Source organism: Bombus pyrosoma, linkage group LG4, assembly GCF_014825855.1.
Source record: "Bombus pyrosoma isolate SC7728 linkage group LG4, ASM1482585v1, whole genome shotgun sequence".
NCBI lineage: Eukaryota > Metazoa > Arthropoda > Insecta > Hymenoptera > Apidae > Bombus > Bombus pyrosoma.
The window spans coordinates 13,541,664-13,610,572 of record NC_057773.1 but is presented as its reverse complement, the minus strand read 5'-3'; the positions used below and the strand labels follow the sequence as shown (position 1 = coordinate 13,610,572).

Genomic DNA, 68,909 nt, shown 5'->3' with positions numbered 1-68,909 from the left:
ATACGTTTGTATTTTCACATTTCGAAATTTAGTTTCACCTTATCCAGGCGATCCTCGTAATCAGTGCACAGGACGCGTACAACTTCTCGATTACAAGGTCAGGAAATCGCCTTCTATTTCTCGTTATATTGCTACAAGCAGAGATCAAGATTTTATATCATTTCAGCCGCAAAAGGTGTCCGTTTTTTGGGGACGTTTCATTATCGCTTTTGTTTATTTATATAAATCACAGAGTAAATGAATTTACCTGTATTACCTATATCACGATCAGTGATTTAAACGTTTTTAAATAGACTCTCATAACTCTTAGATAGATACTTGAATTTGTATGGATCGTTGCCTGAAGGAAATCGTCGAATAAGGTTGAAAGAGATGCGAAAAGCGCATCACCTGGTTCCGTTTATTAAGACGTCGTTTGCCGAATGGTGTTAAAAACTTCCTGCTGATCCTTTGCGTTTTCTATTGGAGGCGGCGGGCAATAGCGGGCACGCTTCGTAAGAAAGATGAAGAGAGGAGGAGAAGAGAGGAAAGGAGCAACGACGGTGGGAGGGTAGTAAGAATGGACGCGCGAACGCACGCCCCATTATACGAAGGTAACGCAAATCTGTTCGGGCTTTGAGCGATCTGTAACAAACGGACTTTTACACCGGCTGCATGGAAGTTTTTCACCTGCCCGTCCGACAACAACCCCCATCGGTAAACCCATCGCTAACGAGCCTTTGAAACGACCGTCCTTCCACACGGAGAATATCATTTTCGGCGAGTCGATCGTACGTGACTTTCTGGACCTACCAAAGGTAGGTTTCTCTTTCGACCTTTTTCACGCGTACTGTCAGTCCCCGTTGCCTCTATATCAATTTCTACATTCGCTATATTCGTACGAGGAACAGATGTGTGATAAATTAACAAGCAAATGTATTGTTGATCACACACTGGAGGAAACGTTTCTTCGAAAAGCCATCAAATCGCATTATGGTAACGGTCTAATTAGTCGATTAAATCGGTCATCTGGTCAATTTTCTTTTGGATATAACATTTCGCTGCTTGGTTAGACGACAGTTAAACATTAGAAGTTTAACAACAAACAATTAAATGTATTGTTGATCACACACTGGAGGATAATTAGTCGATTAGATCGGTCATTTGGTCAATTTTCTTTTGGATATAACATTTCGTTGCTTGGTTAGACGACAGTTAAACATTAGGAGTTTAACAACAAACAATTAAATGTATTGTTGATCACACACTGGAGGATAATTAGTCGATTAGATCGGTCATTTGGTCAATTTTCTTTTGGATATAACATTTCGTTGCTTGGTTAGACGACAGTTAAACATTAGGAGTTAAACAAGTAATAGACAGGCTAATAATAGCTAGGCTAATTGCCAGATTAAGGTACCAGTAGGTTGATAAGAGAAACGTGTAAGTGTATCGGAAGCATGTATGTATATGTATATATATATGTCGAGTTACGATTAGGTTTAGAAGCGTGTAACGAATCTTCATTTGGACTAGACATCGTTGTTGTACGATAGAGATTATGTTTATGGTATAAATATGATTTTTACAGAATTTGACAAATAACAAATAAATAATAATTTGATAAATCGAAAGAAACTTTTAGCACAACCTAATACTGTATTCCGACTTGTTGTGGATCGAAGATTAATTTGTTCTATAAAAACCGTTCGTCACAGGTGTACAACTTTGTGATTTAATCGGGTGAAATTTTCCTTACAACAATTACAGATTACAGATATATTCATAGAAATCAGATGGTATAACGAATATAATATATTATTCTAAGAAATGGAAACATATTCGACAGGAACCTCGCTTCTCTGAATTAAAAGAGAAAGATAGACGAGAGTCATGTTTCTCAGGAACCTTTATAGGGGCACGTTGGTGGTTTTTGTCAGTTCTATTCCGTGTATTACTTCCCATTTAATAAGCTTTACACGGCCAGCGCATATTCCATTCTAATTCATAATAAGACTCCAATGTCCAAATGTTTCTTGCGATGCTACGTGCACAGAAGTAGGGTATTTGGTGCTTGTAAAGAGTTGCCCATTAAATTCGCCGTTTGTCTGGCGACAATTCACAGATATCTGTATGCGGAGGTACGAAGGTACCAAGTGTCCACACGATTTCACCCGGTACCGTATTTAGCGCTTGTTAGCGTCGACAATACGTCGCTGCAGATCCCCCTAACGAGGCCGATGCTTGCATTATGCGGCGAGGGTGTAAGCTCAACGCGTGGTCTGCGGGAGAAACGCGAGCACGCGACACCAACACCGACCACCGAGTCGTTATTTCTTCAACTTTCTCGAAAACACCGTTCCAATGGCTCTCCTTCGTCCTTACGGGTTTACGTTTTTTTTCCCGTACTTGAAAGGAAACCTTCGGTTTCATTGTAACTTGCAATTTTTGCTCCTTTCATATTCCACGCCTTTCACACCGACTAAACGAAAAACGGCGCGCTTAAGGTTCTCTAGGTTTATAATCTTCTAATTTATGAAACAAATTTTGCAAACAGAATTGCGTTTACCACAATGCCTTCAGAACGAACATAAAACAACAAGAGTAGAATTGAAAGGTTCGAACATAGTGCTCTAGTTAACAATGAAATCAAATTTCCTCTTCTTCCCAATTTTGTACCATGGGACAGTTGTCTGAAAGTTGCGTGAAAACGATGTTGTCCCTGATCTACGCTGACAACCATCATATTAAGTATATTTTCGATATAGGAGTCTTTTCGACTGCGCGGAGATAAGAAGAATTTCAAGAACGTTTGACGAAAGTAAGTTTCGAATGGCAATGAACGATCTTCGTAAATAAACGTATCACAGCTTGATGAATTCATCTCGGAAAAAGATCAAACGAAGACGTAGTTTCATCTAAAAAGAAAAAAAAACAAAGGTCACCTTGGGAACCAAAGACGCGTCTCTACGTAGATAAAATTTACGTTCATCGAGGAACGTTTTTCCCGAAGCAGAATAAATTCTGTTTGAAGCAGTGTTTCGAATAGCGAATAGTTTTGCAGATGATTGGATGGATGAATCAAAATGGGACACCTTGTATATTTTCAATTTATTTCAACATCGGTAGCTTCGCTACGTAATGGGGGTACTTCGAACCTATACTGTACGTCGTATGAACGTGTAACGTGATAAATACGCTCTGGGCAAAACGAGTTAACAAACGAGATCATTTTTGGAGATTGATGTCATATGGTAATTAAGCGAAAAAAAATATGCAAGCCAACACACTGAACGACACGTCACACGATACGTTTCTGTTCATTGGAACTGACTTGTATAAACTAATTATAGGTGTTTTGTCAAAGGTTGGAACAGTTATATGGAAACACACGCGTGAAACGAGTCAGGTTCGCCTTCCTTCTTGTTGCTTTCCTCTTTCTTTTTACGTTTTCTAGAAGCAAGGCCATGACGTTATTTATGTAAAATGGCATTTACATGTCACGCCGAAGTTAATACAATTTTCGCTATTTCGATTTAGTTCAACATTTAGTTCGATTACGAACGGTACGAATAGCTCGTATCTAAAATAAAAATTGTCGATATCAAAATATTTATATACAGTAAAGGAAGATAAGATTTTTGCAGGATGAGCGTTTTCTATGATTTTAAAGCTACAATGGGTGTCATTAAGTATCAAGTGGTTTGAGATTATCTGCGAATCGACGAAAAGTCTTAATATAAAAATACAAGACGATAGGATGCAACAACAGATATGTGGAAACTGTCACGAGTATGCAAAAATTAACAGGATCTTTGCCTTCGAAACTTCTGCCACGTGGCAGTTACGTATATGCACGCGTATCTTGCTTCTTAAGGTCGAAATTACCTCGCTTTTACCTTTCGAAATTCATTCAATTTATTACTATAGTATGATATTTAAGAGATATTAAAAAGTAAAATAAAGATATCTTTACTATAAATATATAAGCATTCGCGGTCTAATGATTGATATGTATGCGATATGTATAAGGTACATATGTATAACTCGTGACTCGTTCATTACCATTTTACGTGATCTTTTAAATTCAATGAGCTCTTTAAAGTTTTGTAATAGTCTTGTAACACGTTGATTATATAACGTGCAGCGTAGCACATAATAACACGAATATAACACGTTTATCATAATGTTTTATTTGATTTTTAAAAGTGCAGCTTCCAAAAGTTCCACCTAGTATCCTACTAGCATGATCTTATCCTTCGCAACTAGGAGCGAGACAATACGATAACGCTGTACATTATCGAAGGATGTAAATAAGATCGTTTACATACTGTTTCGCCAACGTAAAGGAAATGTACTAGAACACTGAACACATTACAGAGGCTATGCGAATCAGAGATACAAAAGAATTTTCCATCGTCGTGCCACGAGTCTATAAATTCGACTTATTCGAACTTTATAAAAAAATCGTAGGATTTAAATGGATAAATAAGTAACGACGAGTAAAGATCTTTCGTTTTCTTGAAAAATTCCATGATTTTTCTCAATTAACGCAGCGTTAACGAATACTATTCAAGCGCGTTGACTGGAAAGGAATCGTAACGGAATGTCGTCTTAACGAAATCTTTATTCGTGCTTAATGAATTAATCAGTATCGTGCTATCGTATAACGAAGTGAGACTGTATAATAAAATGAAGAATGTAAGCTCACATTCTAAAAGTAACCTTGGAAAGTAATATAATTTTGGGAAACAATTGCGTTACGACAATACGAGATCTAATAATAGGAAATTGGGGATTTAGTCGGAAGAGTTAGGGAAATTCTAGAAAGGGAAACTGTGGCCATGCGTTCCTCCTGGAAGGATTAACCGTCTTGATGTATAACCATCTGCTAGGAAGGTTATTTGTAAAAACTTGCGTGGAAGCGGGCGTTTCGTTTTTCGTGCAAGGTGGAAAATGTCCCAGTTACGGCTCAGTCGTACATCTGAGGGATTTGTCGTGTTGCCGACGAAATGTGAAGCACATTTGAGAAGCGCTTGTTATATATCGGTTCCGGTTCAGCTTACTCTCAACGTTAGGTCGAATTTTGTTCGTCGTGAATCTTGTTACCCATGCCACAGAACGTAACATGTTCGGTAGCTTTTACCATTTGTCGCACGATCGGTCCCTTTTAAACAATAAACGTCAAATTGGTTACAAATAGAATTAAAAATTTAACTGAAAATATGGCAGTTTTTAGAGCAAACGAATTACGTACGCGTATCGCAATGGAATAACGCGATGTGTCAAAAAATTGGCGCGTGAAATTGGAAGCGGAGCTGTGGGAAGCAAATTTCGGCCACGAGAGGGTGACTTTGAAGCTTCCTTGATACAAAATGATGGATCATCGAATGATCCATAGAAGACTGGAAGGGACATCGCGAAGGAGAGAAAAGACTTTCTCAGAGTGATTTGCATGCGAGTCTACCGTGAATACTATGTGATTGCCTTTGAATCGAAGAATATCCTCCCTGGGAAGATTCTCTTGCTACCAGTGACATTTTCGAAATATCCTCACGTATACAGTCGATTTTACGCTACAAATTTCCAAGCTGCGCTCTTTCTTATCGAACAAATTTCATTCTTTTCATTTTTGCAGACGAGGTTGTTCGTACGAGGAAAAGCCGCATACCTTTTCGTACAATTTATACGCATTGTTGTTATATTTTTGTATATCCTAGACCCGTATAATGGTAACGTGGTATTGTGTACTATTATGATTAGTTTATTTACAATAAATGGATTAAACAGATGTTGATTAAACAGGAAACGATGGCTATTTAACACGAACTAATCGCAACAACGTATTATAATTAAGACAACTAGATAATTAATTAGCAATTCTCTCTCAACAACGCTAGCAATTGGCTTCTCGACTCATACTGTCGTTAAATCGTTTACGTCCCTTAACAACCCCTTGTCTTTTATCTCAGCTCCATCACGCACATGTTCAGCAACCGCATGTTTATTCTTCGCACGACAACCCCCCAAGACCCTCGTCCACGATACTACAGTAGTTATGCCTTAATCTACGACGTTTCTATTGTATTTTCCTTCTTCTATTTCGTAAATAATAATTACATTCATACGCGCACATTATCATCCTTTCTTGTCTGTTTCTTAAGTTAAAATTCGAGCACCTGTCCTAGTTATTTAGCATCGTCGTTAAACAGTACCTTTTTACGGTTTGTTTAATTAGACGAGTTTATTTAATCGGATATTAATTAGATCGAAAGAAAAAAAATACAGGAGTCAAAGTGCTATGATCGAGCTGTCGACAAGAAGAGGCGTTCGTATCTCAGCTAGCCGCTCGTCCTACGCGATCCTGCTGTGCCAGAAGCTGTGGGGACCAAGACCGCTGCTCCTAAAGCAAGCGAGAAAAATGGTCAATCTCTGGACTTCGTGTTATATGCGATTTCAGGGTACATGAGCGCTCTCGCGCCAACCTACAATAACCATCCTAAACGTTTTCGCGTCAGTTGCACCCTGTTCCCTTTTCCTGCTGAGAGACCAAGTAAAAATCGACAAGGTCAGGAATCTTTATTCGCAGCGGAACACCTACGGCTCAAATTCAGAGCTCGCCGTAATTTTAACGCTATTAACGAAGGAAACGTTTACGAGCAACTGTGTAATACGTTGCTCTACGACATAACGTCTTTATAATAACAATAACATCTTTATTTTCATTTGAACGCTGAACAATGTGTTCGATGTGAACGTGAAAGATTAAGTTTATGCGAAATAAATTGAAAACAGTAAATGTCAGATTTCTTTCAAATACGTAGTGGATATTTAATGAAAATCCTGTAATGAAAATGTGAAGCCTATAATTGGAAGAATACCGCTATATTTTTTCAAAAGCTAGGCTCTAAAGAAAGAAATACTTTCACACAGAATAACTTGTTGCCCACTGTTCGTTTTTTTGTAGTCAATAACAAGTCAAACATACCTGACATTTCCCATGCAATTGCCTCGCTTTTCATGACGTCGTTACGAGTCATAGAATGTGCGGTAGTCGTAGGAGGAATTTACGCGTATTTGTAATCACTGCAACGTTAGCAGATCTTACGCGACATTTCTGTGTCCCTTTACAAAACAGCAAAGTGTCCCAAAGGATATTGGACGATGAATCGGAAGCAATGGTCAACGGCGTCGGTCGAAATGGCAGGGGAAGATTCATCGTTTGACCAAAAGGGACACGGTTAACATGGAAAACGTAGCGGTGCTAAGAGTGCGTGTCGCCGGGACAATGCTCCAGAGATCCTGGTGATGTTGCACAGCGTGATCCTCCTTCTTCGGCACAATTGGCCGCTCTATTACCGGAAATTTGCTCCGGAACGACCGATCGATGATAACTTTGAGCGAACCTTTCGAAATTCTTTCACAGAACCGATGATATTATTACATTCTGGCATAGCGTAATCGTTGCTTAGAAACATCTTCGTTCGCGTTTCGCACCTTCAACGAGTGGATACATCGTATTTTTCGTTCGTTTTTAATTTCTCTTAATTATCATAGAATTTGCTTTGCTTGAAAAGAAATTATAATAGTGTAGTATCGTGGATGAGGGGCCTGGGGGGTGTCGTGTGAATTATAAACGGGCGGTTGCCGAGCATGTATGTAGCGAGGCTAGGACAAAAGACAAGGGGTTGCTAGGGAACAAATAACGAATTGACAACGGTACGAGTTGAGATGTGAAAGAGCGCGGATCGCGTTGATAAGGGTCGTTGATTAATTACTTAGTTGCGTTAATTATTATACGTTTGCTGCGATTAGTTCATGTTTAACGAACATTATTTTCTGTTCAATTAACACCTGTTCGATCTGCTTATCATTAATAAACTAACTATAGTAGCCACGATACTACGATAGATTACCAAGGACTGGAAATAATTCTGATAAATTTTTCGGATTATTCTAATCTGGGGACAAAAGTAAATGTGGATTTAGTGACGAGGCTTCGTTAAATCCAGCGTTCTTCTACGAAAATGGAAATATTGATTTTGGAAAAATAGAAATAAAGATACACGATAAAGGAAATTCATTAAACTTGTTTATCTCAAATATCTTAAATACCTATTCCATTACCTTTCATTTAGGTGTTATTGTACTTTTTAGTACAAATATACTTGTTAGCTTAGATATTTAAGTATTTTTGTTCGCGGCTGTGTATAAGATAAACATGTAATTTCTTAATGTACAGCCTTAATTCTGTGTCAAATATTAAAACGTGGGGAACAAATTGCTTCTAGAAGAGAAAGTATTTAGCGAAAAAGGATGGAATTCGCGCGAGGACAAAGTAGTCGGTGTTAATACGTATCCCTGGAATTGATTCTTGTTCTAATTGTGTTTCAAAGCGGATATCGACGACTCGACTGGTTGCTTTTGCCTACTGGAATTAATCAACGGCGGATCTTCAAAGATTCAGAGGAGCTGCCCCCTCGAAGTAGTTTGTTTATCGTCGGCGTGGCGGTTGTGCGGCCTGCTCGATCATTTCCTTTTTTCTTGTCAAGAATTCATCCGATCCAATAGCGCTGGTCGAGTTTCCTAGAAGCTGTTCGCCTCTCTGATCGGCCTACCAACTGACACGCACCAGCCCTCCTCTTCCGGGGGAGCTTTGTCGTGTTTTTTTCCTCCAAACTTCTAAGTATTTTCGTTTAACTTTAAATCGTACGTTTCGTAGATGTTTCCATTCTAAATCTTCCGGCATTCAAGAGCCGGCGTTCAAGTGTAAAAACTTACACGCAGAATGACCACAGCGTTCTCTTAGTGAATAAACGAGATGCGTAGTTATAGATAAATTGGATTGTCCGAAAAGTGTCCTCCTTTTACGAGCACGTCTTTTGCAAACACGAAATCTAATCCGTCGAACGTTCTAATCTTTAGTTTGATAGGATAAAATGGATCATACGTAATTCGATAAAATAATATAAAACGCAAAGCGTTGCGCATCCATTATTTCCCTATAGAACGAAAGAAACTTTTCGAACGACCTGATATAAAATGGCAAAGATGTGCGAAAATTGAATCTAATAAAATATCTGCATGATTCAAGGGAAGCGTATGAAGTAGCGCTATGAATGCGAACATTTCTTCGTACTTCGTAAGATCGTAGCATCTATGCGATGAAGAAATTATTAGGCAATTTTCGACTAAATCACAACGTTAATTAACGTACGATTGCCAGTTAAGCAGACAAACGTAATCGCGTCTAAAGAATACGCAGGAAATTTTATTTAACCAAACGATATAAAATAAAGTCAATATCACCAATGTGGTGTTATTAAAATAAGATTAACGAAATTTGTTTGCATCTGGAGATTCTTCGTAAAACCGCTATAGGTAGCGGATGAAGCACGCGCGAATTTCTCGCTAGAATATTTTAACGATATCCAGTGGATACGTTGAAAAGGACAATTAAAATCGCGACAAGTTATTTTCGAGTGCTCGTTACGGCTCGCAAGTCGACAAATAGGATCGTATTACACGACAGGTTAAGAAATCCGGAGGACACGGTGACGTTCAGCGGCGAGACGTTCCACGAGTCACGATAAAAAGATGCAAGCACGGTTGTTATTGCATGGAGAACGACTGCGGCTCTCCCGCGGCGGGATTCTCGGTGCTGAGTAAACATCGAGTGGACGTCTAGTTAGTTTACACTTTGTTTTCGGAGATGTTAGCAAAACACGCGATCGCTTTGAAGCACCGCCACCAACCGCGAACCACCAATATAAACCTTCTCGTCTCTTCTTCGTTGAGAACATTTTTTCGGCATACTGTGTCTCGAGTACGCGAGATCGCCCTTCTCAACGTTTTCCCTCGCTTGTCTGTGCGCGAGATTCCACGGACAAATAAGCTTCTGTTGCCGGTCCCTCTTTCCCCCCTTCCCCCCCTTTTTTTTTACACTTCTTCGATCGATCATACTTTTAGATCAATTTATACAAGGAGAACATCCACCAATAGAGTTATTATCATTAGGGATAATATTTCTGTGCGCGTTTATTTTAGCGTGTTAGGAATCGATCGACACGACGCGTTAATATTAGCTTGCCCTGAAAGTGTCTCTCTTTCGCAAACGCGTTTTTCGCGACAGCGTGAAACTTTGACAATTTTGTCTTTTATTTGGAAGTAGTTTACAATCAATTCTCGTTGAGCATTGTAAGTAAATTATTCTGGCGCGGTACCATAACGAATGATCATCGTACGTTTGATTCTAGCTGAATCCGATGTAACGCGAGTCCGTGAAATATCTCAACGGAACAAAATGGATCGTACGTAGTTCGAAATAATATAAAAGAAAAAATGTTTCTCCTGATAAAACTTTTCGGGCAACCTAATAATAACGTGTGGTCAGTTGGAGAAATATCTTGCAATTTTGGTCGTTGTTCTTTTTGTTGTCGCTTTGGTACGTCGCTCGAATCGATCGTTTCTCATTTATCGCGATATTTCGGCCGCTCGTGTAACTTCGGTAGTCCAGCGTTTGCAAACTGAAGTTTGGTCGCAGGCAAAACATACGTAGCGAATTCGAGAAGCGCGTTTTTATCCGTTAATATCAAGTATTTCGATACTTGCTTGGTAGTTTCATTTTGAAGTAGCAATTCGATAGCGTTTGAATAGTAAAACGTTTAAACGAACGCTGGAATAAGAGAGGAGAGGCATCGGGCTACAAAATTGTGATCTATCGTAAAATTTGTAGCTTGATGGAAAACGATGTTTGAGGGAAAAAATGTGGAAACTGTGAAAATGTAGCTATCTGTGAATACTTACAACGCTACTTAGGTAGCAAAAACTACTCCATTAACGATACATAAATGCTTTAGCAAGCGTCCCTTCGAAACGACGCTAACCATTCCATTTAGTTTCTTGTAAGCAAAACGTTTGATCAAATAAACCAGTGTCTATGGTTTATTTACACGTTGTTGCTTTAAAGTACCCTAGTCGGTAAAATGATAGTCTCCGATTGTTACTCGAAGCAGATTTCCTAGAACTGCCGAGTCGACGGACGTAAATCTTGCTTAACGAGATTAGAACTGGAGTTGCAAATGGAGTGATGCGTTCACGAGATGATTAGTTGATTCATCCATTCATTATGCTATTACCAGGCAACATTTATAAACAGAAAGAAGCAACAAGTATCGTTGCTGATCAAAACTTGTACCGTACGTAACGCGATAGAAGCGATTCCGCGATAATGCGTATCTTGCTATCAAAAATATCATATTATTTGCAAAATATTTACATTTTTGAAAGGATTCATTTTCATCGCGTTTCGTAAACGTGTAACCTTGGCTTGAAAAATTATGGCTATTTATATTTATCGGAAATGTAACAAGCGCGGAGGAAAAGTAATTTCTTCGTACAGTTACTATTTGTTCGTGTAATTTTGTCAAACACACCTTGTAAAACGAACGTATCGATTTATTATGGCGCAGTCGAAAGAGCGATGGTGTAAAATTTGCATTCCTTTAGGTACTTCAGATTCTTATAAGGCGTCGTCCTAGAGGTTTTAAGGTATCGTGAAGGTAACGACCGTTTATGGTAAATATGACACGAAAGTTGTAAAAAACGTAGATGGAATCGACGGTATGCTACGAAGGGAATTGAAACTGTGGCGGCACTCGACGGTACACAAATACCGGCACTCGACATTAACAACCAACGGACGACGGCAGCGCAGTGGTTAGCGCTGTGGCGGATCAGTGACAAAAGGACGTCGACAGGTAGAGGACATCAACGCGGACGTAACACCTCCCGGGCGATCCGGGTACCCAACCGTCAACACCAGAGGGCTACTACGACGACAACGAGTCTGTCTTTCTCGCTAGCGATCGAATATACAGAGGCACAATACAAATATCTTAGCTAGCGATACTCCTTCTGCGTCTAAGGCAGGAACTACCGGACGTAGCCTTACTGACGAGTCCACCGGTAGTCCTGGGACGAAACGCGGCAAATTCAAAACAACCGACGACGGGCTCCGACGACGGAGGCGGCGCAAAAATAAAAATTATGGCGGATGCACACACACACTCCCATAGCGCCTAAGGTTACGAACGTTCGGAATCCGGGATCGAATCCCGGCGATCGAAGTCCCATTTTTTCTTCCACGATTCTTAAATAGAAAGAAAATACAACAAGGTACACCAGCTACAGCCAGCAGCTACTAATAATCACGGACAAACATATACATCTCGAAACTATGTCGCTCGATGACGAACTTTCTCACGAATGATCGTAACTTGGAAATGAATGCGCGTGATGTACAAATTCAGAGGCTATTTTGTAAAAAGAAATCTATGCCTCTATGTGTAATATGTAAAAATATATCGCGCAAATTGTGTTAATTAATAACGATAAAACTGGGCGAATTGTGAAATGGAGATGGTGTTACAAACTTGCCACTTGTTCCATTATCCCCTTTTGTAGAGAGAGAAAGTTGTATCGATAAAATAAACGCTGTAATTAAAATCTACAAAAATAATACGCGCATAACGATAGAAAATAGATACATTTCGATGAATCGCCGAGTGTAGAGGAGAGTTTACGTTCTGTTCCTACAAAGAAACACATTTCTTAGAAAGATCTATTAAGACAGACGTTCCTAGAAGATTATTCGCGCTACGACGAACAAAAGTGTGAAGAATAAAATCGAACGACTTTTGCTGCTGTGGCGACCGCTTCCTGCTCCGGACACCCATGGGGTCGAAACACGGAGGGAGGGAGGGGAGTTCCGTACACGCGCGTCAGCTACGAATTTAACGACTTCATCTTCGGTTGTCATTCCCATTGCTGTCCACGAGGTTACTCGATTTCCTATTGAAAGCGAGCCGGCTATTCTAGTCGAGAAAGACGCGCGACCGCGTCTCTTTTTCGTAAAATCCGCAGCAGGGCGCGTGTGTATCCAATGTGTTCGCCGAGTGGGTCATTGTGGCGGCTTGTTCGGTAACTTCAGAAGCTGAGACTCGTACAAAAACCTTAGCGGACGCTTCCTCTTTATCCAATCATCTCGGTATTCACGCCTCTGCAAGTATGTATATTCTTTCGATGACATGCCCTTCTTTCCACGACTTCTCCGAGCTATTCCGTAGCCACTTGCCTAATGAATACTTTGGGAACCGCGCAAGAGAATGCGCTCGTAAAGCGACTGCCTAATTTCAAAGTGCAGCTCCATAGTAGACGCAAAGTCCGAATAAAATTCCTTTTATTTTCGACTTATCACGCGACGAGTATGGTAAGAAAGGAAATAGCGATGAATCATTTTCAACTACGTTGTAAAACTACGTATTGTTATAGGTGTTACAGCTGTTTTATATATTCTACTTCCTATGCAATTGATGACAGTTATGCAGTTGACCTATATAGTATACGGTATACGGATGACCTATACAGTTGACTTTCTCTTAATCCTCATCTGAATGGCCTTCTTTGTGGATCAGTTACAGGAAAACGTTCCTTTATTGACAATTTAATCCAATTTTCATTTGAAGGAATAGCGTGATTATGATTTTATTTACCATTTGGCTAATCTATCGGTAGTCTCTGAGCCAGCTATTATGTTTGCGAGACCAAACTTCTAACCCCATAAATTATCGCGTAATAGGAAAACGTTGGTCATACAAATGCTATTTACAAAGTGGCAAATATACGTAGGTAAACACGTACGATAGTTGCAGTAGGTATATCGAATCAACGTTTTTCTTGAAAATTACAAAAGTTTCGTTTTATAAGGAAATAATGGATGCACGATGTTTATATTATTTTATCGAATTACGTATGATCCAATTCGTTCTATCAAGATAAACATTACAACGTTCGACAGATTAGGTTTCATGTTTGTATAAAGATGCGTCGTTGTAAAGGAAAGACACTTTTCGAACAACCTGATATTTGGTACGAGCGAGAAAGAGAAGAGTTTAAACGCTTTTTGTAGCGGGCTCGAATTTAGCACGTGTAATACGTACTTGCGCTGTATAGGATGAGGAAATTATCATTAACGATAACCTCAAGGTCATGAATCCTTCGATAGGGTGACGAGTATGACGAAGAACTTAGAATACCTTAGAAAAGAATGATTTCTTTATGGTTAGAATCTTTTTCGTGTTTGGTGCAAGACGCGCAAAATTCATATTTTCGCGTGTCTTGTAAAAAAAATTCATAGTATCGCGTATGCTGATAATCGTGACGTAAAATTCATTAAATTCGATAGTTTCCTCTGTCTCGTTACAATACGAAAAGGTAACCTTAATACTTAGGTGAGCTATTATTAGAAGCCAACTATTAATCCTATTATACGATTGAAATTCCTTCCCATTAAAATGATCGATGAATCAGTAATGAATGTAAAATGTTGGCTGTCGCATCGATATATAAATAGTATTTTCGTAACTAACTACCAAAAAATCCAGACAACCTCGTAATTCGATACGGCATGTACAAACGATAGATGATATCTCTCAGAAGATACAGTTCTGCTTTTCTTCATATTACGAATACAATGGATCTTTGTCTGTAATCCGATCATTTCCTTAGAGACGAGCTTTAGCGAAACGTATTGAAACTAGAACGAATTTGCTAAACTTATTTTTAGTTACTACAATAGGAGTGCCTCCGGTTTCACAGTTTACTAAATTTTTCTGCTAGATATCGAATGGACATGCATGTTTTATCGTTCCTGTCTTTGCGATAATGTACGTATCTATCAATGAACACGGTCCAGAAGTTTTATCCTGTGTGAAAATTTATATATCGACTTGGTTACATTAACAATTCCCACATCTTTAACGTGCAAGGATGCATACATATATATATATATGTATATGTAGAAATTATTTACTTGCTTTTAAAGATATAGAATTAGAGTTAGCTGTACACAAGTTTAGAATATACGCAGAAAATGTAATCGTAATCACAAAGCGAGAAGGTCAGTGTGACATAATGGTATATCGTAAGCTGTAAATATCGCAGAAGCTGTGATAAAATCGACATTAACACTTTGACTGCCACGCCGAAATCACATGTTTCTCTGAGGACGCCACGGGTGTATTTTTATTATTCAAAGCATATAACGACAAAATAATAATAAATCGATGATGTAAGACAACATTCTTCTTCAATGGACCGTTTATCTTATTGGTGGTCACGGGTGACCACTGTGGTGCCTTGGTAACAGTTGACAGTGACATACTATAACAAGGCTTCGTTTATTTCGACAAACCATTCGCATTCGTTGTTTCGTCGCAAGCAAAACGCGCGGAATATATCGTTGAAACGTGTAGAAGATATTAGTAAACGGTATTCGCTCATTGTATATATAATAGTAAGGTATGTGCACATTTCTAACTTCAATTATATGATTATAAAGCAGCACTTACGATTATTTTCTAAGCTGTGTTTATGATAATAAACACAGTACACCGTTAGATGCAAGATTTGTTCTTATTTTGTTTTTATCGATGTTCTAATAAAAATGTTTAATCGTTCAATGGGGCACTTTTTATTTCAAAGTATCTTCCATTTATCCGGTCAACCGATGAGCACCGTGTCGTCACAGGAGAAACCGTGGCCGATCATATGTGAACGACGTTGCAGTCAAAGTGTTAAAGTAGTTTATTTAGCAAAGTCTAACAGATTAAACGTTTTTGCCACCGTTTATATGTTTATGTATGTTGTATGTACGTAATAACGTAAATGAAATTTCAGGTGGTAATGGCGCTAAATTGATATTCCTAATTGATAATCACTCTTAATAATGAGTAATATCGAAACTTACTTTTCAAAGAGATTATATAGTTGATTTTATTATATCTTGAAATATATTGCCAAGCTGGTCATCCAAGGAGAATTTTTTTCCGACTGCCCAATAGCGTTATATTGGCTGTAGAAAGATGCCCGTGTCAAATTGATCCATCCCGGAATTAATGGCACGCTATAAATATTGACACCAGTTAGAGACACAGTGATATACATAGACATAAATTCAGAAAAAAATGTGTCACGCTATCCTTTTACCGATGTAACCAAACGCCAATTACCGATATCTCTACGAAGAAGATGAAACCTTATAGCGAGCGGCGTGATCTGGATTCATATTCGCTTTATAAGTGGAAAAAGCTCGCAACTACTAGTCGCAATATTTCTACAATATCGCCTAACCTCTGTATCTACTCCTTTTACATGGGGATCGCAACTTTTATCCACGTGCATTTGTCTTTATGATTAACTATAAAAGCGGCTTCATTTATCGCTAGTACCGCACAGAGAACGTTAACCGATGTAACGAGGATCGATAAATTTTCTTTTTCGTACGCATTAACAATATCATTTATTCGCTGTTTTCTAGTAATATATACAGCTAGAAAATACCAAATAATCAAATCGAAACATTTGCGATTAATACGTTTGTAGAGATGTGGAACAAAACTACGTCGTTATGATACGTAATCAGCTATGTAATTCGATGTAAATTTTACCTGTTAGTCGTAATTGTTTATATCGTTGAAAATGACTGTGAGTTGCGCAGATATGCAGATGCGTTAGTTACGATAAATAGTAACTAGAAGATAGTTCTAGATACAATCGATAGATTTAATCGATAAGTTTAAGAAGTTCTTTTGTTTTTATCCCTAGTCCTAGTAAGAAAGTGCAATAAAGGTTTTCCGGCTCAGAACGGTGTGATGGGTTTATCCAAAGAATGAAGTAATAGCTATTGTGATCCTACCTCTAACTACAGAAATAACAATATATGTCGTAGCTGTTTTACGAATTAGAAGACACTTTTAATCGAAGAACGAACGATGGACGCGTGCCTTATACGCGTGTTCTCGCGGGAAATAACTCTGACAGAGTAAGCAAACGCGATTTTGGTTTTAATTTCAACGATAGAAATTCTTCAACGATACCAATGAAAAAACACTAAGATCCTTAAGAGATCCAAATTTAGTAATAGACATAACCTAAGAATTAATAACCATCAAAACTCACTAGTTGCTACTACTAGCTAAAAAGACATTACCCTCTAGATTTAAACGTTAGATTCAGTCAGAATCAAACATACGATAATCATTTATTATTCACGTTATAGTACCACGCCAGAATAATTTACTTATAATTCTCAATGAGAATTGATTGTAAACTATTTCCAAATAAAAAAAAAAGAAAAAAATGTTGGCGTTGCTCGCGACGAAGGATCGACGCGTACTACGTATCTTTATCCGCGTTATACATCGTTGGTTTGTCGAATATTTCTGTTTGTTCGTATTCAGAAGCAAAAGTGTGTTCAACAGTAGCACGGAGCTCGACGGATCGTTGAAATCAAGGAGATAGGAAAAATATATTAGACATGTTCAAATACAAAGTTGCCGGACGTTGAGCGAATTGAATCACTTAGTCGGACGACATTCTATGATCCATCTTTTGTGCGTGCAAATATTGGCTTTCTTTCGTCAAGCCCGTTGGCTGCATTAGAATCAATCGTTTTATAGCCTGAACGAGACTCGTTTTAAGTGCTTTGTCTGTCAATAAAGTTCATCAAGGCTAAGTGTCTAGTGTGGCCCACAGACTAAGCTGAAGGTAGACGAGCGAATGATTGTGTTGTTTGTGCGAGTAATTGCAACGTTGCTCGTTTTGATAAACCGCGATATCTAGATACCGACGTTAAAATCCTATGTGCTTGAAATTATTGGATACTCTAGCAATAAAATTATTCCCATAATAAATTTATCATATATGTATTTATTATACTGGTATAATATCTTTTTTTTATTGTTTATCTAAATTTTACAATTTGTCCAGTAGGTCATTTGGTAAAATATTATAGCTTAAGTATACGTAACACGTGAATGGTTACGCCCAGCGGAGTACCATCTTCGTTAGGTTATATCCTTTGTGAGTATAATATTTTTCTACCAATATAATAAGTGAGTAATTTTCACGCAAACAATAAAGGCGATTAAGCTATTGATAAGATGTAATACAAAAGTATAAAGCGAAATCGTTAGTGACATAGAACAACGAGCGAGCGAGATAAAACAGCAAGAATTTTTCTAGTTAATCTGACCTTAAGATATGACTTTATGCATAGTGGGAGTAGACCTGGCATAACAACAGTGTTGTAATGGATGCCTTGTGGAAAACGGACGGGTCTCTTTTGTAAAAGAATCCACTGTAAAAAAACCTACAATACCCGGTGTTAGAATCAGGATAAATAAAAGTTGTTTAATTTTTAGAATAAAGCAAAGTAAATAAACGACAGACCAGCTCGTTGCATTCAATATCTTCTATTCTCGTACGGAGGTTGGATTATTTTTGTAAACGACTTTGACCATGCCACGTTGGTGTTTGGGGCGAAATAATCCTGATTGAAGGTAGGCAGAGAAAGCTTAAAAGGGACGACAGTTTGTATGTCATTGTATTACAATAGGATGTGTATGTATTTATTCTCTTTACAATGCTTTTCATTCTTTTCATCCTATTGATTCTTTTCAGATTATATGTAAAATTTTTAATTGAAGGAAATGTCGTGCATATATTTTACGTAGAACGTCTACCTGTGCTTCTTCGAAACAAATCGTTCCCTTTTGTATTAAGTAAATATATAGCCCGATGTTTATGAACGTATTAGGTTGTTTTTCTAGTTTCTCTCTAGGAAATAATAGACGCACGTCTTTTGTTTTATATTATTTCATTTATTTCTTATTTATGTATTTATTTATTTTTTATATTATTTCATTATATATAAACGCCGCGACATTTCACAGACTCGCATTACATTAGATTCAGCTAGAATCAAACGTGCGATAATCATTTATTATTCGCGTTACAGTACCACGTTATAGTATAATTTACTTATAATTCTCAATGAGAATTCATTGTAAACTACTTCCAGATAAAAAGAAAATTTCACAGACTCGGTTTCACGTTTGTACGAAGGTGCCATTGTTGTAGAAAACACGTTCGCGAAAGAAAGACACTTTGCGGGCAAATTAGTAGTACGAATGGAGACAAAGTTACGATCGGGTTAAGGCGTTAAATCAAATCGCAGCCAAGAAGCAAAGATCGAAATGGCGCTAATTTATGGAAAAGGAATTCCGGTAAGATTTCTGTGGATGCACATTCAACTACGGTGAAACGTGCAACATCGTTATTTATATATTGCATACAAAAAGAAAAATAGCTCAATTTCTTACTTCCTTATGGAGTAAGTAAGAAAGAGTAAAACATCATGGCGTTATAAATTTTTAGACAATATCATATTATGTTTATTGCGATAACTGTAAATGTTTATTATTTATCATATCAATATAATATAATTTGTTACATGTTGATATATTGGTATGTATGAATATACCCAAAGTACATAACAGAAACATTACTCTACTGTGCGTACCTGTACCGTACTTATTGCAAGCACTGTGTTGCACCATAGTTGCAGGTATTATCGTTTCACCGGCTTAGGTATTATCTTTTCGAGAATTCGTTTCACCGGCTCTGTGCCTAATATTTAAGGTTCCTTTATCTTTCGTTCAAAGGTCATGCTGATGGCACGACAAATCTTAAACAGCTATCAGTTTTGTTAACGTTCCCGTTTCTGTTTTTTTTTTTTTTTTTTAGTGTTTCCCATAAAAAATGAAACGTTTTTCTTGGCAAATTGTCAGAACCGACTCGAACATCGTGCTGATCGATTCGCGAACCACCGGGTATACGTTTTATAGATAACGACACGTTATTCTTCGTTGCGTTGAAATCTTAACGAAGCGTCTACGATACATCGCAGCAGTCGGTAGAATATTTACAGCGTGTAACGATATTAACTGGTAAACATAGTCTATACGATCGTTGGGGTTTGACACCGGCGAAACTGAGACACACGAGCGGTCAAACTTTCACAGACGAACGAAACGATTTCGACAGTCCAGTGCCGCTTAACTTTTTAAGTCGAGCAAATCGCATTAAAATCACATCCCGTTGTCACGATTCACAGGACGTCAGATTCTGTTTGACTTTTTCGGCAGATTTCCCGTATCCGCAAACTTCCTTCGGTCCTTCTTTTTTTAAGGCTTCTTCAATCCGTTCTCGGGCTCGTGGATGATCCCCGTGTAAAACCTCGTCCTCCGAAGCGTTCGAAGATTAAAGCCGGTTTATCTTATTCCGGTCCTTTATCCTTCCAAGTTGGCGTCTCGCGGCGTTGCGGTTCGTTTAATCCACGGATTTTCTTCGATTTTTGACATTTTCGTCTCTCGTCGCGCTTTTCGTCCACGTTTCTTAGAGCAGATCATCCGCTTGACTTACTCGCTATGGCTTCGAAGAAGTACGACGGACGCGTCATGTGCTTCCTCCTCCGTGATCGTCCACGTTCCTCCAATGGCTAAGGTCGTCTCGTTGCTTCGGAATGTTCTTCGTGATCTCGAGATGCGCACGATCGAGAAAATTTTCTGTCTTTCCATGTAAATTCTTCCTGTCTGATAAAAATCGCGAAAAGGAGCGGACGTTGCTATGAAAATCGTCTTGCGTCTACTCCTTCGGCGTATACTTGTAAAATAACGTTTGGATCGATCTTGAGAAACATCTTTCGGATAACTGTTATCTGTTTCTATCGTCAACGATAAGCGATATGTTTAACACGTTGACTGCCGTGGGGGCCACCGGTGACCGGCGACGCAGCAAATATTAAAAGTACATAATTATAAAAAAAAAAGGACAATCGTAATAATTGTTTACACTCCGTGGGGGTCACCGGTGGTCCTCAGCACGAAAAATGCTTCAAGCATTATTTTATAACTCATTTTATTTGCTGCAAATAATATTTGAACGTAATATGCATCGCATAATGAAAAGTTCACGTGGAAAAGTTCCTTGGGCAAACCATGGGAAATTCGTCTGGCAGTCAACGCGTTGAAGCGCTAGAGTTTGTTGGCACGCGCTGCGTAAAACCGTATAAATTGCCGTAAAACCCGTATAAAATATCGCGTAAGATAAATAGCCGGATGAATGTAGAAGTCTCCATGGTAAACGTTGAAATATTTTCACGATCCAGTACCTGTATAGGTAAAAAAGTTTCCAAGAGCTTCGCCACGATCTGTAGGTTGTTCCCTACGATTAAACGAGAAACGCAGAAATAATAGAATAATTGGCGAGATAAATAAGCGGTTCGGTTGACAGGAAACGTTGGAGATGTCGATTCGTGCGACAGGGGAGAGTTTCGTCGATCTTGAAACCGCGTTTCTAGTTCGTAGACACGTGGTGGAATCGTCGTCGGTTGTGACTCGCGTGCAACATAGAAAGCGGCTCGGACGCGCCGCGGCAGCTCGCTTTGTTGAGCAAATATACTCGTTTGTTGGTCCTCTTCTGGTTACCTGCGCGTCGCATCGGGCCCCGTAAAGGCGGCTGCGTGACAAGGGGATGAAATAATGGGAACGCAGACGTCGTACGCTGCGGAAAACCGATTTCCTACGCCGTGGAAAACGGCCACCGGGGACAACCCGAAGCTTGGAACACGCGGAACGCGCCGCTGGAAGTCAACCTTTCCAATCCGTGCTGCGCTCTTCTAATCATGACGTAATGAGCGACCATTCGCTACGGTTGCCCCTTTTCGCAGCTCGACCGCTCCATCCCGGCAATAGAGATTTCGTCGAATTCCACATCGGCTTAAAATCTGTTCGCTCGTCAGCTTCCGTTCCTCCTGACTGTCCCTGCAAATATCGCCTTTACGTAAAATGCTTAAGATATAAAACGTTTGTCGGATTTATTAATAAATGCGCATAGTATACCGATCATGTACATCGCGGTCTAAAACTACGTTTTTCCTCTTTCACCGTCCTTTGATTTTTGGCGTCTTAGGACGTCGCGATACGAAGATGCCTCGCGTAGTTGCTTTGCCACAGTTTAACACCGTAGAAACAGTCTGGACGAAGCAATTTCGCTGTTACGTGCAACCTACCACGGGCGACAAGTTCAAACCTTTCGGTACCTCGCTCGATCAGTATAAATAGACGACCAAGTTTTCCACGAATCGTTGGTAGTGCGAACGAATATCAGTATCGAGTCGACGAGACAGTCAGTCAGAGCAAACTAGTACAACGAATCAATCTTATAACGAGTAATACCTGTAAATATAGTTAACTAAATCAACTCGTCTCCTTATTACTTTAACCACAACAACACGTCTCACCGTCCATCACGGATTCTTTTTCTTACGAAATTTGTTAGAAATTGTTTCGATGCGAGATATTTCGTTACCAGTTGGAAGTGCGCCATCGAGTTACATTTTTATTAGCGTTAACTTTGCGTGGGCAATTTTTATACCTCACGTTGCCACTCGTCGTCGATCTGCAAGACCGTGGACGATGGTGTTTGTCGAGCAAGTTACTTTTTAGTGATTAAACGTTCGCACGCGGTTGTTTTCCAAGTAGCGATTCGATGTTGATCGATCGCGATATTAGCGATAGTATGTAAGCCACGAAAAGGGATAATTTGGTAGGTTCGGCCGGAGATTGAAATATCCTTATTTCGCACGCTGCGATTGCTTCGTTTCGTTTCTAATGGAAAACACCTGGAATCGAGGAATTTCCCGATCGACCGAGTCACGAGTCAGCCGATTCTTCGAACCGTGGCGAATACGAATTTCTCCTGCCATAATTAAGCGATGAACGTTCCGGGACTAGGATTTGATACGCTGAGCAAACCTGCACCCAAGTTTTTAGACATAGCGATGGCTTTGAGCTAAACGACCGGGCGAAAGTTACGAAACTGTTCGAACCGATGCGACTGTTACCGCGACTGAAGTAATCGTTCGAACGTTGCGTCGAGTTGCGAAAAATTGTTGTTCAGACAAGAATGTTAACCCTTAGAGTGCTGAATACTCGGAGCCTATTGATTGACTATTCAAAGCGCAAATCGTAATAAGTTATAGTAATTCTTTTGCGCGAGATTAAACGATTCGAGAGCGTTATTTTTTAGTATTAATCATTTATTATAAACATTGAAATTTACAATAAACCAGAATTTGGGTAGTAAACAAGAAAACTAAATTTAGTAAATATAACACAAGTTGATAATTCAGTTGTGCGTGAAAAATTTCAAAACAATCGTCGATACATAATCCGACGTCGCATTTTCTGTCGTTGCTTCTCTTACTTTTCACGCAAACAACACATTTTCTTCTTGATAATTGTGTTGTGCCGGCACGATTGTTCTACCAAATGTCCAAATTGGGCAAATTGCGAATGCAAAGCATTAAATAAAAAAAAAAAAAGAAAAGACAGTTTCTTCGAACGCGGCATTAACATCGAAATGCGTTTATATTTATCTCGCACAAACGCAATAGTATTACTTGTGCGTAGGTGCTCGGAAAAATTGACAAACGCGTATATGCTTAGTCCACAGCGATGGCTTTCGCCAGACGGATATATGCATCCATAGCACTCTAAGGGTTAATAAGAGAAAAGGATTCGAAAATCGTGACTTTCACCGAGAGAAATATCGTTTCTTAGACAACTTGAAATCCGCGACGTAAGTAACGCGTGCCATAAACTTCCCATAATCGCGAGACATTGGATCGTTGATTGGAGTCACGAGACGCTCGAAACTTTCGACGAGGAAATCGTGGAAAGTACGAAAGCTTCGCGAAGGTGGGCACAGGCGAAGGTACAACTAAATCTATGGGTCACCATGGGGGTGATGACATTTTCACGATGGGGAGTCGAACAGCCTGTAGTCTATAGAGATAGCATACCGGCGACCCGAGAAAAGTTCTTTGCTTCTAACGATGTCTCTTTTTGGGGACCAACCGAGGAGCAGAGTCGTTCTCGGCTGTCCCTTTTTTACGTTTGTCACGTGCCTTCTTCCTCGCAGGCATCTTACGCGCAGACATATTTTTCCAAAAGCATCAAGTTTATTCGTTAATTTCGTCTGTCCCCTAGGAAGCTTTTGTGACGAGGTAACGCGATCATCGCTCCTACGTCTATCCGTGTCGTCTTTTAATTACGTAATATCTGCACAAAGAGAAAGATGATAATGTCCCGAAATTATTATCTTTCTTCAGTGTTTACGAACTAACTTTTGAAACTGCGCGATAGAAATTTGACGTTTCCAGGGCGGTAAAAGTACAATTTTCGCGAATGTCCGCAAGAATTTGTCGTTTGATCGAACGTCGCGTGTCCCGAACATCGATCGAACCTTTGTTCGACATACTCGAGCAAACCATACGTCGGCTTATCGTCTATTATGCTAGTTTTCTTTGAGATTTATTCGAAACTTTTAATTTTCATCCAACGCCCTGTTACTTGATCGTTTATCCCAGTCGATAATTTTGAAAATACGTTCGAACCTCTTGAAACAACGATGTTTCATTACGTTCGTTCGTCTAAACGTTTTGTAGACTCTGTGAAATATTCTTGTCTATTTGAGAAAAACTTTGCTCCAGGTTCTGTGTGTTCTGGTCTCTTCTAGACCACCAAGAGTTTTCCCATCGAGAGACGAGATCTACGAGGCATCGTTTTCGAGAAGACGTCGGTGCCTTTTTCGGAATTAACGAGCTTCGGCTGGAAAACTACCGTACGTGGTGTTACGCCCGTAAAATGGCATAGCTGTGCATCAAACGCGCCGACCTGTGCGGTTAGATATCGGTCTTTGGACGTTAGACCGCCAGGTAAATATTTCATCCCGTTGATTCAATTAAACGACGTGCGTGAGTACCTGTAAGATCGTTGAAATATACAACTGTGTTAACCTAAGATAGTCTACGAGATACAACGGCTAAATTGCCATAGTTTTTTTTTTTTAAATCGTTGTTGATCGTTGCGGTTTTCGATCGATAAAATGATTAGTCATTAACATAATTGATATACTTGCTGTTATTAAAAAACCATTTGTAAATATTTTATTTTAGAATGTATCGCATTGAGAACTGCTTTGCTATATGTAAATATTAACTGAAATTACAGTTACATGGTAAGCGCAGGTCAGAATTGTCAAAACTTATTATTTGAACGGTTCATTCGGAGGTACGTAAAACCTGTAAGTATGCTACCATTCAAAATAGCATAACACTATGTTGAGAACAGTTAACCCAACAGATATCCTACCATTCTGCATATAAATCATGTGCTTTTACCATAAAGACAATAACGAAGACAATTTATAGTTGTTTTGATCGTTCGAAGAAATATAGCATACTGCTTTAGGCAATCAATATCCAATTAGCGAATGAGTTAGTGTTATTTGTAGCGATCTTGATTTACGAACCACGCTTAACACGGTGAAATTTAATTAGAACAGCGCTCGAACAATGGAAGATAATTGCGGAGAAATTGAAAGAGGAAGTAATGAAATGGTGTGGCGAGCTGAAAAGAAGAAGAAGAAAGAAGGTACACAAAGTACAAAGCTACGACAGAGCATATAAATATATAATTTGAGTAACATACAATTGGGTCGTTTGAAAAGTTTCTTTCGTTTTATAAACAAATAATGGATGCACAACATTCTTATATTATTTTTATATTATTTATTTATTATATATATATTATTATATTATTTATATATTATATTATTATATTATTTATTTATTATATATATATTATATATATTTATTATATATATATTTATTATATATATATACATTTATATCTATTCCTGTAGTGTCTGGTTGAAATGACCGGTCCTCGAAGAAAAAGTTATTATTTTTATAATCAAAAAGTAGTGGTCAGTTTGTTGCCGAATGAATCGGTGTACGAACGACTCGCGTAAAACGCGGATATAAATTTATCTTTGTACAATTTCAATTATGAGCTGAGAAAGAGGATCAAACACGAACGGTCTGCGCGTTTCTCTAAATATATAAACAGTACGTGTGTTGTTCGGTTTTGCTGCATTTCTTACAAATTATTTCATCCTCAAAATTACATTTATCTTTTACATCCCAAACAGATTTTCGTAGTCTCGCAACCCTTGGCAAATTTTACTCGACGAGCTTTCCGCACATGCGAACCCAAACTTGAGTTTGTCGATGCTTTTGCTACATTTTCTTCTTCTCGATACGCAGCGCCGAGTTTTCCAGCTAACTGGAATAAAACTTCCTGCCCTTCTCTCCTGTTGTTTCTGTACACGAAACCTGGACATTTATTCCAGCTACGTCCGGAACATCGAAAGACACCTGGAGGGCCACGTACGAGATTTCGGCTCGACGCTGTATTTAGTTGCCATTTGGTCGTTTCTTTCGCATGGCCAACAGGCTCTGTATATTTCTTGAAAAAAAAAAAGAATAAAACGAGAAAAATGCATGGTAATTTTACAAAATAAAGTTGTAGGAAAGTTCAAAAACGATCGAGTTGACCGACAATGGTGGGTTCGCTGTTAACACGTTGACTGGCACGCCTGTTTTAAAAAAAAATCTCCGTCAGGCCACGCGTGCAGCAGTAACAAGCGTTCTCTGCTCGGTGCTCCCATCGATATTTTCATAATGCGAGTCGCTCATCCGGTGGTCTTACCTCTCGTTTCTTTCGTTTCCATTGCTTCGCATTTGTTTCTCATTTCTCCACTTTCTACAAAATCAGTTTGAATCTTGGCCGAGCAACGAACGGTATAACTTCAAATCTCTGTCCTAATTCGCTACAATGTCGAAAAGAACAATTGAAAACTTATTTCTTAGTGAGTCTGATAGCAGTGAGAAAGAAAGCTTTTACGAGGCTTATGATTCCGGAAGAAGCATTAGACACGCATGCAAATTATGTTATGCAAATAAAAGACGTTGAAGGGACCGAGCAGAGGCACAAAAGAATTTGAAGAAAACAACAGCTTATTGACCAAATTGTCCTGACCAACCTTAACTATGTATAGAATGCTTTAAAGTTTTACGTTCTAAATAATCCTGTTAAGAAACCATTTTCGTATTACTTTTATAACAAATCATTTTCCTATTACTTTTATAACAATTCAACAGTTTTGGAATATCTTTTCAAACATCTACGATAATCCTTCGCAAGTAGTCATAAGCGACAGCCGAATATGGTTTAAGTGGCCTGACCAGAAACTTTGCTGACACCCGAATACGGGTGTCGTGGCAGCCAACGTGTTAAACAAATTATCGTCGTAAAGAAACCAATCTCGCTTCTTGTTCAAAACATCGTCCAAACATAAATTTCGCGCGCATAATAAAAATGGAGTTGTTGGCAAAGTTCATGCACGGAACATGGTCGAGGAAGAAAGCTCTCTCTCGAGAAAGACAGTCCGATACGTGTACTCACGTACGCATCGATGTATCTAGTTTTAATTCCGTTCTAAGAAGAAGCAAAGTATCTCTGCTGGTAACGTTAACGAGGTATTCAATGGGTGCGAGAAAGGGGGAAAAATATTTGCATAGTGGAAGAGAGAGAAAGAAAGAAAGGGATAATTCGCTTGTGATTAGATGAGGGAAACAATCGCAGAAGGGCATATCGATTTCGGTAGTGGTAGCGATTCGATGGAAGAACGCTGGCAGTGGCTGCAGCGGCAGCGACGAAGGGCATTCAACCCCCACCCTCCGCCGCCCCTTTCTGGCTCGATATATTCACGCGCCGGCGAGGAACGAGGTTCCCGTGGAGAGTTGGCCGCTCGAACGTCGTACGAGGGCGTAGAAATACGGATATCGCGTTTGGATTTGTTTGTATACGGGAGTTGGCGGCTTGGAGTCGAGTCGCGGCTGCGCTCCCCACCTTCGAGGCTGGCTACGATCGGCCACCTTCGAAATCCCTGCCTCCGTTGCAATGCTGCGCACTGTTTGCACAGTTTACTGTCAAACATTGGCCGCAAAGCGGCACAGTAGAGAGGAGGGACGTCGTCGGTTGAAAACGCCAAACTTAACGACGATTGGTGCAAATGGTGTTTGTACACGAGGTCGGGGGCAAAGGAGGTGTGGCTATTCGAGCCATATATATAGGATGAGTGGCGGGGATGACAGCAAATACGCGGCATATCTCCGACAGGCAACATCGGTCCTCGCTTATCGGTTGTGTCGAGGACTAAGCGGGAGTATAGGAAGATACAGGGCGTAGCTTATCGGTCGATCGAGGACAGTGCTTTTTGTGCGTTCAAATGTATTCGAAAAGGGAATTTGCTGTGTGAACACTGTTGTGATAGCGCCGGTCGCTTTCGTTTTCTTTTTTTTCTTTTTGCGATTGGAAAAGTGCGGATTCTCCTAGCGACACGTGTTAAAAGTATGGTGAATATGGAAGGATCGGGCGAGCAGCAAACGGTGACAGCGTCGCCGTCGCCGCGCGTTGTCCTCAAAAGCAGTTTCAGTATTCGCAGCATCCTGCCGGAGGCGTGCGCTGGAACGCCGGCACCGACCGTCCGGCGATCCGCGTCTCCGGAGATCAGCCACGTCGACGATAGCGAAGATTCGAGCGATCTCGACGTGACAGGGGACGGTGGCAGCGAGACGCCGCCCTTGGACTGTTCCAGAAACGCCGTCAACTCGGCCAACTCGTCCGAGCAGAAGGACTCGAAGGATCGACAGGCGGACGATAAGAAGAAGTGCGAGAAGCCGCCTTACAGTTACAACGCTCTTATCATGATGGCCATCCGTCAAAGTCCGGAGAAGAGGCTCACTCTGAACGGCATCTACGAGTACATAATGCGCCATTTTCCTTACTACGAGAATAACAAACAGGGCTGGCAGAATTCCATCAGGCACAACCTCTCGTTGAACAAGTGTTTCGTTAAAGTTCCCCGACATTACGACGACCCGGGAAAAGGAAATTATTGGATGCTGGATCCGAGCTCCGAGGACGTGTTCATCGGAGGCACGACCGGTAAGCTTCGTCGAAGAACCACGGCGGCCTCCAGATCGCGATTGGCTGCGTTCAAGAGAAGCGTGGTACTCGGTGGACTGTATCCATCGGCGTACGCTCCCCCAGGATGGCCAGCTTCCCTCTACACGCTGCCTTATCTTCATCGGGCCGCCGGTTATCCGCCAGCGACCGGAGCCTATTCCACTCCCGCGGGATATCCAGCGAGTTTATTGCCCGGCGCGGCGACCAGTTCGGCCACCAATTTACCTTGCAAGCCGCAACCATTGCCAGCGGCAACCGCATCCCCGCAGCACGGCGCGTTCTCCATGGAGAGGTTGCTGCAGCCTCCGACCGCCGCTGGATATCCGACCGGTATCGCCACATCCGCCATTCCCGTCTCCGGCAGTCCCTACGACTTCTACTCGACCCTCAGGTCGTTGGCGGCGCATCAACAGCATCAGAGTTCCGCCGCGGTGTTCGCCCACAATCACCAGCCACCTAGATATCACGTGAACCAGCCGCCGCTTTTAGGGCAGGCGACATCGGCTACGGCGTCGCCAGGAAGCAGTCCGGAGCCGATGTCGCCGAACTCGCCCCCCATAGCCGTCTGTAATACCGCTGTTGTACAGCAACCGAGATCTCTTCCGCACAGTCCGCCTCAACTGCTGCTGAAACCGATCACAGTTCTCACCGGAAGACAAAGCTGAACGATCTCGCTGGTCTAGTTTCGGTCATTTCACGAGTAACGTTCGTACGGCTGTTACGATACCGGCGAGCAACGTAGGTAGCTCCGACGAGGTAGCCGAAGACCGATCGACTCGCAACTCGCGATTCGTTCGCTCCGGATCGGAGTGCGTTCGCACGCACGTTCCAACGTTATTGCCAGTTTCTCTCCTCTCCACCCGGTTAATACCGTACACCGTGATATATTGTATGTACATTTATTTTCTTTTCTTCTTCGGTTGATTTCTGTAAATACTAGCTTTTAAGATTTATCGAACTACGTCGATCGAGCGCAATCTGTAAGATTTGTCATTCCATCGATCGTCGATGTTCGATCGTTAAATCGTAGCAGAGTAATATAATGACAACTGTGAATATAAGACACGATTCATTTAGATGATCTCTCGTCGCCGATCGTGCACCTCGATATTTCCCGTTTGAATGCGAATATCACGTAGCGAGTTGTAACTCGGTGATATCCGCGATTCGTTCGTTAAAACTATGTACATAGTTGATAATTGTTATTACTATAAGGTATAGACACGACACGTGTATATATGTATACTACCAAACAGATCGCGATTATGTTGCTCTAGCAGCGTATATATAATCGTTAAAATAAATGTTTAAAACATTTTTTAGAAATTTTGCCTTGTGAATTACGATCACCTTGCAACCTTTTTCTCACTTGTCCCACTACCGATCGATCTTTCTGTTAATTCGCTCCAGATACGTTCTACTCGTTCCTTTATTTATTACGTTCGATCCCAAGGGAAAGTAAAGTCGTCGAATTACCACGAGTCCCCGTTGTTCCAGCTCTGACAGTTCAATCTCCTTCTGTTCCTTGCGCACGGCGGATCCTCGGCGTAATCGTGTTCGCGCGTCGACGTTGGTCTAGGATTTCGAACGATTACACGCTCGTCCAGTTGCTGGAATACGCGCGAGCAATAGGCTGAACGTAGTAAATTTCCGCGGAGCACGCAACGAAGCTTCGTCTACGGGGATCGTAAAAGTAACAGGCAGAACCCAACGGCTGTCAAAACACGGCGCGGGATACAAGTTTCGTTCGGTTAAAGTCAATGGATAACGAAGAAACGAAGCGAGGTCGAAGCTTGGAAATCGGAAATTCTCTATTGGTTTAGTGCTTCAATATAACCATAAAACCATATTCCAGTGACCTTGGTGGGTATTCCTCCGTGGCCTTTGATTTCACCAAATTAGCCCGGCTCCAGCCTCTCTTCGTCCAACGTAGTCGTTGGCTTCGTCCTTTCCGCATTCCTGGGGCTTCTTTCTTTTCTCTCCTCTGGTTGCTTCGCACCGTGGAGAAAACGTTCTGTTTGGTTTCTACGTTGACCTTCTTCTCCGTTTCTTCCCACTGAGGTGGTAAGACGTACGCGTCCGATCGAAATACTCGTCGACCTCGCAATTATCGCGACGTTATCCATCGTCCTTTTCGTCCACTACTTTTCCCGTCAGCTACTAGAGAGAGACTGGATCTCGCAGAGCTTAGCAACGTGGGCAATTTTACGCGTTTATCTAATACAATAATAGCGCAAGGAAATTCTTTTAAAAAATGCAGCGAACATGAACACGTTTTGCAAATATAAACTAACAGGCGAGTTATCGACAAAATTGCGATTTGCCTTGGTCGATGAAAGAACGAACGATTTAACGCCCATTTCGTCACTGTACGACGACAACGATCTTCTTTCTCGACCATCGAAATGTTCGAAATCAATCGATTTGTCTTTTCGAGCAACAGAGCAACGGTAAAGATACGACTGGTTCTCGTACCGGAGGAAAGAATACGCGAAGAAAGCGATCCCGCGTTACATCCGTGTTAGGATAATTCGTAGCACTTGGGAAACTTTATCCTCTTTTCTCACTTTTACGTATCGCGAATGGTTCGTTGGTTAACCCTTAGAGTGCTGAATAGTCGGAGCCTATGCCATCCGTACGGACGGCACGCTGCCAGCGCTGACGATCGCTGTGGACTGAATACTTTTTCGCTATACCGGACTCTGTTGATTGACTATTGAAAGCGCAAATCGTAATAAGTTATAGTAATTCTTTTGCGCGAGATTAAACGATTCGAGAGCGTTATTTTTTAGTATTAATCATTTATTATAAACATTGAAATTTACAATAAAACAGAATTTGGGTAGTAGACAAGAGAACTAAATTTAGTAAATATAACACAAGTTGATAATTCAGTTGTGCGTGAAAAATTTCAAAACAATCGTCGATACATAATCCGACGTCGCATTTTCTGTCGTTGCTTCTCTTACTTTTCACGCAAACAACACATTTTCTTCTTGATAATTGTGTTGTGCCGGCGCGATTGTTCTACCAAATGTCCAAATTGGGCAAATTGCGAATGAAAAGTATTAAATTAAAAAAAAAAAAAAGAAAAGACAGTTTCTTCGAACGCGGCATTAACATCGAAATGCGTTTATATTTATCTCGCACAAACGCGATAGTATTACTTGTGCGTAGGTGCTCGGAAAAATTGACAAACGCATATATGCTTAGTCCACAGCGATGGCTTTCGCCAGACGGATATATGCATCCATAGCACTCTAAGGGTTAATGCGCGTATAACGCGATGCGAGTAAACTTTTCTAAACTCGATAGAAACACGCAATAGCCGATGCGGATTTTATTTTCGAATTCAATCACGTGCCATAAGCCTGTCTCAAGCTGAAATTGTACGGGTTTTCTAATTTTCATTACCTTCCCTCACTTGCATCGCGAGCAAACAACGTTGTTGGTCTTTGTATCGTTTTATCGATTCGTCATTTTCGAACCGTCAAAGGTCGACGGTACGCGATTGGTATTGATAAAAATTAGTTTACCTGCATCTGGTTAGCAACTTTCAACGAGCATCGTGAAAGGGCAACGCCGGAGATTAGGATTCGCGTAGGAACGCCGATTCGATGGAAGCTCCAGGCGGGCTACTTTCACGTGGACGCGACTCGGCAGCGTGTTGCTGCTCGGTACGAGCGGTCGCTGGATATCGCTGCGATACATTGAGACAATGAGGCGTAAATAAGATAATAGCGTACGCTGGCGTACGTCGAACGGAGGGTTTAAGCGTTTGAAGGGCCGAGAAACACGCGAGAAACAGAAGGAGAAAGAGATAGACGACCGATTAGGATCTGTAGATGAGATTGTGAGCCGCGCGGCTCAAACGCGTACTTTGCGTTCTTGCAAAGCTGTTCGATTCCACGCTTCGCGCTCTCTCCGTCGCTGTCGATGCGTTTTATCCTAATTACGCGTTAAATGGAACGTGGTTCCGTCGGTAGCGCGCGTGAAAACGATATTAGCGCGTTTCCAGCTTTAAACGTTCCAGCTCTACGATAGGAACGTTCGTTCCTGCCGGATAAGAAGCGACGACTCGCAAGATGCAAAAGTAGCAGCTTCTCCGTAAATCGTTTACATTTGCAATTCCGTCATTTTTTTCAACGAGCTGGTATCTTCGCAGTACGTAAACATTCGTCGACACACGAGACAGTTTGTACGGTACGGCACGTGTAACGATTCATTGGAGGAATATCGCGTTCAGGAAATTGCCAGGATTAGGTGGTTGATCAAATTATTCCGTTTAATAAATCAAAGGTGAAAGATACATACGCGTATGATAATTGGAAGCAAGATCGATTCAACCGTACGTTTAAGGGATAGGCAAGAAGCATGAAAAATATTTCCCTCGCGTTTTCCGTCGCTCTACTCGTAACGATGTTATCAACGTGGTGTCCTGTGGCGATTAACGCGAGATACTTTTATCGCGAGAATTATTAAGTAGATGACCGTTTATATATTTCCGACATCGATCGACGCGCGTAAACGTTCGAATAAAATTGTACGTTTTCCTGGATACGGCAACGCGAGGAGAAAAACCACGTAGACGCGTACCGTGCACCGCTACACGAATTTCAAACGTCCTGTAAATCGCGTTAGATTTATAGCGTTGGCATTTGAAATTCGTATTATCGCGACTTAGACGTTCGATTTAACGACAGGCTGGTGGCGGATCAGAAATTCTGCCAGTAATTACAGGAATATATTAGCGTGCTGCCAGTGCGCATTATCGCCGAACCGATAACGCTTGTCAGCGACATATAAAGCGAGATTAAACGAATGTTGCATAGCATCACGTAGTCGAAGGGGACGATAAACACTTGCGTGGTCAATTGCTCCAAGTGGCGAGTCCTCTATGGGCGTGTTACTTCTCCGGTGTATACGATAGACGTTCTTCTCTATCCGCACGGATAAATTCCAAATAGTTTGTCCTTTATCCACGCATTGTCGGTCCAGTTATCCTTCGTCTTGCGCGTTTTGTCTCAATTACCGCTACTTTCCATCGTTTCGTCCGATCCCTCTACGCTCCAATCGCTTTTATTCTACGAATCTGTGCTCCGAGCCGCCGCGCTTGCGAAAGTACGCTCGTATCGAATTATTTATTTCACCCGAGGAAACGCGTTTCTCCTAATTTCTCCTGCTAATTACGTACGATTGTCAAAAGAAAAAAAAAAAGAAAAAAAGAAAAGAAAAAGTAAGTTAAACTCGTGTCTTCTGGACGCGAGGTAAGAGGTTCGCGGATCTCTGGACTTCGATTTACCAACTTTGAAATTGAAATCTCTCTCGAAGGAATAGCTTTGATTCGGACAACGCGCGTAATCTCTATTTATATCTGATAACGGCGCAGCAGGGTCTGCAAAACGCGTAAAGATCATAAAGTGTTCCTGGCATTTTAGTAAGTAGTCGGTAACTCGCTGAATTACTTTGCGCTATTACATTATTGTCGATGTCGTCAGCGTTAGTCGCAGAGTCGGTCTGACTAGGGTTGCCGTGATGCCTTTCGGGGCCCTTGTAATACCATTTCGCTAATACCAGATGATTGTCGCGTTATTCGCACGATAAAAAGGTATTCGCATTCCATGCGTCGGACGGTCGCGTCCCTTGCTACGCCGATCAAATTGCCTTCCATCGAACCACGCAAATCGTCGTACAAAGAGCTCGTATACGTTGCGCGGCGCGGCCGGTTCCGTAGCTCGCTTTCAAAATTGCCTACGGTTATTTTGACATCGCCATTTTGCGTTCTCACAAGAGTCAGGAACGCGCGTAGTCTTCTCTCGGACGAAATTCGTATAAATAGAATGGGCGCATCGCACATGTGCGACGCGTTTTGGGGTGGCGCGTCAATAGATTTCAATGGCAGCGTGTTACATTATTTTCATCCGTGGATGCATACACGTATACGCGTTGTGGGGATCGTTGCGTGCAGTTTCACCCTCCCCCTCTCTTTTTCACCCGTGTTAGAGACGCACGTTCACGCACAGAAACGAATAGACTGGTTTTGCTCTCGAGCAGAAGGTCTCCTCTTTCCCGCAGGGGTAGCTATCCCCTAGTCACCGAGGGGAATAACAGGCATTCCGGCCGAATTTCTAGCCTATGGGGATGCGCGGTGAGCGCGATGGTGGCCGATTTGCGGTCCGTTCGGAACGCGTTCCGGCATTTCTCTTCCACCGCCTCGATCCTCCTGCAAACTTCCGCCGCTCGACCGCCGACGGTCTTCGCTTAACGTTCATCTTTGCAGCTCGTATTTGTTGTTCCGTACGAGCAGAAGCTACGCGCCACCGTGATCGATCTAGAAATTGTGCCGCTTAAGTTTTTGCTTCTTGTGTTTTCGTAAAATACGGTGCGCAGAGATCGTTACTTGCGATCCGCGTGGAGAAAGCTTGCTACAGTCGAGCGTTCGTTCAGTTTGTTCCACGTATCGTAAATCTCGTCGAGTTTAATTCCAGCGAAAACGTAAATAGAAGATGGAAAAAAATTCGAGCCAAACGACTTGCAAGCGGTTCCAAGAAAACTCGTGAACTCGTGCGAGAGAAGCGAACGATGACGTATAGGCGTGATCGTCGGTCGAGTCATCGATCTTCCGCCGAAGAATAGCCGCGAGCGGAAGTCCGGTTGATTTTCGTGACGCGGACGAGCTGGATATAAGTGGTACCGCGTGGAGAATGTTGACGTGGCACTTTGATTGCGGTCAATTTCGAGTAAGATTCAAGGATAGTATCAAGTACCCTGTTGGTCGGCCACGCGCGCATGACGTAAGGCCGCGTACCTATGTAAGTAGCCGTGTTCGTACTGTCGCAAGATGACTCGGTTAACTTATTTAAGCGAGGAAGAAGGGTTAAGAGAAGATGCTCGGCCGCTAACAGCGCCATATTCCTCGCCACCTCCGCACGGTTGGTAGCAATTACGAGCTCGCGATTGCTCGTCTGGAGCGAACCAGTTTGCGGGCTTTCAGTCGCGTCTCCTTCGTTCTCCGAGACGCCCACTTTCCATCCAGCTACGTCTTCGCCTTTTCTTTTCAGTTTTTCTCACTTCTTCTCGTCGTCGATTTTTCTTCCGTTCGATCCTATTTCCTCGCCAATTCGCCTCGTAAATCCACTTTTGCCCGTGGACATCTTCTTCGCCGAGGTATCTATCTCGATTTCTCTGGAAATATCGTAAATTCGGGGAACGTTGTTCGAATCGAAGGACTAGTCGAACGCTAGTTGAACGCACGACCGAGCGCGAAAGAACAAATTGCGGGTTTTAAGGATGCACGACGTTAGCGAGGACGAGTTAAACACTCGATTGCTCGAACGTACGTACCGACGCTGAGATAAGACGAGATTTCGCGTTGATGAGGAATCGTCCGATCTTTGTTGGAATTCTATCTTAACGAACGAGTCGGTTATTTTACAGGATAACAAATATAATATAAATTAACTGATTTGGTAGGTTGAATTTCGCGCGGAATGACTCGCGGAATGATGTCGTAATCGATCGTATGGAAAGCGATACGTAATATTTAAGATGCATGTCGTATCTCTGTATCGCCATTAAGCAAATGGTGTACGACAGTTAGCTGGTCGTTGGATAAATTAAATTATCGAGGAATTTACGTTTGTATGGTGTCGATCCATGAAACTTAATAAAACCTAGTCCGGATTCAGATGGTAGGAAGAGTAGAGACGGGATTGAAGTAATCACGTTATACAAAACAGTTAAGAGGTTCCCAGGCGCGTACCGCAGCGACAGACGGCCCGTATCTTCGTGTGGCACAAAAGTGTTAAACGAATGAATGAACGAATGAATGTACGACCGTCGAATGGTCGAATGAATGAGCGGCTGCTCGTATGTCTCTGTTCAAACGTTAACTTTCAAGCAGAACGAGGGAGGAGAGGAAAAGGCGCGCGAGCGAACGAAAGCTTGGAAAGGCAGAGGAAGAACCGAACGTTCCAACGTCGTCGGAATAAATGCTGGCAGCAGCCGGATACTTCTTTACGTCGGATAATGAAACGATCAAAAATTTCATTTCATTTCAAAGGTAACGCAAAACCCATCGATCGCGCTATTACGATTTACTCAGTTTTGTTATTAGGTTGTTTTCCTTGATCGTGTTACGAGTGATGTGAAAACTTTGCGAACGTTTCCCGTGCATTCCACGATAATTTAAATAAGAAACAAAAATAACTATATCGAACGATGTTTGTTATTTAAAAGAAAGTACGTGTCGTTATTTCACTTTTACGCGCGAGATGTATTTTGTAAAGTAAATCTTCGCCTCTGGTACATTGTTCTCTGAAAAGAAACCAAGACATCTGTTAAATTTTATCCTAGAAAAATTATAATTAAAAATTATAAAATTATAAAGATATAATTATAAATTATATTTAAGTGGAAAAGACGACAGCTTCGATAACTCTAAATGTAAACTTCCGTTGTATATATAAAAACATGTACACGCACGTACATGAATTACCTTAAAGCAGCGTATCTATAAATATGAAAAGTACAAGATTTGCAACTGGAAGATGCAACTAAAAATTGAAAAATAAAACGAGCGATATTAGGAGTAACGGTGGGATATTTAACGAAAAACCGGCGCTGCGGTAGAACGACACTTATCGAGGGAATATAGGAAGGAAGATGCATGCGTGATCAAGATCGGAAGGAGAAAACGGGGGTTGAAACGCCGTTACGGTTCGAAGGGACCGCACGAGGTAGGGATAAACGGAGCGATAACGGCCGGAAATGTGTCGTGTCGCAAAGGAGTAACGACAAAGAGCGAACACGCGGCTAAGACGCGCAACAAAGATGCTCGTAGGCGCTTCATTCAACTTTATTTGGCGTGGTAGAAACGAGCAGTGGCTCGTTTACGCACCGAGTAAACTCGGCGAAACGCAGTTTACAGTGTTGTTCTCGTCTTCTTCTGCATCATACCAACCGACACCGACGCGTTCGCCATGATCTTGAATGACTTCAATTAGCTTCGTTTAGGCCGGTAATTGTTTCTTGAGAATTCTCGCAGAAAGCTTCTTGCAGCAGTGTACCGCGGAATTACTTGCCATGATACACGGTGGGAGGATGGGGGGGGGGGGAGGTGGAATACAGTGACACGCCTAAATCTATAGGATCGGTGGAAACACGGAAGAGAAGCGGAGGAACGCGTGGCGGACGAACAGAGTGTAGGGTGGAAACGGATAATCGCCGATTCACTTTCCTTGGTATTGAAAATGGTAATTAACGCTAGAATTACCACACCGGTCCAATTGACTGGTTTTACAATTTTATTTTCAAATTCCTACTTCATGTTACATTTTTCTTCGATAGCTAAAAGAATAATATAATGAATTTTATTTTGTCTTTTATGTATTCAAACTGAAAATAATTTTGTATCGAGGCTACTTGTACCGATGGCAGTGAAAATGACTGGCACTTGTGAAAGGGTCCTGCGATCCGTTTATCCAATTAACCAGTTTCCTCGTTTTCTACAACTTGCCACGCGTTTTTCAAATTTTCACCGCCTGTCGTTCGATATGACGATATCGGTTATCAGGAAAATTGCGGATCGATCGCTGGATCGCCAGATGCTAACGCTAGAAATACCGCAAATTTTACAAATTTGTTGATCCTCGCTTAAGGATCATAGTCCTGGATGGATTAATAATACCAAAAATGTACCACGTAACATGGAATTGCTTCCGTAAGAAAGTAATAAATCGACAAATATAAAAATATTCTATTGTTACGTATTTTTTGAAGATCAGTCATTTTCACTGGTTTTGAAATAGCTCCGTGTTAATCGATAGTTTTAGCGTTAAACGAGGAACTTTTGTATAATAGCGCTTGATATTACGAACGCCATAAACGGCTACCAATCATTATCGACATCTGTCGATATTAAACAGTTAAGGTTCGATAGATTTAGGAAAAATTGAAGCAGCTTTTTGGAAGCTGCGAGTGCCCTTGCGAGAGAGCATTAGCTTTAAGAATATGGATATCCGTTTGAGTTGTCGAAATATTGTAAAAGAAATTTTGTAACATACTGTTTCTGGCGAATAAACGCAATTTAACACAAGAAAACCATGAAAATTTCCACTATCTTGTTACTCGTCCATTATTTCATTCATTTGCGAAACTTCATTTCTTAAACTCCTGTAGCCGCACATGAGCTAGAGGACAATTCGAATCATCTTGTTGTTTTGCCTCGGAGTAGCAATATCGTTAGGATACACATAACGTAACGATAAATAAACTTCGGACAAAACAACGTCGCCGCTACGTGCAGCCGTCGAACCAAGACGAATTCGAATTTTCCGGCTCTCCCCCGACCAGTTTGAACGAACGGACGCGATCGTAAGGAGTTCGGTATCTATCGGTTATCAACGAGCTATCAGCGATCTAATTAGCGATTTACAGCGATTGTGTTTAGCGAATTGGTTGGTACGAGCGATCATTGTCTGCGTTAATTTATTTATCATTTTAAATATACTTGACGGTTTTCAACAGCGAGTTATCTCGTTGTTCGAGCAAACCAACAATCCTCTACGCTCCATTAACACGAAATTATGTTTAATTTACTCTCTTGATGGAAGTAGCACGCATCGCGACCAATAACAATTTTGTCTATTGTATCGTAATTATGTAAGCAAATTACGCGATGAAACTTAGACACTAGATGAAACTTGATCCTATTAAATAACGTTTGTCTTTGCGCTAACGTTAATAATTGAAGCGCTTGGCTAACATATTTAAAACAGTCGGTGCGCTAATAATCATGGTATTATTTTATTATTAGACATTTTTATAACGTTGTAAATATAGCCGTTTGCATATATTGTACCTTAGCTAATTATTGTGCGAAGGCTAGTCCATTTGACAGGACAGGAAAGTGTTATTTTACAGTACGAACAGAATTATATCCTTTCGAGGATCAGGATGTTTCATATGACGTACGCGCATAGACGGTGGATGCGCGTGTGCGCAGGACAAAAGAACCACGTAGCTCGTGCATCACTGAAAACAAATTCATTTTAATTCGCGTTTTAATTCATTCAGCAGATAAGGAAAGAAACCTTAGCCTTTGAGAGATCTGACAAGCGAAAGAGGTTAATTGCTTGGCGCGATAGATCAGCCGAGAGTTGTTTGTACAACGACAGGCTTCCGATCTTTTCCGCTTCTTTGTTTTTCCATGTTGCCGTTATAAAGTTACAAATACAATTAATCAACGAATCAATTAACTTCGTATCGTATTTACGATTATTTTTCCATCGTCGTCGCTATTTATATCTTCTGCGTGGACATTCTAAGTACAATTCACTCGTTTTGAAACTTCGATTCAAGTTATCGCACACGAGTTACACGTGATACCGGCGCGCTGAAACATATTTTTATTTTAAGATAAACCTCCAAGTATCCCCGAAAAACGTTGCTCTTACTTGCAAAACGATATCCGATATTTGTAATCTTTAAGGAAACAAAATATAAGGAAAAGTATAATCGAACAAACGTATTTCATTTTGTACGACACATGCTGCATTGGAACGATAGTTTTCAGTTTGTCCTCGTGTTAAAGCGAAAATTTTATTATTTCACTTTAAATAATTATTTCTGTAACAAGCATTTCTTATCGTTACTACCCTCTTTTACCATTAGCTTCCAAACAATTAACTCTAATGTTTAAATATGCATTTCGATACGCGACACTGGCATATAATGTTCACATAGATGGGCCATTTCGTAAGACAAATCGAAAGACTATCGTTGACGGGACAGACGAATCTGAAAACTTTTCTCGTCGATGAAAGCTGATACTCGGTTCCCTAGGGACGCACTTCCTGCTTAAATGACTGGTGCGATCGTGCTCGAGTATAGAATAGATCACAGGGAACGAAAGAAGGAGAAGGTGAATTAAAGTGCAATCAAGGCTCGTGTCTTTGTACCGTTGCTTTCTCCCATTCTGTCTCCCGCGTCTCTAACAAATGACCATTTAAACCAGAGGTCCAGCGGTACTCGAGTCTCGTGGCATTTAACCGCGTCGCTGTCCTCTCTTTCATCGCCATCCCCCTTCCTTTCCCCTTTTCCACCCTTCCAACCCTCTATCCCTTCCCTTTACACCCTTTTTCCCCGAGCAATTAGGTAAAAATCAGAGGTCGATGAAAAGATTTCGAGGCGACTTGCGAACAGAATTTGAAACGCCAACTTTAGATTTACATCTTTGACTTTTCTTCTTCCAGATCAATCGGATTATTGCATCGTGCTTTAACATAATTTTTACATATGTATATATCGCGTGCGTGACGATGATTTATACAAATTACATTTAAAATTTCTATTCGTCTGTTTAGTGACAGCGGAGGAACGATCGTACAATACGAACTCGATTGGAACTCGGTTGATAAGTTTCGCTCGCAATTTTATCACGCTGACATCGAGAGACAGAGAAACGGGGAGCGTTTTAAGGGAGTTTGAAGAGAACGCGTTTTCGCTTATTTCGTTTACGTTGGAGCGTAAGTGGCGATGCAGCGTTTGGTAGACTTTCGTAGCAAAGATCGCACACATTGCCGAGGAAGGTAACTTGGAAAATCTACCAAACAGATTATTGCACATTGTCTAAATATACACGACATCGACTAGCGAAAATCGCACGTATCAAAGAGATGTTATTCCGTTTTTCTTCTTTTCAGTTTCTTCATAAAGGAGCACACAACGTCCGCGTGAACGCGTCGTTCACCGCACTCTGTGTGCGTCTAACGGACGATCTCGTTTAAGTCTTGTGTTAGATATGTGCGAGGTGTTTCGTGTAACGTCGGAACACGGATGGATAAGAGAGCGTACGAAGCGTCTAATTGAGAGATCAAGTGTAGCGTGTTGCATCGTTGGTCGGATACCCGTGAGAACGAGCGCGTTCTAGCAACGCAGCAGACGATTGATCGTGAAAAATCAAAAGCAGATTTTCAGACGAACGAATGGGATCTGGCGGACGAAAGGAAAGAGGAAACGCGAGAGAAACAGAGAGAGAGAGAGAGAGAGAGAGAGAGAGAGAGAGAGAGAGAGGAAGAGAATAGAACGAATTAACGCGGTAGATAAGGCTCGTGTTCTTTCTCCCCTCGGATGTTATCGCGGTTTGCTCGGAACTCGATCTCATCCTTCGGAATAGGAGTGCGAGTGCGGGTACGCGTGCGCGTGCGTACGTGCGCGTTGCGTGCTGGCATACTCGCGCTAACACTTACCGCAAGAATGGCAGAGGGAGAGCGAGAGAAGAAGAGCGTGTCGCCGAGCGAGAGGAGAGCGCGAAACGAGTGGAGCTGACTGAATGACTGAGTGACACTCGGCTGACGTCCCTTCCGATGTGTCTCGTGTTACACCAAGCCTGTTAAGCGTTTATATATTAAAGTTACGGCATTGGGCGCGTGCCACCCACTGCATTCTCTCTACCAACCATTTTTTCCGTCTCCCCTTTTTACCTTGACCCATCCCCGGGCGCGATACGACGCGACAACGCGTTCCGCTCTCTTCGCTATTCCATAGAAATCCAATTGTCGATCGATCAGTTTCTTCCTTTCGGTTTATGCGGTCATTTCGTCGGTCCACGTATTTCTATCTCTGCTTTTCGCGGAGATTTGAATCTCCGTCGTTGCCGTTGAGAAGCGAGCTACGTTGATTCTGCACTTTAACGAGACATTTCGACTCGGTACGTTCCATTCCATTGAGAAAATTCGACGCAGGTCTTTACGTTTCTACGTTTCGGCTTCTACGAAATCGGTAAGTTCATTTCGATGACTACGATCGGCTCTCGAACAATTACACGGACAGAAATTCTGCAGCTTTTTAAGCTCGATGCTCCATCCACGGCTCTCAGGAAGTTTCCATTACTCCACACATCTCCGTACAGGACCAACTATGCCTCTAATAGCTGCATCAATCGTATCTGCAAACATGCCAATCTACTCGACTCGTAGCTCGTAGCTCGTGTTTAAGAAACATGTTGCAAACGTCGTATCTACGTAATACGTTTTTATTCCCGTAACACGTGTGATTTAATTTAATCGTCGATTGTTCGTTCCTTCATATCGAGGTCTGTCTGTATGAAAAGATGTCACCCGTATAGTATAGTATTCTTCTCTATCGAGTCAGTTTTATCTATTCGCACGTGCGATGAAGTGAAAAATTTCTCCAAATGACAATTTTCGAAACATTTCATCGTTACATCTTCGTTACCCCAGATTTATAAACATCGTTAATTGCAAAATTTCAGAAATTTGCCAAACCTTGCTCGTATAATTTAACGACAAATTTATTGGTTAAAAAAATGTGTCCGGGTATTCGAGAATCTCCACAGGTTCGAGATCACAGAAACAGGAGGAAGCGTAGTGAAATTTCACGTTTCACTTGGTTCGAGTTTTCAGCTGTAGCACAACGTAATCAGTTTTTATTTATCCATCGACATCAGTTACGTCTCTTGTTACTATCAATAATTAATCACGAACGCAATATGAAATATTCATAGCAACAGCTTCGCAGAAACAATTATTAAGAACAGATTGTTAGGTTTTTACAAACACTGCATTGCTACGTTTGCTATATGCGTGTAATATCACAGAGACGAGTCTTAAATTATCGATCGGTATTAATCGTTTCCCCGTACTACCGTTTGATCATTTTGTAGAACGAACAATAGATGCGTCGTATGATGGGTAATCATTATTGAACAACAATGTACAATACGATGTAGTTGCTTCGATTCCCGTTAATAGTCGTACAAGTCCTGAGAATAATGGGGGTCGTTTTGTTCCACAGCTGTGCCACTTGTATACATAATACGCGCCACTTACGAAATCGAGCATCAGAGGGTTAAACCCGATAAATCTCCTTCGTTCGCCCTTTTGCTCCGTCTTTTTCTCTTCGTTTTCGTTTCTCCGCTACTCGTTCCCGAATCTTTGTTCCCTAGGCGACGTCCTGTTTGTTTTAAAGGGTCACAAGAGCTGTTCAAATGGGCAACGGGTTAACACATCGAGTATGTAGACACGTTTTCATGATCGTTTCGAACCCCTTGCGAACCTTGCTCTGCACCAAATCAGCCGTTAATACGTACACGCAAGAATAAACTTTCCACCCCTGAACCCCTGATCGCGATATCGTTTTTATTTGAACTTCTCGTTAACCATGCAACTTCGTCTCGAGCGACTAGAACCAACGAAACTACAATTTCACCTCGAGTTTGTACATTTACCTCGGTAAATTTCGTTTTGCATCATCTTCCTAGGTATCGGTTTTTCGAAACACAGAGAAACACTTGAGACAGCTACAGCTTCCGTAGAAAGAAAAATATGAATCACGTCTTCTTTTTCTCTACGGTGAAATATCTCGACTTATCGTTTCTTCCTTTTCGAACGCGCCCTTCCATCGAATATCGTACGTTTATGGTTCCACGAACGCGTTCATATCCATCTTTTCCACAAAAATATTAGACTCGAGATAAGGAGGAAACGACAGAGAGAAATGACTAATCGTTCGTCGTTGATCGCGGTTTCAACCGTAGATAGTAGTCATAGCGCGTCGTTCATTGAAGCTTCGCGCACGAGCTAGCTGTTCTCGGAATCGTCGAATTTTATGAATGAAACCAGAACCGATGGCCGTAGTGTTTACGATGTGTACAACATACGCAAGAACGATAAGAATAATTGTGCAGTTGTCTAGGGGGCAGTTGGCAGCGGTCGCGAGTCAAAGAGTTTGACCCGTGGGCGCAGCCGTCAATGAGGCAAGGGTCTAACCAAGACCCAGGATACGAGGTCGTCTACTTGACCTCAGAGCGCGCGCCGGATGCCACCGTTTTTCTCCACAGAATTGACCGATTCAATTGGGACCAGCCGCGCTTTGGATCGCGAAAATTTACGAACAAGAGACATTTTTTCTTTTCTATTTCTTCTCCGTCTATCGAACTACCATCGATCCGCTCATCCCGTCTCGTCCCTTCGTGCCGCTGAAACTGCAAACTTTGCTCGTTTGGCGCTCTCTCGCGCGTTCGAAATCTCTGCATCTCGAGAAGCAAACGGCTTTCGGGCGGCAGTTTGGTCACGCGGATCGAAATCAAGCGCGTTTCCGTGGGTAATAAGATCGATTCGACGCTCGTCGCGCTACGTCTACGTTCTCGTAAGGCTGGTGGCGAACGAGCTAGGGTGGCAAACGGGCAATGTCGACCAGGGAACAATAGACGAAATTAAAGTCACCATGGGAAAGCCCTAACCTCTTCTGCTCTAATGCGCTTCCAACTATTTTCTCTTCCGGGGCTCTTCGTTGTTGTCGAGATCCTTGATGCGTGTACACGTATCCTGGTAACACGTGACTCACAACAGTTTAACCGTGCTGCGGCCGTGCCGCGCAAACACGTGTCATTCGTGTTTCGTCATGCATTTTCAACTGCAACCTCAACTAGAAGTGCACACAACTCTATTTGCGCTTGTTTATGAATGGCCCGTCCCTCCCTTTCTATAAACGTTGCGTCTTTTAACACGGACGCGCTCGGGGTAACCACGTAGGTAGCTCGAATGGCAAGTTAGTCCCATTCGAAACGCTATATTTGATCTGTAACCCGTGTTACACATTATGCAAATTCCTTGCTCCACGTTTCTCTCGCAAATCGCCACGGCATGGAAATTAAGAGGAATTTTCAAAACGTATTTATAACATCGTGTAGACAAGAACGTGGCTACGAACCAGTTTGTTCAATCATCTTCGGCCAATTAATTTTCTACGACGTTTACCAACGATCCTTTGGATCGATTATCGAAATATATGAAAATTACGTAGTCGATTGAGTGAAACACGCTGGTAGAAAGTCGTGCAATTTTATACTATGCTTTCTCTGTTTTGTCGCGCAGTTGGTAGTTGTTGAATGATGTAATTTATTCCTTATATTTCTTTCACTTCTTTAGTTACAACGCACCTATTCTCTGATTTGATTTAAGTCAACCGCCTAAGTAGCGCGGCTTTCTCGACGGCGTGTTGCTCAAAATTATTGTATCAAATATTCGTTACGTATTGTTGGCCGTTTCAGTTTATAAACGTGGCATTTACACGGTATTTGCGGGCTAAGAAGATGATCGACGAAGGAGGAGAGTAAAAAGCTGACGATCGCGGATGAGCGCGCGGTTAAAATTCAACTGGAGGCAGAAGAGAGGGTGAAAGACCGGCTGCGTCGTGATCGATTAGTCACGGTACCCGTGTGCTCGAAGGGTGACTTTACGTTTCGTCCGAACGGATTAGTTTAGGCATTTGTCGTATGTGGCTGATCGCGAACGATACGACGCGCCCCCGCGCACATCGACCTTACCATTCACGATGACCTCGCGTCCGCATGGATCCTATGCTACGGAACAAGCCATAATGGCTTGAAATTACTCGCGCAACGATGAAATCGCTTACGACTGGTTTTTCGACTACTCTGACAAATATTTGTATTGACAGCGCATCAGGCGTCGCTGATTTATTTAATCTTTTACGTCGTAACGTTGTCGTCGCGAATAAATTAAAACGCTGTTTAACGTTTCTCGTTAACAAGCTGGTAATCGATCGGTAAGTTTCATTCGAAGGAAATGGCTGAAACAACGACGATCGTATGCCATAAAGACGCGTTCCGATAGATTAGCGCTTACCGAAATAACGAAACTGACAGAGATACGCGGTTTGCGAAGAATGGAACTCGCTATGATTCGAAAACGAGGTCAGACGGGGCACACGTTCACGCGCTCCCATTCCACTTGCCACGGGATGCTACGGGACACCCTGTATATACAGGCTCGCGGGAAGTCGACGGAAATATTCGAACGCTCACCGCAGGAAATTTTTACCAATTTTTACATTTGCCGCTGCGATGAACATGTTACGTGGTAAATATATTTATTTATTCCACACGCATATTTGTTTAAATAAAAAACGTATAAAACGATCGATAGCTGTTTCAAGCAATGCAATTAGCGTCAAAGTCGATCGAACCAGCGAATATCGAGACGTATCGATACAACGGATATCGGCGTCTATGTGCATTTTCATACTCGTTTCGCCGGTGTAATATCGCGACAGTGTTGATGAAATTTCAAGATATTTATTTACCACACACGACAGACGCGATTACGCTCGGAAGAGGTTTCAAATATTTTCACGAGCCAGTTACGTAAATGCTTAGTTACGATGTGGCTACGTATTGGGAATAATTTGTAGCGGAGCGTATTAAACAAGCCACTTGCTCGCTGTTCTCTGGTTGTCGCAACGCGGTGCGGTGCGGTGCGGAGCGGTGCGGAGCGGAGCGTCGCAGAGACGAGGAGGCGCGCGAGCGAGACGTGCAGCGCACGTGGACAACGTTGGATCGCGTTCGTCATCGTGGATGCGTGGTAAGCCTTTCGGCGTTATGCGTGTGCGTACACGCTATTCGAGGCGGTGCGTTATCGCTACCAGTGACGTCGCGTGCGTCCTCCTCGTATCTGCGTTTCCTGCGTCTTGCGAGTGGGCGCCCCTCCAGCAATTTCTGCGTACAAACAAAGCCCGCTAGCCCTCTGTAAAATGCGTCTCCGTGCTTAATCGCCGGCCAACGACGCATCGAGGAAATTTGTATGGCCTTCGTTCTTGTCGAATTCGTTAACGTTTCTCGTCGCGCAGCCTTCTCCCGCTTTCTACGTGGGTTTCGTGCGTGCCGTCTTTCGCTTCCACTTGTTCGCCATTCCTCCGTCAACATACGCCATCCTACGACGTATTTCTCGATGTATTGTACGAAGTATGTGAACTAAAATTGAACGAAATTTTATTTGGCTAACGAGTTACAGGTAAAATTTTTATAATTTCGATATTTTATCGAATAAAAGTTTGTTTGTATTTCTCGAGAATAATTTTTCTCGTAAAATCGGACGACTAAAAAAACGACTCGAGTCTCTTTGAGAAGCTTGGATTTGCGAGAAGAAATCTCGCAACATCGAAATACGTTTCAAATTTCAGCGATGTAATCGTGGCAGCTGTGGCTCGTTACAGCGCTGATGAGATTATTTGAAAACGTTTCGTATAATACGTAAAAATGATTGTCGGTAAAATAGAAATACGCACCGGCCGAAAACGCGTCGTTGGCGTAGAATGAAAAAATCCGATTGGACGGTAGGGAATACGGACGGTGCGTAGAGCGAGCGGGGCTTAATAGCGGAGGGCCGAGCATTCACGAGAGGAATTAGTTAGCGGTTGCTTTGGAAGCGCGGACGCCCCGTGGTGCCAACAAAAGAGTTACAGACCTTTCGCACCTCGACACGGGGGATTACATGCCATAAAATAAATCCTCCTGCACTCTCCGACGTCTTTGCTCTTATGACCTCAGATTATAATGTTTTGCCCGCGCGTGCTTCAACGTCCACGGAGAATCTTCTTTTCTACGGCAGTTTCGCGTCTGCCAGGAATCGTAAGCAAAAACTCGCGTCGAAACCAATTTCTCTTTCGCCGTTTTCTTGAATAGCGTAATTGTTTGACGTGACGATCAAACGTTTGAAAAAAACGTTGGTTACGTCTCGCGTTTCGTAACTCGAGCGAGGCATCAAATACACAAATACGTGTTTCGTGTTCGAACCTGAAAGAAGATGCGAGAGAGAAACACGAATTTAATAAATAACGCAATCGCGTAACACGTTCTTTTCTAAAAGATCGTCGCGCGTCGTTCTTTAAATAGAAAATATCTGCTATCGTCAAACGAACCTGTTCAAATACAAAATACCATCGTCAAATCGATCGATGTGATACATCGTTTGTGATCGTGCGTTTGATCTTCGTGTCTTTAACGATAAATTCGTTAAAGTGAAAGAAAAAAGCGTAATTTTTTAGTTCTCGGTCGAAAGTTCGAGATCGAAATGCGCGAAACCGACATTTACCATCGGATTTGTAATTCGAAATTTCATTATCGATATATTCCGTAAAATTATGTGCTTACGTCCTTGAAGAATCTCCATCCCGCTGTGGCAATTTCTTTCGTAGCCTAATTCGTCCAAAGACACGCTCTGACGTACGGAGACAAGATTCGAAAGTGTGAAAGATTAGGTAGTTAAGATCGCAAAGAACCAGATCCCAGACTCGAAAAACATCTGTCATAAATATTTTTTCGTCGCTGTAAATGAAAAGATGTACGATTTAAAATTATTTCCAGTCGCCAGATATTAAGCAGAGCGTATTCGTTTTTTACATACTTCGCGTGGTACCTATTTACATGTATTATGCCACAAATATAAACGTGTTGGTTAATCGTTAATTACGATTTCACTGGTCACGCCAAAATTTCGATGTTGCTAACCGATACGATAAATATTTCTATTTATTATTTCCCGATAAATGGTTATGGAAAATGGATAGACAACAGTTTCGTTTTCGAACCATAACCACGTAACGACACTACCGTATTTTACGTTGATCGCTACAATTGTTTGCTGTTGCCTGGATATTACGAAAGACACATACGATACGATGAAAAGATTTAATTTATTTCGATAAATAAACAATAAAGCTTTCGACTTTAAAATTCCTCCGCGTTACCGGAAACGACCACCGATCCACTACGATTAACGGATGAAATTTTAAACGCTACGCTTGTGCGATCATTATCATGATCATTAAAAGCGAAGGGGCGAGCAAAGAAACGACCCTGACATTTGACGATTTGTGATCTGTAGCTGTCGTCGATGATACGAGAGCATAAAAGTTTTATTAAAGGGAGAAAAAATAATCAGGTTGACCGGAGTAAAAAAAAAATCTTGCTGCTCGTTTGCTGTAAAAGGGACGAGTATGGTTGGTGGTAACGCGTACGGAATTCAGAGGGGGTCGTGACTTTTGTCGTTTTTAATTGATTAATCGCTCGCGCTATTACGTGATTATCGTAGCTCCTCGAGAAGTCTCCAAGAGGACGGAGAGGGAACGAGCGGAGAGTTTTTCGGCGGACAGAACCGACCGTCTTCCTGTCGCGTGGCCTCCACGTTATCTCGCTTACTCGTCTCCCTTCGCTGGAATTAACCTCTACATTGGGATTAAAAAGCGGATATATTAATTTGTCCCGTTCTTTCTTCTTCTTCTCCTCCGTCGTTTTCTTCTTTCTCGTAAAACGCGATACGCTGGATGAACCAGGAATGTACGCAAAAACCCGCTTCTTACGGGAAAAACGATAAGTCTGTTTTCTGCGTCGATGGGCCGATCGTTCCAGTTCCTTCGCGTGTTTCCTCTTTTCCGAAGTTGGACAGATCTTTCTAAACGCGTTCCACGTAATCGAATTTACGAAAATAAGTATATTTTTTTAAATAAACGTTATACTCGTTGAAATTAGCGTGGATGATCTTTTTCTTTTTTTTTTTTCTTTTTTTTTTTTAAGAAACACAAACAAACGTTTGACACGTGTGTTTAGTGGGTTAGCGTATAACGCGAGTACGTGTGCACGCGCTCCGGGCGTACACCAAACATACACACGCGCGTAAGATGAAAGATACAAGTCCGACCGTGCAATCTCGTCGTATTTTACGTTATACGACCCTTTTCGTTCAAAATACCATAAAACGACGAGGAGACATCGTGCACATTAACTTTGAAAAGTTTTTGCGGCTGATTCGAACGACCGAAAAGGTGTTTGTCCGACTTTACAGAGACTTTCCACTCTGTAAAATTGTCTAGCAAAGGAATCGCTTTTACTTTTCTGTCCTTAGTGTAACGAACGGTATCCTTGGAGGAAAGTCGACGCAGCGAAACTGGATAAGAAAGAAGAAGCGGGTCTTCTTCGCGAAGAACGATAAACACGGATCGACGATTATCCTAAAGAAATTTCGTAATCGTTTAATTTTGCCGGCAAAGGCATTTAAAAAGAGCGAAACTGACTCGTACGTGACCATTTATACGCGTAATTGATCGTTGCTTATCGCGTATTTTCGTTTAAGACAATAAACATCGAAATACGAAACAACGTATTGACGAAACACGTGGGAAGAGATAAAGACGATGAGAATTTCAATGGGACCAGCTTTATTATATCGCGTGTTTTCTAATACTTCGTCATTGAAAATCACAACAGACTTTGAAATGACGAAAAATTTAGAAATCAATCTCCGTCGGTGTTCGCCGGCTGAATGACAATTTTTCTCGGTCATCGAGCTATACTTCGGTCCAAAATGAATTTGCATACGAATGTGTCGTTCGAATAAAGACAAGAAAGTCGAACGTCGTCTGTAACTAATCGTTCTACTTGCCTCTCGCTATTCGGTTTGCTGAACTCTTTCTTTCGCGTTCCTCTCTTCTAAGTAGACTTCTTATTGTATTTTTGTTTCCATTTGGCCGGACAAATGAAATCGTTCTGTGGAGTAACATTCTTCGTGCTATTTCAAAGAGTGTACGGTATTTAAGATGTTCGCGACGAATTTTAATCGTCATCGGATCTGTCGGCTTCTTCGTTCTCTTCTTCGTTCGTAACCCGCCTCTGTCTTCACAGCTTTCCCAATTTCGTTTTCCTTTCTTTTTTTTTTTTCTTTTGTTCTTTCTTCATCGAAAATCGATCGTAATTCCGACGTATCGACCTCGTTTCGATCGATAAATTTATTACACAGAGCTGTAGACAATGAACGTTAAGCGAATTCTGTTATTTATCACGTACATGCTTATGAATAGATTCTAATTTCTGCGCATGAATAAAGATCATATGCTTTAGCAATTCATAAACATTTTTATGTGTTTATGTAACATGAAAGAAATTGAAACATTTATGACTTGGCAATAGACACGTATTGTGGAAGAATATACCATATGTAAGGACAGTAATACCGTGTTTAATGATCATGAAATTTACATTCAAGCGAGGTATGTTGTCAGATTTGCATAAAATATTTCTATTTAAAAAATTGAACAGACGTTAAAAAGATATATATGCAATGGTAATTTGAATAATAAAGACTACTCTGTGATATTTGAAATTACATATACACAAGTATATTGGAATTGTTTAACGAAAGACTCTTGCGAGCAATATCATTTGTTTGCCTTCTTATATTCTACGTTTGTTAGCATATGAAATGTTGTTTTCTTAAATAGAATTTTATTTTCCTATATATATATATGTATATTATATTTTTGGTTTTATATCTCGGTATATATTTAATTGAAATACTTTCCCCCAACCTTCGAACGATTAATCTCTCTCGGAAGAGATTTTAAATTTATAAAACTCGTTGATTTTAAAATCGAAGAGCTTTTTAAACGTTGTTTCTTCCGTTCCTGAAGAAACATTCAAGAGTTTGTTATATCATCAAACTTATTATATAAATAGGCATTTCCTCCATTCTTCAAACGATTAATTTCTTTCGGAAGAGATTCTACATTTACAAAACTCGTTGATTTTAAAATCGAAGAGCTTCTTAAACGTTGTTTCTTCCGTTCCTGAAGAAACATTCAAGAGTTTGTTATATCATCGAACTTCTTATATAAATGGGCATTTCCTCCATTCTTTGAACGATTTATCTTTCTCGGAAGAGATTCCAAATTTATAAAACTCGTTGATTTTAAAATCGAAGAGATCTTTAAACGTTGTTTCTTTCGTTCCAGAAGAAACATTCAAGAGTTTGTTGTATCTGTCAGAAGAGATTCCAAATTTATAAAACTTGTTGATTTTAAAATCGAAGAGATCTTTAAACGTTGTTTCTTCCGTTTCTGAAGAAACATTCAAGAGATTGTTGTATCTCTCGGAAGAGATTCCAAATTTATAAAACTCGTTGATTTTAAAATCGAAGAGATCTTTAAACGTTGTTTCTTCCGTTTCTGAAGAAACANTTCAAGAGTTTGTTGTATCTCTCGGAAGAGATTCCAAATTTATAAAACTCGTTGATTTTAAAATCGAAGAGATCTTTAAACGTTGTTTCTTCCGTTCCAGAAGAAACATTCAAGAGTTTGTTGTATCTCTCGGAAGAGATTCCAAATTTATAAAACTCGTTGATTTTAAAATCGAAGAGATCTTTAAACGTTGTTTCTTCCGTTCCAGAAGAAACATTCAAGAGTTTGTTGTATCTGTCAGAAGAGATTCCAAATTTATAAAACTCGTTGATTTTGAAATCGAAGAGCTCTTTAAACGTTGTTTGCTCCCTTCCTGAAGAAACATTCAAGAGTTTGTTATATCATCGAACTTATTATATAAATAGGCACACTCGTGGTCAATAAAAGAAGACGTGTGCTTGAAAACACGAGCAATACTTCAATGGTCAATGGTCAATAATGTATTAATCATCGAGCAGTTAATTGCGGAATTTACTTGTAAAAATCTCTCGTAAGATGCGAAAACAAAATCAAACGATGGTTAAGATTTCGTTACAATTTTTAAACGCGGTTAACTGGCTACCGGATGGTATTGACACGTCAAGTTCAAACTCCGAAGAAACAATACTTTGCGCGTGTGTGGATACAGCAACTTTTACTCGAACGAATTTTACATAATTGACGCGATTCTTCTTACCGTAAATGTCGTCAAACGACAAAAGATTGTTGCAAAATGTTTTATAATATTGATTTCTGCTATTGCCCAAATAATCGTCTAATAATAAAGAGTTTATTTTTAAAGACGAAGCAAGAAACATTAACGACACGAGATTTACTCTGAAATCTTATTAAATTCGATTCGTAGAGGATTGATAGAAACGGAACGAAGGATGTTTGGGAACAGCTTGAGAATCATGAATGGAGGTTGGTTCTCATTACGGCAGTGGATCAACGAGGTCAGATCTCGTACCATTTGACTCTCCTGTCGCGAGGTCGGGTCGGTTCGGGCCAAGAAAGTCGTTTCTTGTGTCACTAATAATCTCCGAACTCCTTCGTCTAAATTGATCGAATAATTAACACAACCACGGTCGCTATTACATTACAATCTGCTACTGATTCTCGTTGATCTTTGTGCGATCAAATTAATCGCAGGCAACAGAATCGTTAAATCCTAGAATTCGATTGACATTGAAATAAGATAAAGAACGAAGATTTTTGCCAATTTCTACAACGCTGGAACAATCGTTCGTATAAGTCGTTTCATATTGCCGAGTTTTAACTGTTTTTTCCATTGATCGAATAATTCCTGTAATCAACGCTATCATATATTTTGACAACGGTTCGCGTAAATATTTGAACGCTCGTAAAAATCTTTTAGTCTGTTATATTACACGAAACCTTGTGAAATTCTAAATGACTCGAATAAGTTCTATCGGAAGCATGTGAAAAATTGCGAAAGCGCGGAGCAAAAACAGCTCGAATAGAACAGAGTTCTCGATTCTTCGGATAATACCGGGTAGTTTGGGGGTATCGGATGGAAGGTAGCGCAGACGCGGGGAGAAATATCGAGGAGAGAATTTCGAGACGAACGATTTGCTGGAAGTGAAAGGAACCCTTGGCCTCGGGGGCCACTTGTTGCATAGCGGTGGATTCCTGCTGATCAAACTCCGCGGGACGTGGCTTGCACTAACGATTCCGAATGCTCTCGAAAACCGACTCCCTAACCTTTACCAGGGTACTGCCTAATCGTCGCTTTATTCCTACCTTTATTCCCTGCCTAATCGATTCCGCGGCCGTTCCAATGGCCCATGCCGAAATGTCTATTTCCGTCCGTAGCGTTTTCTTCGAACCGAACAGCCAACGAAATCATGCGAATCGTTCTACGCTCGAATTCTCAATAGATGCGCTTCAACAGGCATTCGTTGGCTTTTCCGTCCCAAATAGCGTAATCAACCACTCTAACGATGACAAGCGTAGCTTCGAAAACGAACATCTCTAACGTTAATCGACCGAGTGATCGACGTATGTTGGTGTATTTTTCTTTTTTTTTTTCTTTATTTGGTAGACTTCTTACAATCGATTCTCATTGAGAATTTTAATCATTGTAAATTATTCTGGCGTGGTACTGTAACTTGGATTACAAGAGTTTATAGTACGTTTGATTCTAGTTGAATCCAATGCTTCGATCTAAAGGGTATTGTCTTTTTAGTCTGCGGATCTGATCCGTCGTGTCAAGTAATTGGGTAACTAACGGGTAATATGTTGGTGTATATACATATATATGTCGTTATGATTAGGGTTGGGGCGTGAAACGAATCTTCGTTATGGTTATAGACCTTGTCGTTATGCAATAGAGAAGATATTGACTAGTGCAAATATGATTGTTACAGATATCGACAAGTAACCGTGGTAATTAGATACTCGAGACGCTAGTGACAACGATTCCAGGCTCGATAACGAATCCACGGTCAACGGGGTAACTCTTTACTAAACGTAGAATACTTTGAAGCACAAATACGTTTGCTGGGACGCTCGGTATATACTGCTCGATGTGTAACTTTCCAAGGCGATCGCACGAATAACAGACTGATGGAAATTTTCCTCCCTTTACGATTGCGTTCGTTTGTTATATACTGGTCGGAAGCATCGAGAAAGCTTCAATCGCCGTTGCTAGACAGTTTCTGCTTGGAGTTTGATTATTAATACAACGTGTGTCCCATTATATCGACACCTCCGAGGCAAAATGTCCATCCCGTGACCGTGGCCACGTTCGGCGACCAGTTGTGTCACCTCCAGCCCGATCCCACTATCACAAATCTCGAACAAATACAATCGGATTGAATGACAATTGTTTAATTACGGCTATAGTAGAATCTAGATTACAATATCACGGGATTTTCCCACAGTTCCAAAGGGGAGGCTCCAGTGTCCTTCCATCTCCGACATATGTTATATTTGCGGTTATGCGTGGAGAATTTTTACTTGCAGCGCATCTACAATAAAATACGCAGTGGCGGATAGAAGAATTCGTACGACGATCATCGGAAATAGAAGGTAAATATTTTCTGCGTATTCGTTACATATATACGTAGATATACAGGTAAGAGGAGGAGAGAAGGGAGAGACTCATATCCAAATACAGTGGCTACGAAAAGTATTGGCGCATCGTTGTATTTACCGTAGCATTTGTACGAGTATTATATCTATATGTAAACTCTGTAGAGAGTTCAAGGGCGATAGGGACTTTCTTTGGTTTACAGACAGCCATTTTGAGAGACGCTCATTTCCCAAACGGACGGACAGAGAGCAACATGAAAGATAGACAAGGCCATAGTAGAAAGGATAATTGTTTAAAACATCGAAGATCGACGGAGAAAGATCGGTTCTCGATTTTCAGGTAGGCATTGCACAAAACTTGTCATTTGTTTAATTATTACCGTTATTAATCGTTGTTGACTCCTATTAATTCTTATTTATTTATATACTCCTGTATTTTATTTAAGCATTTTCGCAATATACTCGATTTTCAGACTTCAGAATCGATCCTCTGAATTACCGCGTGATAAACGATCTTACATATATATATATGCAGATATGCAAGGAGGAGGAGGAGAGAAGGGAGAGACTCGGGTACGGTACCCGATAGGAAATGACGAATGAGAGTAGAATAGGAATAGCGTATCTGGCGGATTAGCGAGAGAGTTGCGCGCGTATAGTAGGAAACTCGAGCGATTGGCAAGAGAATCGAGTGGCGATAAAAAGCAAAGAAAAATTGTAACAGGTAAACAGGTTAGCCATCTATTTGTAGGCTGTAGGTGAACGCTATGCTCCGCGTTTAACGTCCGAGATTTAGGTTTATCGTTTGCTGGTATTTCCATAGGACTGCAATGATTTCGTACTGTGAGAACGAAACGTGGAAAGTACGAAATTTTCCCCTTCGAAGAAAGGTTTTTCTCTTCGATGAAAGGTAGAAAAACAGGAGTCTACTTTAAACGGTATAAATTGGCGTGAGGAAAACGAAGATCGTAGGATCAAAGGAGCGATGTTCGGCGACGTTTATTAGCTTGATTTAATTCAATTTAGCTACTAATAATGAGTGCGGCATTTAATTGGTCCAGTGAAGATGTCACACGGTATTTTTCTAGTTCGCTGTCACATAATGCTCGATTACAGTGTCGTTGATATCCATTACTTAATGTACATGTCAATCTATTCTTTAAGAAACATTTATCTCTCGTACCGTCACTTGGCGTCGACGATAATCCAGATTATTTTCCAAGGCTATTTATAATACTAATTTTACGTCTGTACGTGGCTAAATCAAACTGTTCTCGATGAGCACCGAGACGAAAGTTTGCGCGAATTTGTACGATCATCGTTGATATTTATATTTGTACGAACATCGTCGATTCGGAACAAATCGCTACGATACGTCGTTGAAAGAGCAACGATTTTAACACGACATTTTTCCACGCTTTTTTCTTTACAAATGATTTTTCATTGGCGCTTCATCGAAATGCTTTCTTAAATGTCTCGTGAAGAATTTATAAAGCTGGACCATTAAACGTTCACGGTCGAACGAGTTTTCGAGATTGCGGTAACGACTGTGAGAAAATCACTGTTAACCGTGTTTCGACAATAAGGCGATCATGAACGGATGATTGGGTATCAATGATCGGAGAATCGATCGGTGAAAACGTATCCGTGTCGTGACTCTGGAACGTTCTCTTATAAACCGAAGTGCCTCTCGATGACTAGGCGATCAGAACTATTTTTTACAGCGATTTGCATCACGCGTTTCGTACCAGCACCTTTCCAATCGTCACGTCGCTGGAGATCGCCCTTTAATTTCCGACATCTGCTCGCGAGAGAACAAGTTGGGAAAAACGGGACTCTATTTTTTTTTCAAATAAACATATACTATACAGGCTTGTTACGAAATAACGTCAAAATATTTCTACACAAAGGATATAATCTAACAAACACGAAGATGGTACCCCGCTGGTGGTAACCATCCACATGCTATGTATATCTAAGCTATAATATTTTACCAAATGTCCTACCGGACAAGTTGTAAAATTTAAATAAATAAATAATAAAAAAAAAATATTTCTAACCGAACGAAGGGAAACAAAGGCGCTAGGCACAGAAAGAAGCGAAACTTCAGTTTCCCCGGTTGTTTCGAGATGCCAAATATCGCGTCCTAATCGAGGAGCGGAAAAATGAATTTCGCAAGATTAATTGTACGCGAGATCATTGTTCACCGATAAGACGTACGACACAAGTGTTATACAGTACCTACGTGTCCCGTCCAAAGCGAAACGTTTTAAAAGAATGTTCTCGTTATGTGTTGGTAAGATCGTACGTACACGTGCGTACATAGAAGAAAAGGTTACACGTTACGTCGTAGGATAGTAGAGCGAAATAAAGGTAAAAGGAAAGCGGTTGACATGTTAGCGCAGAGACATTGTTACAAATAAACAAAACCATCCGGGGGAAGAAGAAAAGGAAGATCGCTGCACTACGTAGGTTGTGAACGTTCTTAAATAAAGTGATCATCATGCATCGGCGACTCATAAAAGACGACAGTTAGCGGTAAATGGAGGAACTCGGAGAACATAGCGCGAGCCGAGGAGAGCTGTACGTCAAAGAGGAATAGACGCGAAGAGTACGATGCGAGGAGTGGCGAGACGAGGCGAAGCGAGGCGAGGCGAGGCGAGGCGAGGCGAGGCGAGGCGAGGCGCGTTTCGGACCGAATAAAATTACAATAACCGGGATGTATAGAGTTATTCGTTACCCGGCGAACTTAGCTCGGGACTCGGGACTCGGGATAACCGCTTTGACGACACACGCCGTGCCGCGCGGTGATCCATCTTAACTGCCAACCCTTGCTTCGGACCGTGCGTCGCCGTGGGATTGCAGCCGATGACTGAGATGCCACCGTCCGTTAGACCTGTCCTCCTCGATCATCCTTCGATCGCGTTGATTTTGCTCGACCAGCGAGTTCCCACTTGCTTCGACACTGTCCTTTTCTTCCATCCGCTGCCACCCTCCCAAATCCCGATCGCTGATTCTATTTCGGTTACTTACGTCTGCACTTACGTACACTAAGTACGCGTATACAGCTGACGAGAATAATTCCGAATCTATCTGTTCATTTTCTCCATTATATCGACGAAATTTTCTAACTGATCCGAGATTCTACGTAGAAGATGTTACAGGATAATCGTTGGCAGCATCGCGGTCAATCATTCGCTGATTAATAACAAGCCACGATTCACAGCGACGTCGTCTTCCGCGCTCGTCGTACGTTTGACTCTGCCGCTCATTCTGTGTACTGATTTTTCCCTAAACGTACGTACGCTACGTACGTAATGAATAATCACGCGAATTTTAATGTCTATACTCGTTTTCGAATCGGCTTCGAGATAATCACGATGATCGTGTCTCGTTGCGGTGTTAATTAAGCGTGGAAAAGCTCCGTACAACAGGCGCGTAACAGGTACATCGATGAAGGAATTGCGCGATGAGCGTTGGAGTAATTTCGCGATCCACTGTACGTACGTACATATTGCTATACCTCGTTCTCGTGTACGAAGCTTCGCTGCTCTGTCATCCTTTCCGTTCCAACCGACGATTATTCGAATCTGACTGTCTGCGTATTGCTTTTTCCTTCGCCGACGATAAACGTAGCAGATACGTACGGTAAATCCTTCGGAATATTTAATCTTTGTATTTCTTTGTGACCGGGCTGGGCTGAATAAACGTTACACCTTTGTGTCGTTCCGCAGAGATTCGTCGGGAAAGACGAGTTTTGCTTTTCAACAAAACACGCGCGAACATTTCGGAGGAAAATTGCACCGTGTCGAGGAAAAGGGATCGTAGCAACGTTTACGATGGCTTCGCAAAGGCCGCCGAACATTGCGATTAAATTTTACATTTACAGATCTATACGCATGTTTTGTACGCGTTATATCTTGCAGCTGACACATGCGAAGGTTTTCAAAACAGTAACCAGTTGTGTCTTTCGCACGAGCTATTCCCGACATACGTATTAACTTTCAAAGTTGACATGCCGCTGGCATTAGCATTACGCGATGTACATCACGGCAACAGATAGATTCATTACTTGAAAAGCTATACACGACCTCGTGCAGTTGTCAGCTGTGCACTTACTCCTATGTACTTACTATGTAAAACGTGTATATAAAACTCTGTGTGTGTGTGTGTGTGTGTTTTTCTTTTTATTCCTACGTACGTACGCGTTTCTCGTGAGGATTATTTATGAAGAAAAATACTTATTAAATTACGCTTTGCAATTGCTGTTAGAAAATATTGTGAAACGAAAGAGTTGGTGGTATTTAGACATAACGACTTAGCAGACGTACCGATGAGCAAAAGTATGAAATAAACGTTATAAAAACGCATAAAGCGTTTTAATAGCGTGTATTTCTGTCAAATCGCAGATAACAACCAAAATACTGTTTTCTTATTTTCCTAAGACGTTTCCGATACGCGCGCATCTCCCTTCGGAACCGGTTCCATTATTAAGCGGAATTATTATTTACGCTTCGATACACGAAAAATGACAAATAATATAATTTATATCATATGTACTGTACCTAAATACCGTCGGTGATGGTAAAATCTTCAACCGATCGAGGATGCTTCGGAGCATAGAAGTTACCGAAGATATTACGGCTTTAGACAGAAAATTTCAAGTTGATTTTGAGTTGACTGCGATGTCGATTCTCTAAATAAATCAACACGGTGTTCAGTGGTTAGCTTGTTTCTTATTACGAAGCGAATTAGATACAAAAGTTACGTATAAAATGTTATTGCGCGCCAAAATATAACGATTCGATAGGGTAGAATTTGGCAACAGGTGTGGAGAAATGTGAACCGATCAGGACGATCGGTAACAAGTACGAACCGGGGACGGGAGTTGCGTAAGCCACACGGTGTTTTTAATGACATTGCCACCAGATGCGTCTAGATAATTGCTGCTTCCCTATCATCATGATTGTATGGCAGTAGGAATCGCGCGATCGGACAGCGACACTTTGCACTCTGCTAACTTTATTCGAAAAATACGTCATATGGATTACAGAAGATACGACACGTGGATAAGCGGCGAATTTCTTTGCTGCCTCCACGATAAAGATATTTTTCGAATAAATAACGAACAAACAATCGCGATATAATAATACGAAGTTATATCGAACGATAAACGTTCAATATATAAATATAAAGGATTTTAACGCGATAGGAATCTTAATCCTGTAAAAAATCTAAATTTCTTACAAACTGCAAAAAAGGAAGAAAGAACGAGAAGGGTTCAGCCGGACGTCAGCCTTCGACTCCTGGTGGATCAAGGTCGGTGAAAAATCATGGTTCGCGCGGGGCAAAGAGATTCTCAAAGCGTACAATGTACACCCATAACGTTATTATTCCAAGTGGTCGAATATGGAAGCGCGTATTTTTCTACGTTAAACATCGGTAGCTAAGCAACGGTAGCAAGAGCAAGCTGCTTCCGGTTCGACGAAGAAAGAAGCTTGTTATAATAGCATCTCATGGCGAAAAGAGGAAAATCCGCTTGTGCACCGGCGAACGTTGTGCTGCGATTATTCCAAGTCCGAGGATGAAAAACCCCTTTTTCGAGGTAATTACGACAAATATTTGGCCAGCCGGCCGACAACCCTTCTCCGAATGGGCAGTCACGCGAGCTAAGAGGTTGGCAGAAGAGGAGAATCAAAAAGAGTCGCAGAGAGACCGTCGCGCGAGAAAGAGAGACGAACGAACGAGGGTGAACGAGCTGAGAAGGAAATCCGATAATGCAAATATGCCCATAGGACAATATCAGCTTGAGAATCTAATCGGTTCTAATGATTGTAGACGGTTCATTGTAGCGACTAAATTCCATAAATATTTTTCCCTATATTTTCGGAAACACTAATCGAATCGTGAAAGAGTTTCCAGAGATTTGAAAAGCGGCTGCAGCAATGCCTGCCACTTAATAGCCTTGCCTGATGGAACATTTTCCTGCCATTCACGGCTCGACGGCGAAAGAATATCTTTTAAGGATGAACGCTGCGGATACGTAGGAAAGATTGAAAACAGCGTTCGTTTCGTCCAAACGAATTGAAATAACAAGTTTTAGAAAGCAGAAATTTCATGGATATTCCATTCTTTTCAATTATATTCGACCAACGAAACGTTTCGATATAGGATTCGTCGAGTAACGATTATTTTATAATTCAATTATTTTTACGCAGTGAAATCAATCGGAAATATTTCGGTTGCTTCGTCGATTGAAATTATTTATTTGCTCACCTACGCGCTTCACGCGAATGTATCATTGTACGCGTATTAACAAACATATTTATCGTTTACGTAATACTGACGTTAAACTTTACGATCAAATTCGATTTACTACCTAACGTCCGCGTACAGCGATAATATTTATTAATGTTATGCTTATTCCCTGTCTACTTGGTATATCGTAAATTAGAAAGTCAAGTAAAATATAACGTAGATCAGATGTTCCCTCCACCGTCGTACACCTCCAACTTACACGCAAACTTAATTTATGTATTTATTTATTTCTGGCTTTCAGTAATTAAGAATCTATTCAGAGATTGTCAAAATATCGTGTCATAACTCAGTCGACGTAGGGTAGACCGGAATAGATACACAGTGACATTGTAGCGAGTTGGATATTTCAAAATATACCAGCGATCCGGTCGTTGGTCATACGATGAAACATCGCAATTGAAATTGAAAAAGTACGTACACGTTCATACTTTAACAATTTACACTCACAGAACGCGTAAAGTTTACACGATTATTAACGCGCTACTTTGATTTAATAACATTTACATTTATTTGAATATTAATTTGCTCTATCACAATGGTAATTCGTTAATTTGCATAAATATCTTCCGCGTCTTTGTGCTTAACTTGGTCTAGTCATTCGCTCGCTATATCGAGAAAGACTAAGATCCCGATGGAAAATAAGGTAGTTGGTAGAATTGTAGAAAATGAAAATATAATCTTTACGAAGCTCGCAGCAAACAGGTTCGCCCGTCGCTTTCCGAAATCTGCGATTCCTTTCTCGTTTCGTTTCTCCCGCGAGAGATGACCGAACGAACGAGGACGGGTAGCCTATCGCGTAATGATCCTAAGAGGAGAGATCTGTCAAAACGATGGGTCCGCTTCGGAGATTCCTCGGCGCGTGTGTTTAGTTTTTGTCATCGATATGCTTGATTCTTGATGGATCTCCGAGGTACCCGTCTTTCTCGCGTAGATCCTGAAAAGATAATGTTTTAAAGAAACAAAGGGGACCTCGTGGCTGAAACCGATACGTTAAAACCTAAGAATTTTCGATACGAGAAAAATCGGTTAGAAGTGAGAGCGTCGTCGGTCGAAGAGCGTCTTGGAGTTCAAACGTGTACAGGCTGCACATGTATCGGGAAGAATTGAAGAAAACTACTCGCTGCTCGACACATTTCGCTGATAAAATATTTGTACGTTGCACGGTTGCCGGGTTCGTCCGTAACGAAACCGGAAGAAGGTGCGTACGTTTAATTAAATTACAAAATTGCGGACGCGATGCTCGTAGGATTATGTCAACGTATACATATACTGTGCTAATGCTTCGCTACCTAAAAAGTAGAAACCTGACAAGCGTCATTTTTGTCCAGAGTTTCTCGATTTCCCAAGTTCGGCTTCCCAAAAACTTGAGGAAGCGGACGACTCAACGGAACGCGTAACGCGAATGAGAAGGAAGCGCGGCGAGTGACCAGGTTCCTGTGACTTGCGTGAAACTGGAGCGCGGTGAGATATCTATTTTTGAATAGCGAGGTTTTAGTTTGTTTTTGTCGATAACACGGAACGTTCGTTCGTTGTCAAGAAAGATGCCTGAAAAAGAAAAAAGAAACGCAGACTTGGAAGGATGAATTATAAATATTGGAGAGATGGCGCAAGTACCGAGTCGCTGAGACGTTAGGTGTATCTGTGGTAATGCCGGCTTTCGGCTCTGTGAAGCGAACGAAGAGGCATCGAGGCCCTCAAAGGAGCCGCCTAGGGACCGAGTCGTATCATCGAACCAGGTCCAAGGGAGTCTCGACATCTCTTCTTCGATGCCTATTAGTAAGTCTCGTCACAACCAGCTAATGATCGCCTTTTACCTCTTTGACACACGCACTCTCACTCCCGCGCTCTCTTTTTCTCGCATTTAGAAACCAGATCGATTTTCGCTGTGCCGTCAGTCAACGTTAGCCGCTAACATTTTACGCTTGTTTTTCAACGTTTCTTCCGCGTGTTATCGTCTTGTGTTAACCATTTAACCGCAACCGATCGCAATCGCAATATAATCCATTAATGCGTTAAAAGTGCGAACACGCTGCTCGCTTATCTTCTCGAAATTACGACGAACGCGATATAGAAATGTTCGTGATAATCGGTGTTTGACGATTCGATCGGGAAATTCGATCGAATTTAGCTTGTAAAAAATATTTGAAAAATATACAAAATCGTGCTATTGGATAGCGAGTGTTTCGGGCATTTTACTTTATCGTTTTACGTTATTGCCGGTAAGAGCGCATGAAATGTACCCCGAAAAGTCTCGACGAAATCGAACGAAAATTGCTCGCGACGTTCACCGATAAATAAAATCTCATCCTTTTAACGTTTCATTCTGTGTCGTTCTCGACGCCGTATCGACGCTGTATGGAATTATCATTATAACGGCTCGAATTGTTCGCCGAAGATTCGGGTTTCTGCTACGAAGAAATTCCCGATAAAAAGGTAAAAGAGACATCGGCGAAATGTAAACAGAAACGAAGAAGAAGATAGAGAAAAGAAAGCAGCGAGAGTAAAGATGTCGAGAATAGAGTAGGAGAAGAGAAGTTGAAATAGAAAGGAGGGAAGAGATAGTATAGCGAGATGAAGAGGAGGCGGAGGAGGAGGAGGTAAAAGGCAGGATAAAAGAGAGAGGGGAAAGAAGAAGGAGACGAAGAACCCCCCGCAGCTGGTAAAGGGTTTACGGTCTGTCAGGCTCTCATACACGTCGCTCGTCCTTCCTTCCACGTGAGCGTTTCAGCTGGTATCGGGCATGCAATCACACGGAGGATTAAAATGGAGGCGGCGTAAAAGAACGTGCTAGAGGAAAAGGGAGAGCATTGCCTCCTATATGCTCGCGTTTAGCTTCTTCGCTGGATGAGGAGACCCGCTGACGGATTATCCTTTCACGGCAAGTCGTGGACACGGACATTCTTCACGGACAAAAACTTCAACTCGTTCCGCCGACGTGACAAAGAGGAGAAATTTGTTGTTTTCTGCGGTGACGGGTGTTTTAAACGACAACGCGGCCTGGAAAATCGTACCCCTTCACGATTCTTCGCATTCTTTCGCTTCTTAACGAGCTCGTTCGAACCGACGAAAATTCATTATTTTCGTCTCTCGCCTCTCGTTTTCATTCTCCCCGCGTACAACCTCGATCGATCTCTAAGAGACGAATAGATCGTAGATCAAATAAAGGAGACGATCGCGCTGATAGCGCATCGATCGACTCGAAGGAGCGTTGCAATGTCGTCGGTTTAAACGCCATTTTCGTTATATCCTTGTTTATGCAGTTTCTATCGTTAATTTTCAAAAAATATATGCTGCACGTACGAGAAAATTTGAACGCCTTTTCCGCGTTTAGTCGAAGATTTAAATTTCGATTGGTTAAAATTCCACGTGTTCTCGTCCTTTCAGATACGACGATATGTTTTTAAACGCCGAAGAATAAACGTTCTAACGCTTGGGATTACCGTGTCAAAGGGTTGAGACGTATTTCTTTATGGCGGATCTTCGTAGCGCGAGCGCGTGACTCTTCTCCTTCGGCTCGAGAAGATACCGTCCCGATATCGAATCAATCTGCTCTACCAGCGTCAGCGACATCAGGCTAATGGAATTATCAGACGGGACAGACACCCGCATCATTCTTTGTGGCCGCTCGCACGTGGAGGTTGCCGATCACCGTGATGACCGGACCGAGTAAAAACGAGCCGAGTATAACGAAACGAAACGAAACCAAACGAAACGAGAAGAATTCTGAAAGAGGACGTTGCGTCACGTAGACTCTGAGCAGCATTATTCCTTCACGGGCCGTTACAATGCCTCCATTACACGCGTGATACTCGCTCACGCTCCAATAAAACTGTCAGACGAAACCTGTTCGAGATGCACAATGCTCGAGCTTAATGCATCGTCTCGTTGGTATGCGATACATGTTTCGCCTTACGTCTACTTTATAACGAGTCATTTAGATCGAAACAATTCCTTTTGCTAATTTCTAGAGGAAGCAAATTACCACGCGACGTTGTAACAGCCATGCGACAGCGATTCCCCTTTTTCCAGTAATTTCTTACCTGCGAGCCTCTTGTTTGCCAATTCCATTAACGAGCACACGAAATTGATAAAGTTACTATTGACAAGCATCGATAATAAACGTCGATCGAGTGCTTTGGCAGTGAGATTTACAAAATTTCCTTGACCAGAGTCAAAAACACTTTGCCTCTGATAATAGTACGATAATGCACGTGTTAGCGTGTGTAATTTTTGTTAGGCACAGCGGATGGGAACGGGAAATATCGGAAAGAAGAGACAGAAGATATAGGAGGCGTAGATTATATGCATAAAAGTGACCTAGAATCGCTAAAACGTTACCTAAATGGAAGTCTGTAGAGCAACAGAAAGATTGGCAGGTATACACTTACTTACTCGCGTACTTACCTACAGTGTACTATAAATAGTTAAAAGCTAAAGAGTCGAAGCAGAAAACAGAATAATGAAATTATACCCAGCTACCTATATGAGTGTGGTATAATAAATTTATGGTACGCATAAATCATGTACACGTAACTAATACATCTACCTATAGATACTTTTTACGAATACAATGAAAAGTAGTCTCGCTTTTTGAAATTATAGAAGAATCAACTGTTGGTACGACGACTCGCAGTTCGTACAGGACTCGTGACTTTTTTCCGAATCCAAAAGTCGTCGACTTAAACAACGAAAGAACGTGCTCCGTTGCTACATAGACACGCATTGTAGAAGGTGTCCAGAGTCGTGGACGAATTGGTGTATTTTACTCGGTGCCGTGAGTAAGTCATAGCTTAACTGTATATACAGATAAGTACAGTTATGACAAGTCATTCGGGCTATTGTGTCTCTGCCATTGGATCCCATAAACTCACGGTCCCTTGTCTCGGTGTATTATATTCGGTTGTAGTGGTGGCGTCTGTTCATACGAATTGAATGAGTATGTTGGTGTATCGGAAGTTCTAAGAATTTCAAGAAGACAACTTGCACGTTCAAACATCTGTAAAATAATTTCTATCGATTTTGTTATGTTCACCACGCGTTAGATTGGGGAAATTTAAACAAACAGTTTCGAAAAACTCGCGAGCCAACGTCGAAGGAAAGGGAAATAAAAGATATTAAGAGAGAAGCTAAACAACGATTACGAACATCGTAAACGGCGAACATATTTCCGAAATTACTTGATAAACGGAAATTTTATTCCACATTTTCCACTCGTATCTTTAGGTTGTCGGAAAAGTGTCTTTCTTTTACAGACACGTCTTTTACAACGACGCGTCTTTATACAAACGTGAAATCTAATCTGTTGCGATCTTTATTTTCGATAGAACGAAATGGATTCGATAAATTAATATAAAAGAGAAACATTATTTCCTTATAAAACGAAAGAAACTTTTCGGGCCGCCTAATATCGATTCATAGAATGATCTTCTATCGATCGTTTATTCGTTTCCAGCTACTAATTGACCGATTTCGATTACACTGGACGAATTTTCTCGAGAACGAAGCTTCGTGCGAAGAAATTGCACTCTATATTTTCTTCTTGCTTGTAGCATGTTAATAGCATAGTTAAAATGCTTCGACAATTTACAAATGGTACGAAGTTTGCAGGAAGTGACAGAGTGAGAGAATAATAACGAAGAAGCGAATAAAGTCAAAAGCGGAGCAGCAGGTGGCCGACAGTTTCCGGCGAACCAACGAAGGATCTGAAATTACGAGTAACCATTGTGTGCCAGAGCGAAGCTGTCGTGGGATCTTTCGGGCGGTCTCTTTCATCTTTTCCAACCCCCTTTGGACACCTCGGACGCCCTCTAGCGCATATTATGAGACGCGACACCCCCGCTTCGTTGGCCATGTGATCGTTTCTTCTCGTACAATTGGAACGAAAAGTATGTTGACAAGATACCCACCGCTATGTTACCACCGGTGCGGTGTCGGTTCTTACAAAACCGTAAAATCCACTCTCACGATCGTCAAACATATCGGCCGTTTGCTCTCTTTCCACTCGTTTCATGGGACATAATCGCTCGTTTAATTCTTCACAGTAGTCGCCTAAACATTTTCAATGCGAGTAAAACGTATTAAGTTGTCCGAAGAGTTTCTTTCTTTTTATCAGCAAATAACAGACGCACGACGTCTCTTGTTTTATATTATTTTGTCGAATTGCGTACGATCCATTTTGTTATGTTGTCCATTTTGTTATGTTGTCCATTTTGTTACATTTCACGGACTCGGTTTCGCGTTTGTACGAATTTTTATTATCTGAAAGTTCGCTCGTCCGAACAGTTACGTCTCTTCTCGTCGATTCGGATAGCGAAGATTGCAGCGTAATAAATACACGTTTAGTTGGATCGTAGAAAAACGATCGACTGGCGCGTTGAACGTTGCGTCGATTCGGTAGATGTTGCAAGGTTGAGAAAGATCGCGGCATACGGACGACCGAAAGATGAAAATGGAACGGTGTTCTGAAAGCAGGAGTTTGCTTCGATGAACATCTATGAGGCTAGGTGTCAAAGGTGCCGATCGTTCGTTCGCTACTCGCTCTTTTTAGACGTGGTTCGCGTGTTAACGCTTTGTATGGTCGGGATCGAATGCACCTTAAGAAATGCGCGTTACAAAAGCATCTTTGGTGTACAGGTGATGCACGTGCGTGCTAAACTTGATGTCAATATTATGTGAATATCTTTTTATACAAAATTCTTTGCCGCGTCGAGTGAAACATTTTTTGTATTTCTATTTAAAGATTTAATTTTTAAGAAATTTTCCAGAATGACAACCGAAGAAATTATTTGATTTCAGTTAATTATTTAATGGAAACACGCGATTATTAGTTGCGTAACCCTTGACACTCCGACTTTTAATTGCGAATATCGACCGGCAACTCCAACTTATTCGCAAGTTCTTAAG

The 68,909-nt window shown here is 41.4% G+C and overlaps 1 protein-coding gene and 2 long non-coding RNA genes across 3 annotated transcripts; all 3 read left to right on the top strand.

Moving 5' to 3' along the window:
* Positions 1–15,279: 15,279 nt before the first annotated feature.
* On the top strand, positions 15,280–15,843 carry LOC122566547. The gene is made up of 3 exons (XR_006316549.1): positions 15,280–15,339; positions 15,523–15,619; positions 15,718–15,843. It is a non-coding gene; the product is annotated as an uncharacterized LOC122566547 (long non-coding RNA).
* Positions 15,844–17,857: 2,014 nt separating this feature from the next.
* LOC122566432 lies at positions 17,858–24,655 on the top strand. Its single transcript, XR_006316514.1, has 3 exons — positions 17,858–18,380; positions 18,902–19,106; positions 24,437–24,655. It is a non-coding gene; the product is annotated as an uncharacterized LOC122566432 (long non-coding RNA).
* Positions 24,656–27,679: 3,024 nt separating this feature from the next.
* LOC122567165 (fork head domain transcription factor slp1-like) lies at positions 27,680–31,528 on the top strand. The gene has a single exon (XM_043725448.1). The coding sequence runs from the start codon at positions 28,205–28,207 to the stop codon at positions 29,483–29,485; it is 1,281 nt and encodes a 426-aa protein (XP_043581383.1). The 5' UTR covers positions 27,680–28,204; the 3' UTR covers positions 29,486–31,528.
* The last annotated feature ends 37,381 nt before the right edge of the window (positions 31,529–68,909 follow it).

Bases quoted from the DNA above. Each gene is read 5' to 3' on its own strand.
- LOC122567165 (XM_043725448.1), top strand. From the start codon at position 28,205: ATGGTGAATATGGAAGGATCGGGCGAGCAGCAAACGGTGACAGCGTCG.